The 69,780-nt window shown below is 40.7% G+C and overlaps 1 protein-coding gene and 1 long non-coding RNA gene across 2 annotated transcripts; one reads left to right on the top strand and one right to left on the bottom strand.

Annotated features, from left to right (window-relative positions):
* Positions 1–10,962: 10,962 nt before the first annotated feature.
* Positions 10,963–46,806, bottom strand: SMC3 (structural maintenance of chromosomes 3). Its single transcript, XM_077349686.1, has 29 exons — positions 46,481–46,806; positions 41,132–41,207; positions 39,813–39,851; positions 37,919–37,986; positions 37,281–37,352; positions 37,079–37,158; positions 36,099–36,177; positions 33,625–33,742; positions 32,750–32,925; positions 32,544–32,624; positions 31,281–31,445; positions 30,568–30,689; positions 30,041–30,254; positions 29,224–29,327; positions 28,328–28,427; positions 25,702–25,862; positions 24,782–24,923; positions 24,373–24,523; positions 22,553–22,705; positions 21,275–21,426; positions 20,419–20,577; positions 19,833–19,940; positions 18,658–18,766; positions 17,691–17,938; positions 17,395–17,607; positions 15,627–15,818; positions 15,334–15,511; positions 13,522–13,628; positions 10,963–11,898 (listed from the first exon to the last, which is right to left on the bottom strand). The coding sequence occupies exons 1-29, from the start codon at positions 46,493–46,495 to the stop codon at positions 11,827–11,829; spliced, it is 3,654 nt and encodes a 1,217-aa protein (XP_077205801.1). The 5' UTR covers positions 46,496–46,806; the 3' UTR covers positions 10,963–11,826.
* A 5,623-nt stretch (positions 46,807–52,429) lies between these two features.
* On the top strand, positions 52,430–60,970 carry LOC143842632 (uncharacterized). Its single transcript, XR_013233239.1, has 3 exons — positions 52,430–52,600; positions 57,418–57,556; positions 60,328–60,970. It is a non-coding gene; the product is annotated as an uncharacterized LOC143842632 (long non-coding RNA).
* The last annotated feature ends 8,810 nt before the right edge of the window (positions 60,971–69,780 follow it).

Raw genomic sequence — 69,780 nt, 5'->3', positions numbered from 1 at the left:
CCTGCTTCTGAAATGACTCTGCTTCAAGCAACTAGTGCTGATCACTGTCATGCAATTAAACTGGTGCTTCTCTGTCTTTCCCAAGCTGTCAAATGCTCTTGACATCTCCTGTGCTCACCTGCCACTGTGATCTCTGGCCTACTTCTTTCGTCTACTGCCAGAATGAGCAACCCTTGTTTCCTGGGTCTTCTTTTGCAGGTTCTGCTTCTAAATCTAGCAGTTCAGGCAGGCATTCCACTGGTGCAGGACTCAATTCTTCCATTTGCTCATCCTTGGAAAAGAAGGCCATTTCACAACACCGATGTTTTTAACTGAGTCTCCAAAAGTCAGCTGAACTCCTATTAAAAGAGGGGCGAGCAATGTCCTTCAAGACCTCCTCTTTCCCAACCAGCTTTACCTTTGGCTTTTCAGGATTGCTTCAGCTTGTTCACTTTTGGCCAGTGTGGCTAAGTAGCAGTTGACTTCCATCACCAAGAGATTTGTGGAAATACCACTATTTGATCTGGATACTCTTTTCCATGATCTCGATGTAGTAAAAATGCCTGATGAAACTTCTGTGGCTGCTCAGTGTATCCTCTAAAGCAATAGAGCAACAGGCTATCATGATCTCCTTTGCTTTCTACTAGAAAGTTATGGTCTACCAGCCAGAGCTATCTGCAAAATAGTGACTCATAGTATGTACTCAATTCTGCCCCATGAGCCATACAGGGTACCCAAACATGCAGGTACTAGTATACATTTGAATTACCAGGAATTCTAAACCCTTACACACATAAGATCTATATAAAGGTCAAAAGTTCTACTCAGATTTTTGCAAGAGAATATTCTGATGCTAAGGGTTGTGATTGGCTAAAAGCCATTTTCTGAATATATGGCAGAATTTTTTGTTTTAAAGAATAACATGTTTTGTTATCATTCTTTATTATTATAAAGTCTGTTTTATATCTGGGGCGCACTGAGATTTAGAGATACACAACTTGCCTGTAGCTCAAGTATTTAAGCGCATAGGATTGTATGAACACATTCCTAGCCCAGCCACTTTAGTGGAAAAAATTAGATCCTATGCATGCTTACTCAAAAGTAAGTCATGGATTCCAGTGGTTTACTTTGCATAGGTTAAACAAAAGAAGTTAAACAAAAATAAAATTAATATGACCCCAAGGTTTACCAAGTAAATATTATTCCCAATACCATAAATTACTAGGATCAGAGGGGTTCTTTGTTAATTTCAACAGAACAAATCAAACTCTTATGCTTCTGTCTTTGCCCAGAAGTAAAGAGAAACCAGACTAGGAAAAGTGAGCTGAAATACATTTGAGAGAGCGGAAGCCTAAGAGAAATGCTATGGAGCAAGATTTCAAACATTCTCTAGTGATCTTGATTGGTACAGTTTTCTATGATTATCCAGCACAGAAGTCAGATACTGGGATTTGAGTCAGCAACTCAGCAGCTACTGCATGCCAGGCTCAGTGAGGAAGAGCCATAACTGACATGACAGAGCAAATGCTTTACATGCAAAACATCCCAAACTCAAGCCCAAAGCTTGTAAGAGAACTCAGTTAAGATATATCAAAGGTTTTCAGTCTTCTTTGGAAGCTTATTGGGAGTTTCTCAGTGAAAAGACTGTCTGAAAGACAGCTTGCTTACCATTACTAATATGCATTTGCATCTAAGTGCACAATAGGAGTAGTGATGCCCAACTCTATGAATGGTTAGAATCTACGTAAGAATTCTATGTGGTTTGGAAGGGTTCTGTGGGAGTCATGCAGAGGAGAAGGTATTCTCTGAAAATACCATCCTTGAATACTACGGTGACAGCTATCAATACAGTCAAATATATCATTCCATATTAAGCTAAGGCAGCAACAGCTGAATGATCATATCAAATGTTCATAAAATAAGAACATCTAGAGCAGTGGTTCTCAACCTTCCTAATGTCGCAACCCTTTAATACAGTTCCTCATGTTGTGGTGACCACAACCATAAAATTATGCAAGTGTTCTTTCGCAGAAATTAAACCGAAACTGACCAATGGCTTGAAGATTCATTGTTCATGATTATCTATAAATTGTTTTTTTCCTGCGTGGAGGTGGCACTGGAGTGGGAAGCACTGCATGGTGAGGGGGTCTGCCTGGAGAGGCTGGGCACACAGCTGAAGGAGCTGCACCGCCGCCTGGAGCCCAAGGCCGCCAAGCTGTGCTGTCACCTGGAGCACCCGGTGGGAGACTGCACCGCAATGGAGGCGCTGCTAGAGTGGCTAGCGGTGGAGTGCAGGGACCTGCAGGAGGAGTGGCAACAGTGGCGGCAGCCCCCCGCCCAAGCTGCTTGCCGTGCCACGACCCCTGCAAAAGAGTCATTCGACCCCCAGATTGAGAACTGCTGATCTAGAGAATAGTCAGCATCCAAGCTCACAAGGAGAAAGACAGGCTGTAAATAAAATATATACAAAAAAGTTACTCTGAAAACAAGAGGGTGAGAGGAATCTCCACATATTCCAGTTTGTTCCCACTCTGGTTTTCTGCTCTTGAAACAACCATCTCCTATGGAGCAAGAGCCATAAAATGGTAAGACTGAGGGGAGTTGATAATAGTTTTGAAAATAGTTTGATGCACCCATTTTTAAACACATTCCTTAGGAGTATCTACAATTTTGGCAAGGAGAATAAACCCATGCATATATTATTGAAGCACTTTGAAATAGTAACATGTTGTTTAGTAACAAAACAAAACATAAAAGCCTTGGCTTGTGTCCCTGCTGGGCATTCAACAAGTTTACCCTACAGTGCTACCAGCTGCTAGCGTGCCTTGCCAGTAGTAGGAGATACACACATTGGATGAGCTGCTTAGGCTTGCATACTTTACAACACAAACGTGGAACTAATACTACATAGCTTGGCCACCAGTCCAGTATTAATATGAGAGTAAACAAAAAAAAATTAAACCAGACTAATTTTTTTTCTTGTTAATGCCAAACAGCTGATGGTTTGGAGTTACCCAAGACTGCCAAAGACAGAAGGGATTTCCACCCACAGAACTGCTGTTGTTGCTGCAGCCCCAAATACCCTTCCAAAGGCTGTTCATGGAAAAATGGCGATGCTCATGAACAGCATTCTGATGTGAGGGTGGAAGTCAGAGGTCTGCATACAGAGGAGGAAATCTGCAGGATTCCTAATGCATCTGTGGAAATTATTCATGGGATTCTAAGTTTATTTATCTGCATATGAAGATAGGTTTGTTTCTACAACATACCTTGCACAATGGAAGATTTTCAAGGGAGGTGTCAGAAAATAAATCCCCTCCTTGTGAGCAATCAACATTCTGCTGCTTCTAGTCAATTCTGCACAAAATCATGATGTAGGAAATGTTAACCTATGTCTCATCTCATTGGACATAATGCTAGGAAACCCGGCTTGCTCTTGTACATACCCATAATAATAGTGCTAATTTTATTGTAATAATCTTGGCTTTAGCATAATCTGTGTAATTAAATTTAGCAATTAAACTGTTTGTGCAATTAACTTTGGCAATTCTTTTATTTTATCCATTTTATTTATCTACCACCTCTCACTGCAACAGATGCAACAGCAATTAAATTAAAGTTGCCCCACAAGAAATGACCCAGAAATTCATTGAACTATGTTGTCAAGTTAGAAAATATTGTAGAGTTATATGGGGCAAGATCAACTCGTTTTATAAAAGTCAAATGAAGGTATTGTAGCTAGACCCTTTTAAGTCCACTGAATTCAATAGGGTGCAACTAGGATTGCCCTGGAGATTTGTATTTCCAAGAAGATGCTGTTTTGGAAGTCCCAAGTACAATGGACTCAGGATTGCAACTGTATAAAATGTACATATAAATGTATAATACAACTTGTTCATTAACATTTATTGGAAATGTAACATGTCTGAAAGCTACCACATACTTACTAAATCCTTCAGGCTTTTTTCTATGCTTGTTAGACACTGAAGTTGTTGCAGTGACACCTTATCTGCTGCTTGCAGTTAACTGCCTGCTGTGCCTGCTTCCTATTGCAGGGAGTGGCAATGTCATAAACCACTGGGAGTAGCAGTTTGGAAGAGGAAGCCTTAATACATCTCTAGGCTGCCCTGACCCAGATTGCCCAGGCTAACAACATCTCATCAGATCTCAGCAGCTAAACAGAGTCAACCCTGGTTAGTATTCAGATGGGTGGCCACTAAAGAATACCATATTTACTACACTAAGGCAGGCAAGAGCAAACCACTGCTGAATGTCAAATGCCTTGAAAACCCCACGTGGTTGCCATGAGTCAGCTGTGACTTGATGGAAAAAACAAACAAAAGACTGGAGGCAATACTATTCTAAACTGAGACTGACCAACCCTAACTGTATGAACCATAAGATCAGAAAGTATGGCCCAAAATAGATTAAAAAAAAAAACATAACTGAATTGCCCTCATTTGGACTCTTGCAGGTTTAGGAATAGGGATGTCAACATCTAGGTGGGTCCCCCAGAATTGCAACTCATCTCCAAACTACGGAAATCAGCTGGAGAAAGCTGATGTTTTGAACGATGCTCTTATGGCAGAGTACCTTACTGATGCTCCTCTCCTCCCCAGGCCCCACCCCCCAAATAGTCTGAAGTTTCCTAATCTGGGGCTAGCAATCCTATTTAGGAAGTCTGGGATGGGTACAGGGTTATGGAGGGGAATGACAGAGACCGTTTCTACATTAGGAGACATAGCTTGTTTTGGCCTCACTTTGGATTTCCCTTGGATGCTGTGAGTCAACTGTAAGGCCATTTCTGCAGTGACTAAAAACTTCATGGCAGCACCCAAAAAGCTCCATGGAATTTCCTTACTTTCACACTAAAATCTCCTGATTCAGGCGCAGCCCCAACTGTGCTCCCTATTTGCCACACATGTTGTGAAGCCTGAGAAAACACAAGTTCCACCCCTCCCCTGGGAAGGAATTCGCAGTAACCTAAAGTGGAACTCAAAGGTTGCATTGGCTTCCTTCACTGTTTCCCACCTCAAAATGATGACATTTGAGATTTGACCAATGCGGCATCTCTGCCCTCCCTCCTGTATTTTTTAAAAGATTTAAAAACAGAATTGCATGAAAAGGCAGTTGCAAAGTAGCACAAGCACAACACACACACCGCCTCCCCGTCTCCCCCTCCAGCAAGATTGAACGTTCTTTGTCAATTTCATGAAGAGAAATTGGGCTGTGGTCAGTTTCAGGCACGGAGGCTACCAGGGTTGTTCATTTCATCCAGCACTTGCCTGTGGCTTTCCCAAAGTACACACACAAAATCTTCTTTGTTTTACAACATAGGAGTGATCGAACATAATGACTGCTGTTTAAAAATAAATAACATGCACTATGGGGGGGGGGTGAGGAAACTGACAACATAGGATGCTTGACTGAAGTGGCACACTTTAAGCAAAAGTGCAAGGAGGCACCATTTTTCCAAAGCAGTCTTTTAATTTGCATTGCTCCCAAGAAGTCTTGGGAATGAGCCACCACGCATATAGAGAAGGGGAGCGCTTGGGCACTTTCCCCACACAAGGGGGAGGGAGGTTGGCAATGAGAGCAAACAAAAAAACGAGGAAGGGGGCAGGCCTGGCTGCTCATGCCCCCCAAAAAAGCAGGGGAGGCAGGACCGGCCACCAGCATCTCTGAAGTAAATGTGAACAGCATGACGTGAAACCAGTCCTCAGTATTGCCATATGGAGACATGTGCGGAGCCCGGCGCACATTTGATGTCAACTTCCAGACACCAATATGAAGGAAACCCGGAGAGTACAGACAACTGCAGAAAGCCACAATTGGGCTTATTTCCCAGACTGAAATTCATGACATGCTTTGCATGCCGAGTCCAACGGAGGCAGCCTTCCATAATGCTTTGCTCCCTTCGCCAAAAATATGTTTTTTGCAAAATGGTGCCTGCTTGCACCTTTGTTTTCATTGCACCCCTTAATCCCACCATTCTGCAGAATTGATCAGCTCCCTCCTTCCCCCAGTGTCCCAAATGTAATTTTTTAAACATTCGAGTTATAACATCACAAAACTACTAAGACTGCAAAAGTGCTTTTTTAAAACACAGAAACAGCGGTGTAATTTTAATTTTAAAAAAACAATTTTTTCAGAACAGAGGGAGGGAGAGGGGATGGCAACGAGGAAAGGGATATTCCCCAAACAACTCAAATGGCAATGGCAGGTGTGGGGAAAAACCCGATTGCACATATTTTTGCATTTGGCAGCCCCAAATTAGATCCTGTTACTCCCTGCTTAATAAAATCAAAACTGGTTTTCTGATGATTTCTTTGCTGTGGGACAAGTGAGAGGGCAATTCAGGTCAGCGCCCAAAGGCAAATTTCAGTGTGAAAATGGACAAAAAACTCGACCTTTAAAAAATTCAAAGCTGAACGATATCCCTAGCATGGATATGGATATAGCATGGAACAGCCACAGTGGGACATTGATCAGTATTGTATGGCTTGAGCAGTCTCAAACTCTTATGGAAAACAGCTGGAGACAGCTGATCAGAAGAGATGTGCTCTGTTGCTCTTTAGCAGTTGTCTAGGCACTGGCAAACCACCCCGTATTGAGTCTGCCATGAAAATGCTGGAGGGCGTCACCCCAAGGGTCAGACATGACTCGGTGCTTGCACAGGGGATACCTTTACCTTTACCTTTAGGCACCTGTTTAAAAGAATACTTCTCACATTTTTTTTCAATATAAAGAAATGCTCTGCTATTTAACCAATTATGTCTTACCTTCCAGGGTTAAAAAAATCTTTACACTGCTCTGCAGGAGTGGTATAAATAAAGCAGTAAGGGGTATGAGGGAGGGCTCGGTCCGGGATGGGGGGGGCAACGATTGGCCCCTTCCCCCTGGACTGATGAGTTGGGAGGCGCGAAACACCTCCCAACCTGCGCCGCCCGGCTGACAGCCGCCATTATGCAGCTGCCTGCCGACAAGGCAGGTAGGCACCCACCCTTCTCAACCCCACCCTCTTCCCCCCTGCCACTCAACCCCATGCTCCGCCACCACCACTTCCCCGCCCCCAAACACCCAGTCACCCACCCTTCTCAACCCCAACTCTTCCCCCTTGCAACTCTCCCCGCCGCCCAGCGGACCCTTCCCCCCTCCCTTCCACCCCTGCCCTGTCCTTTTGTGGCACTCACCTGCCTGCCTCCCAGAATTCAATTTCTCCTTCCTTCCTTACTTCCTCCCTCCCTCAATTTCTCTCTTTCTGCCTCTCTGTCCCCCTCTCGCTTGCTCTTTGTCTTCCTGCCTTCCTTCCACCCACCCACCCCGCTAGCACCCACTGTATTTTTTGTACAGCGGGCTTAATTTCTTGTTAGTCATATTTTCATAAAATGTCCCAATTCAAAACACATTTTTAAGTGAAACATTCATGGAGCTGTACTTATCTATTTAATTCCAATATTAACTCAAACCTTTTGTCTGCTCTTCTTCACAGCAGCAAATATGTGGTCTTCCTCCTTTTGTATTTGAGAACATAAGAGCCCTGCTGGATCAGACCAGCAGTTCATCTAGTCTGAAGAAGGAATAACAGGAGGGCTAACAGGGCTACACAAAGCAACGTGCCAGCAAGCGAAAAAGAAGAGATGCTAAGTGACAGCTTTATTATATGACACAAAGCCCCGAAGAGCAGCCAACCAGTTTCTCTGCAGATCCAACAGGGCATAAATGCTGAAGCCTTCTCTGATGTCGGCTCCTGACACTAGTAATGTGAACATGGAGGTTGTCTTTAATCACTATGGCTAGTGGCATTTGATTAACCTGTCCTCCATGAATCTATTTTAAAAAAGCAGTCTATGGCTGTAGTCCAAACCATGTCTGCTTCTCACTTGCCTTGAAAAACCCTTTACTTGGATTGCCATAAGTCAGGCTGCAATTTGACACCACATGCCTGTGGCCAACATCACATCCCCTGGCAGTGAGTCCCGGATGGTTAGGTGGATAGGGTACTGCCGAGAGAACCACATCCAGAGTGGTTGTCAATGGTATTCCATCAGAATAGAGGGAGGTGAGCAGTGGGTTGACACAGGGCTTGGTACTGGATCCAATATTTTTCAACATTTTTATTAATCATCTGGATGAGGGAATGGAAGGACTCCTCATTAAATTTGCAGATGACACCAAATTGGGAGTAGTAGTGAACACCCCAGAAGATACAGAGTTCAACAAGCTCTGAATACACTGGAAAAGTAGGCAAATGAGAACAAGATACAATTCAATAAGTATGTGCAGAGTTCTTCATCTGGGTCACAAAAATGAGAAGCCTGCATTCTGGATGGGAGATACACTGCTTGGTAGCAGTTGTGTGAATGAGATCTTGGGATACTTGTGGACTGTAAGCTAAATATGAACAGACATTGTGATATGGTGGTAAAGGTGAATTCAGTCCTGTTGTATACTGTATTGGTCAGACCATTCCTGGAGTACTGTTTGCAGTTCTGGAAGCCTCATTTCCAAAAAGACATGGACAAAATTGAGGGTTCAGAGGAGAGCAATGAGGACGATCCAGGTCCTGGGGACCAAGCCCTGTAGTGAAAGGCTGAGGAACTTGGGAATGTTCAACCTGGAAGAGGTTGAGAGGGAACATGATGGATGCCTTTAAGTATTTGAAAGGTTGTCATTTAGAGGAGGGCAGGAAAAGATTTCTGTTGGCAGCAGAGGTAGGACCCATTGCAGAATGGTAGGGCTAGATATCAGGGAGAAAAATGGATTCAGCTGCCTAAGGAGATTGTGAGTTACCCCTCACTGGCAATATTTAAGCAGCAGCTGGATACTTCTCTAGGATGCTTTAAGTTGATCCTGCATTGGGCAGGGGGTAGGACTAGATGACCTGTATGGCCTCTTCTAACTCTATATTTTTATAGCACAGGACATATTTCTGAACTATATAGCAACAATAAGCAGCTGGTCAAAAATGGAACATTGGTCTTAAAAACTGCATCAGCTTCCATAAGAAGATCCAAGATGTAAAAATAATATACACAGCTTTTTCTTATATATATTATGATAAATGGTTCATACTAATTAGATACATTTTCCCCATTTGTTTTTGATTGCTATAAGTACTTACTTTTTTGCTATTTTAGTATTCATCCAGTGTAAGAGAAGGGGTGTACTCCATTTTAAAGATGATTATACCTCAAGCAACACAATTAACTGTGGAGCCATGAGGTAGTATATAGCCAACAAGTGGTTTGTTGAATCCAACAGTCTGTGGGCACAAGTATCATAGATCTTCCCTGTATTCCCCTCCTCTAGCAGATCCATCCCACATTTGAACATTGATTCCAGGGTAATCTGTCAGTGTAGTGCAGGTAGGAATGGTGATCTCATCCCTTTCCACCTCCACACCACAGCTCACTGACCTGAACAGCTATTAGCCCAGGCAGATCCTGTAATCCCAAGAATCAACATTTCCTTAGCTTCCCTATCAGGCCCAGTTGGTATGTGGATAACACACTGGGTAAAATTTGCCTCAATTGGCCCTCAGTGGGGAAATGGACCCAATAGGGAGTGGGCACTCCCCCACTAAAGGCCAGCTGAGGAGTCTTCCCTGCACCCTTTCTTCTTCCTGCCAGAAGAGCTGGTCCCACTCTGCTTCCCAAATCTTAAGTTATATGGGGGGGGGGGGGAGCTGACCTACTTGCCAGACAGTGAGCAAGGCCTCCAGTCTCCTGTGGGCTGAGAGCAGGGAGAAGATGGGAGCCAATCTGCTTACAAGGCTTTTGTCCTCCCATGGCCCTCAGCCCTGGCAGCTCAGCCAGGGATTAGGGGGAGGAGGGCTGATTGCCCTACAAAGCAGTTCTTTTCTCCAGGGGAACTAATGCCTGGAGATCCATTGTAATTCCTGAAGACCTTCAGACCCACACCTGGAGGTTGGCAACCAAACTGGTTGCACAAAGAGGAGGAGTGTGTGTGTGTGTGTGTGTGTGTGGGGAGGGGTTAAATCTGGCTCTCAAGATTAGAGTCCACCACTCCCTTACCACTACCCCATGCTGTCTCTCAAGATCAAGTGGGAGAAAGAAAGCCAGCATACAGGAAGGCCACAGTGCAGGCATGTGCACTAGTGCCCGTTGCCTTCCTGGGTGCAATGGGCTTTGCCTCTAGTGTATTTATAAATATAGGCATTATGTGCACAAAGTAGATACTTCTCTCTCTCACCTACCAACAGAATTTGGGGCAATTACTGAAATCGAAGAGTCACAGATGTGAGCCACATAAATTCTTAATTATAAATCATAATTAACTTGTACAACTTAATGCCAGTGGCTTAAATGCCAGCAAATAGCTTAGATGACCTGAAAGAGATTAAATGCATATAAATTGGGGGTAACAATCACTATTACACACGATGGCATAAGAAGTCTTCTGTGTTTAGAGGTATTAGCTCACTAAATACTAGCTGTGAGAGACAACAGCATCTTTCAGGGATGGGGGCAGATTTAGGATTTCTATTTTAATTTCAACTTAAAATGCCTAGATTATTGTAAACTGTCTTGCATTAACAAAAAGAGGTAAGATATGCTTTAATAAATAATAATGAAAACATATACCTACTTCAACCACTGTCTGGCCATATGGTTGACCTCTAGGAGAGCCAGGATAAACTTGACCCAGCAAAGCTCTTAGTTTCTTACATTCCAAACTAAAAATGTCTTCTATTTGGAATATTGTAACCTCCTTTGGTAAATAGCAGTATGATCATGGCAAATACAGACTGTTATAAATAGTAACAGCAATTGACAGAATTAATTCATTAGGCATTTGTTCAACTTTTGCCATTTCCCCCCACAATGTATAAACCACCACAATTAGCACAAAGTAGAACTGATTTTTCTGCAATGAAGCACAGGATAAAGTTCACTGACAAGTCTCAAGCAAATTTTAGCATCTGATTAGTCTTGTGTTCAGTGCATAAACCAATCAGCCAACATTTGTCTAGAGGTTTTATAAAACATTCATAAAACTATAATGATGTATCATAGTGTCATGGTTATATTTGAAAACTGTTCAAATAAAAAAAACTCTTCTTTTATCTTCCTTCATCCTCAAGCTTTCCAGGAATCACAGTGGTGGGCAGACATGAAAGATTTATTTAGCAAGAATGGAAGCTGTGCTTTTTGGGGGAGGAGGAATGAGATCGTCTGTCACACTGAGCAAAGTACAGGAAGGAACATTCCATAGGATTATGACAAGAGGCAAGGAAGAAGAAACAGATTTGACTGAAAGCTCTCTTGGAACATGTATCAAAACTTCAGATTTACAAGACTTGTAGAAATCCAGTGCAATAAAACAAATGTCAATTTATCTACAAATCAGTAAATTCTGCTGCAAAGTCTGCATACTATTTCTCTCATCTCCGATCTCCTACACTGTAACTAAAATTAATACATAAAGTAAAGAGCACAGCAGTTTCTCTCAAAAGTATGTAAATTACAGCATTAAAAGCCAACATTTTATTGAAGCTATTTTTTTTAAAAATCATAGGAGGCAGTATAAATGAAAAAGTAAGAGATGGCACATTGCAAAAATCATTTGGAACTGGGAGGGCTCTACAAAAATCCCAAGAGAATCCATTTTCCAAACTACAGATAACATTAACAGGAATTTTATAAAAGGATACAGTAAAACACACACAAAATAGACAACAAAGACAATGGAAGATCCTAATTCAGGTAACCTATCTAAGCTTGAAAGCTACTTTAACAGCGACTGTGGACTTCAAATTTACACAACTGCCTGATATAGGCACAATATATTACACATCTGCCCAGCAGACTGGCAGTCCTTCACTTAGCCATGAGTAGTATCATCTTCCACAAAGTCTTTGGCCATCTCTGCTGTGATAACATCAATATGACTGACCTGTCATAAAAAGAAGCACATATGTAATCAATAAAAACTACAGCTAACATTAAAGCTAAAGTAACAACTATATAGTATACAGAAATGGACTATAGATCAGGGGTAGTCAACCTGTGGTCCTCCAGATGTTAATGGACTACAATTCCCATGAGCCCCTGCCAGCATTTTCTGGAGGACCACAGGTTGACTACCCCTGCTATAAATGAATCATGTAACAGAAGGAGTAACAGATGTGACTGATTCAGCCAGTGCAAGTCTCTTCTCTATCAAGTTGTGCATTCAAACTCAATAATGGAAGTTGGGTACAAAATCTAGCATCCTGGGAGTCTTAATTTTTTTCCAAAGCCCTTATGCATAAAAAGATGTACATGGACAAATCCTGGTGAAATCTTAAAACCGGAATGGTCTCTAAGTAAGTTTACCATTGGCCAATGCTTTAAGTTCTATATACACAAGCCACGCCTCACCTTGACTACTCTCAAGAAGGACAAAGGTGCCTGCCTGGTCTCTGTATGATCACCAGCTCAGCATCACAGAGCCCAGGCACAGAAGAACTGTCTCTGTGTTCCTTCCCTATTTCCCTATCAAGGGAGGCAATGTATAGGGTGTGATACTGGTCTGGCAAAGTTGCACTGTGCAAATGTCAGAAACTGCAAAAGAGCTGGAAGCAGGGCCAGCACACTCCTGCCCGCTCTCCCTACACATTCGATCAACAAAGAAAGGAGACTGTGTATGCTTTCCTTAATAATTCTTAATTCCATTTATCTGTAGCAAAAGCAGGGGAAAGTTTTTAGTGGGGTGAGTGAAGGAGAAAGGGCCAAAGCATGTTACTATCTTAACCACTGGCTATATAAATAAAAGTACTGAGCCCTTTTGGGCGGAGCACTTGTCCAGACTCCGGGCCAATCAGGAAGTACACAGCTACCTGATTTGCCTGGCCCTACTACTGCCCATTCTCAACATCCCCAGCCAGGAGTGCTCTGGTGAACTCGCTGCCATTATGCTCCTGGCCACCGCGTGGAGAGCCCACTGGAGGGCTGGTGAGTGCGGGTAGGAGGGCTGGCTGCACTCTCCCATGGGCCACAAAGCCCTCCCGCGGCCTCACAGAGGGCTTTCCGGCCCACTGGAGAGTCTTTCTGTCTGTCTCTGTATTTTTCTCTTTCTTCCCCTCTCTTCATTTACTTGTCTCCCTCTCTTAATTTCTATCTCTTTCATTCTCTCTTTCTCTGTACTCCTGTGTCTTTCCCCCCTCTCTTACTCTCTATATTTGTCTCTCTGTTCTTCTTTCTATCTCTCTTTCTTACCTTCTTTCCTTCTACCTATATTTCTTCTTACCATTCTTCGTCTCTCTCTTTTATCTCTTTATCTTTTTCTATCCTCTTTCTCTCTTTCTACATCTCTCTTTGCCGTTTTTTCTCTCCCCCACACTAGCGCCTGTTGCATCAGCTATAATAAATATTATAATATTCTAGTATATTTATAATAAAAAGGCAAACATCAACCAAGTCTGTTTAACTTCCATAAGTTACAAAAGCACAGTCTGATTATAAGGAAACAACATTGTTTAGAAGTTATCTTTCAGCCACAGCCTACTATAATGACAACATTTTGAAAAATGCATACCTTATTTCTGAATTTTACACCATAGAACTTATCGGCTGACTCAAGCAGTTCAGGCCTGAAAGTCGTAGTAATGAATTGAGCATGTTCTGCTAATTCCATTATCATATCTAAAAATATAATAAAATAGTCAATTTTTTCCTTACAATTTGTAGTTAAGTTTCTTTAGTATATAAAATTTAAACACAGATGTTTCTAGTATAAACATTTCCAAAAACTTTTAAAAAATTATTTCTGCTTCATACTGGTATTTTTAAGGAATTTTTAATGTATTCTATCATCACATACCATATATAATTGATTAATGGAGTTTAATAGTTACTCAAACAGATTCTTACTGTGACCATATACACTCCAAATTCAGTTTCAATAGGCACATTCTGTTCCAATGTAATGCAGTATGGAACAGGAAGCTAGGCAGAAGAGATTTGTGCTATGTTCCCTGATTACATCTAGATTAGATTACTGTAATTAACTCTGTGTGGGGCTGCCCTTAAATGAATCTGGAACCTTCCACTGGTGCTGGAGCTAGGGAGGTTGACTGGATGTAAGGCCCATATCACTCATCTTGGCACATCTAACAATGGCACCCAATTTGTTTTTGGGCACAATTCAAGGTGCTGGTGTTGATCTTTAAAGTCCTATATAGACTAGGAACAGTATACCTGAAAGACCATCTACTCCCTACAAACCTTTCCAACTGCTATCACCATCCAAGGACTTTCTTCAGATGCCCCCTACCTTCTGAAAACAGGTGGGTGGCAACCAGGAGAATAATGGCTGTAACACAAAAATTCTGGAACTCTCTCTGCAGGGAGATTAATTTGTCCTCCTCTGTTTTCTTCTGGCACCCCCTCAATGATCCATCTTGCCTGTCCTATGTTTTACGGGTTTTTATGTGTAGTTTAACCTGAATCGTATTAATGATGCATTTTGATTTAGTCTTAATGGTTTTTAAGATGAGTTTTTATTATTGTTAACCACCCTGACGGAAGGTGAGGTATGAATTCTGCCATTATATAACAATAATGCTAATAATGCAGCTATTTTAAAACATTATATGACAAATCTCTGAATTCTTGCTAATATTATTAAGGAAAGATTGAAGGAACTTATTTATCAGCTGCACCATCTCAGTGAGGATTTGTGCCATCCCTTCAGGTACCAAAAAAGCTTGAATGTAGCAAGAGGCACGAGTCCAGAACCAAAATGTAATTTGCTGTGGTGTTCTTTATGGTTTATGTGAATAGCTAGGATATGGAGGGGGATTTGGTTGGTTGGTTATAAGTTGCTTTGAGTCCCCCTTTGTAGAAAAATGACAAATACTGATAAATATACCTTTTAAAAAAAATGTGCATATGCCCTGTCCATGAAACAGGGAGGAAATCCAACCCATACTATGATACCTTTGTCCACTGACAGAGAACTATGTATCTTCAAACCGTCCTAGGAGATGCCTTTCTGTCTGAAATTAAACTTACCAATGAAATCTTTTTGTTGATATATAACATAACAAATAAGAGCCTCTTGTGGCGCAGAGTGGTATGCTGTCTGAAGCTGTCTGCCCATGAGGCTGGGAGTTCGATTCCAGCAGCCGGCTCAAGGTTGACTCAGCCTTCCATCCTTCCGAGGTCGGTAAAATTAGTACCCAGCTTGCTGGGGGGTAAACGGTAATGACTGGGGAAGGCACTGGCAAACCATCCCATATTGAGTCTGCCATGAAAACGCTAGAGGGCGTCACCCCAAGGGTCAGACATGACCCAGTGCTTGCACAGGGGATACCTTTACCTTTTTAACAATCATATAAGCCCTTACCTGAAACCGCCTTTCTGTGTTGGGCATCCAAGGCTTGATCAATTTCATCAAAGAGATAAAAGGGAGCAGGGTCACATTTCTGAATGGCAAAGATCAAAGCTAAAGCCACTAGTGACTTCTGTCCACCAGAAAGCTGCTGCATCTCTCTCATTTCACCTTGTTTACCAGTAAATGAAACCTGGAAAAAATCATCATAAAGGTTAATTACTTCTACTATGGAATAATTACATTATTTGCTACCTGAAAAATGTTTATTAGCAATATGAAAGCTATGTAATATAACATTCCTTTACCCTGATCCCAACTCCAGTGAACTGATCAACGGATGGTACACTGCTTTGAGATCCTGATCCCTTTTCACTCTCAGCACTGCCTTCACCTTCATCTTGAGACTGACTGCCTTCCACATCACCCTTCTTCATCACAAGAGTAGCTTTCCCACCAGGTACTAGCTTCTGAAATACTTCACTGAAGTTCTTTGACACCTGGAGAAAATCAATTCAAATTTTTTAAAAATAAAAATAACGTGCTGCCTAAAACAACATAGAATACATTAGATCATTTATAATAAATATGTACTTGAATTATTCAAAGTTTAATGTTACTGGTGCAAATAAAAAAATAAATAATAAGAGCCAACATGCCCTTGGATCCATTTCATTCTGGGTTCAGGCCTGAGTTTTGTACCGTGTCTTTAGTTGCATTGGTGGACAATTACTGTTTCAAGTCAGACAGAGAACAGCTTTCCTGTTGATGCTGTCACCTGTCAGTGGCCTCTGACTTAGTTAACCACTCCATTCTTACCCACTATCTTGAATATGGATAGGGTAATAAGGGCCTTCGGTGATTTCATTTCTTTCTCTCTGACCAATTAAAGTCTCCACAGGAGACTCCCATATTCTTTAATGTATATATTTATGAACTCAGATTCAGGTGGGTAGCCGTGTTGGTCTGAAGTAGCAGAACAAAATGTGATTCCAAAGGGACCTTTAAGATGAACAAAGTTTTATTCAAGGTGTGAGCTTTTGTGTACATGCACACTTCCTCGGACAATGGAACAAGGATCATAAGACTAAAGATGGAAGAAGACAGTAAATTAGTAAACAGGTCACAACAAATATGCACTATGATGATGATTAGATAGCTCCTTGCTAGAATAACAAAATCTGCTTTTTGTGTTCAGCTGTAGTTCACAAAAACAAAGGGGATATCAAAATGTCGAGGTTAGTGATTAATGGCTGATGCTTTCCCGGTTGTGGAAAGTAATTAAAAGAGGCTGTTGCTAGTCCTACTGGTCTCCACCCAAACATGGAAGCATAAGCCTCTTGTGCCGCAGGGTGGTAAGGCAGCAGACATGCTGTCTGAAGCTCTCACTATGAGGCTGAGAGTTCGATCCCAGCAGTCGGCTCAAGGTTGATTCAGCCTTCCATCCTTCCAAGGTCGGTAAAATGAGTACCCAGCTTGCTGGGGGGTAAAATGGTAATGACTGGGGAAGGAAATGGCAAACCACCCTGTACTGAGTCTGCCATGAAAACGCTAGAGGGCATCACCCCAAGGGTCAGACATGACTCGGTGCTTGCACAGGGGATACCTTTACCTTTATGCATATATGCAAAATTCCTTATAGCCCATCAGTATCATATTCTGAGACATGTATCACTGTTATATTTATGCAGCTAATGAGCTTTTTTGTAAGGTTTAAAACAGCTGAGCTTTCCTATAAAAACAAACAAGTTTTACAGAAAATACATAAATTCTATCAAAGTAAAAGTTTTTAATAGCAATGACAATTTTAAACATGCACTTAAAATCAAAACTAAAAGTCTATCCATGTCCAGTTAAAATTATAATTAATGCACAAATGGTTCAAAATATTAATTATTTTCATGTATTGCTATTGTGGCAATTCAATGCAAGAAAGTACATTTACAGCTATGGTTATGCAACTTAACATAATGACCAAAAATGCAAAAAGGTTGAAACCAAGAAGTTAATAAACCCCCAAGTACCATCCCAAGAAAAAACAGTCTTGTCATTATCATTTTAGGCACCATAAAATACCTGTTTGAAAGTCAGCTGGATAGCTTCATATTTTCTAAGTTCAAGGACATTCATTAACTCCATAATGGATTTATAGCCCCTATCCAGTTCTTCTTGACGCTTTATCAATTTCTCTTTCTGCTCCGAAAAATTCACAAATTGATCAAGAGCTTTTTTATTGACATGACTGTACTTCTTCAGTTCTGTGTTACATTGCTCCAGTTTGCGAAACAGCTGTATAAAAGGTTAACAGAGTCAGTCAGTACCACACTAATAACCACTAACCTGTGAAAGAGAATGCTGAATACTGCTTTTACCTGTTTTAGGCTCAACGTCTGATATTTTTCAAAGGCTTCCTGGGGAAGGGAGCCCAACTCCCTGATTTTTTTCATACACTCTTCTTTCTTCTTCAAAAGCATGCCTTGCCGATTAGTCATCTTCTCAAGCTCTTTTGTGTCATGGTTAATGGCATCCATGTGCTCTTTCTCCATATTCTTCCAACGTTCCATACTTTTCTGGAGCTCTTTAATCCCTGCTTCTGTTTTATCAATTGAATTGTCCAGATCTAGCATATACAATACAAATATAAGTGAGAAAAATGTTAAAAGTATGGCTGTATTTTAACTGTTAAAAGTGATGTATGATAAAAAGGTGCTGTTCATACATTACACAACAGCCTTGGCCACCATTTACAATGAGCACAAGTACAATCAATACACATTTGATTTTATTACATGAGTAATTCTCATGTTGCGTTCAACCTAAGTACAGCTGAATGTGTGATATAAATCCTACATTTAAACAGCTGCCTGTCTCTGGTTTCAAAAGCAAAGTGGCTCTTTCTTACGAACTGATATACCTATGTACATGTAGAATAAATGTGCATTCCCTGTACCAGATGAACAGGGCTAATGTTAAGAGGCTTTTGAAGACTATACGGAAATTTATGTTGATTTGGAACCAGGGAAAGAGTGTCAAGTACATTAGGGTGGAAACTCCTAGCAGCAAAATTTTGGACAGTGACACAGGAATCAACTGCAATAAGGCAGTACAACAGAAGTTTTATTGCATCTTTTAGACAGGCTTCCTGAAAAATGCAACAAAAATATCCAGGGAGATAGCAGTAGTTGTATGTATACTGTATGTTGAGGACAAAACTGACTTTTAAATTTACCCTCAGAAGTATACTATATTAATAGGTCTTAAGTTTGTTGAAATATTTGATGCAGGAAATAAAACAGTTGTACGTAATCCCTCTCTGATTAAAGAAGAAATGTTACCAACCATCTGATCTTGCTAAGGTATCCTTCACCCTTTTGTTGATTGCCTCAAGCTCAGATGTTGTAGCTGTAAGAACAGTGCCACCTTCAGTCTCTCTAAGCTCATTCAGCTCCTAAAATTGCAATGACATTTAGTTAATGACATTTAGATCCAATGAACCAAGTTATCTAACTCTCTGCTTGTTATCCATGGAATAATTGCATTAAAGGCCCACTGACAGGGAGAAAAGCAGGATATAAATATTTTGAAATAAATGATTAAAATTACAAATTTTATCAAACAACACAGAAACTAACTTTTGAGTTTATGATTGTGTACTACAATATGAACTGGATAATTTTTAATTGTGCAACTTTTCAAAGTGTTAGTAGTACATGTTCGGGTGTGGGTCTATGGAAATCAATATTGTATGATTTCCCCCCTGTAAGTATGTATTTAGTGTTTTAAATGGAAGTGATATCCTAAATATTTCTGCCTCTATCTTCATAATGAAATGCACACAAACAATGAGTAAATCAGGGGGTGGGGTGTTTTGATACACTATGACAAAGAAAGTCCAAAATTTGAAGAATGCTGACATTTTCAGAAAACTGAACACAACTCATAAAGCACCAGTCAATATATATAGTGTACTTAAATAGTCCGTGTTCAGCAAATAATGTCGGACAAGCAAAGACATTCAAAAAATTTGTCTGAAGTTGCCAACAAAAGAGGGAGGGCAGGTAGCAGAGAGGCCTCCAGTCATCATGCCTCGATCCAGTCCCAGTGGAAAGTCCCTCCCTGCCCTGCTTCCAGCTGTCATCCCCAGAGATAGTGGAGGGAAAGCACATAGCCAGCCACCCTTTTTTTTTGCGTCTGGATTCAGGTTCAGCTGACACCTCCTCACTTTCCAGCCTTAACTGTGAGAACATAATTTGACACTCCTCCACAATGCTTGAATCTAGTTCTACAGATAATGCCCTTCCACAAAAGAACATTTTAATTTTTCATTTCTGATTTGATTTCTGTCAGTCACTATGGAAGCTCATTTTTTGCTGAAAAGCAAAATAAAACTACATCAGACCCAAAGCCAAACATGTAAACATCTACTATATGTTGGACATCATAATGCAATACAACTTCAGCATCGTTGTTCAAAAGTTGCTTGTTGTAGCGAATTTATTAAAAATTCATCGTACTTGTTCCACTTGATCCAAGCGCTTCCTAAGATTCTCATTGAGGTATGTCTCAACTCGTGTGATGATGCCTTCAAGTTTAATTCTTTCATTCAAAAGCTGTCTGTTTTCCTAGAAGAAAAAAGAAAATTGTACTAAAAGGCTATGTAAAAAATAGCTGGTGGGCTAAGTATTCCAAATTTAAAAGAATCAAAATAAAAATCAGTCTTATTTAAAAGAATCAGAATCAGTCTTGTTATTGTTACGAAAAATGTATATCAACTGTGATTTTAAAAGTTTGTTTCTCTGAATTTAACTGGATCAAATTTAACTGAAAATAAAATGTATTGGCAATTAAGTCCTTAAATTCTAAACAATCTTTTAAACATGACTACTTATGTCAAAGTAATATTGTTGATCCACCCTGATGTTATACAAAATGGAAAACTTAACCATTCAGCATTAACTATTTTAATTCTTGTTTTATATTAGAGTAGGAGAGACACAAAGGGACCAATAATAAACGACACAACACAAGATAATTTGGAACTAATGTGTATAATTAAAACACTACTGAATACTACACTTATTTTTAACTAATTTTTCTTACTTGCTGTAGTTGTCGGATCTCATCATTAAGTGCATCTACTCGCTTCTGATCCTCTAAACTAAGTTGAGACAACAGGTCTGTTCCAAGTTCTGCTTTTAATGATTCTCGTGTTGATTCCATAGCATGTAAACTTGCTTCCAAACTCTGTAAGCTGCGTTGCTAAAAATAATAAATTACATTAAATATGAGCACTCCTTTAAAGAAAAAGAACGCTGCACCAGAACATGCTAGAAAAAGTAGTAAGCAGCAATCCTCCATCACAATTATACATGTCTTAAGAGCCTAACAGTATAGATATTGGAACCTCTGAGAATTCAGAAGGGGCTCAAATGATTTAAAAAACAATGATTAACAACAAAAGGGGGGAGGGGTCCCCAGTACAGAATAGAAAGAAGAGCTGGTTATTAATGCCCCACTTTTCACTACTGTGCCAAAAGTGGCTTAAAACACAATCTTTCTACAATTGATACTCTATGAGGTAAGTAGTTCTGAGAGAGTTCTAAGGCAACTGCTCTACAAGAACAGTTCCAAGAGAACTGTGACTAGCTCAAGGTCACCCAGTTGGCTGCACATGGAATAGGGAATCAAACCCAGTTCTCCAGATTAGAGTCTGCTGCTCTTAACCGCTACACCACACTGGCTCTCCTCCTTAATGTGCAGTTTCTTTCTTTGTTTGTTCTCAAGTGGACAACAGCCTTTCTTGCTGACATTTTTGACCACACTGAATGCATTGGCAATTTCTCTAACTGGTAGCACCAAATTCAGTAACTCACGCTATCCATTGTGCCAAACACCCTGAATACTCAGTACAATGCAACCAAACCAATTACTTAATACATTCTCAGAGATCTCATACCTTGGGCATAAATGTTTTCTCTGACTGCTGCCTCTTCTCTTTTAGCATTTTCATCTCTGACAAGATGCTGTCTCTGGAAGCTTTGAATTTTCTTTGTTGCGTTTCAATCTGCTGCATTTGATTCATGAGCTGATCAATTTCATTATTAATCCATGCAATGTGCTAAGGAAAATCTTGTTTTTTTTTTTAAATGAAGGGTTATATAACGATATAGTTGAGGTCTTATGTATTAGCAAGAAACTTTTTATATATTACTGTGCTGATATTGAGTTTATAAAAGGAATACAATAATTATAGCATTTTACACTTCTCAATAATATTAATGCTGTATAAACTAAAAATTTGAAATATTAAGTATGGGCAGCATGCCATCTAGAACTGTTTCTTGCTATCAATGGAAATGATAATAAATATTGCTATCATTATACTGAAAGAAGGACTAATTTTGGGGCACAACCTATTTACAGTAGAATCCTATGTGTAGAATACTCCTATTAACTTAATACAACTATTTTCACCTCTTTCTCTACAATTGTAAATTGTAATATGCACTTATCCATATCCTCATCCCAGCCTTCCTCACAGTAGATTACAAATTATTTGTACCCCAGAGCATACATTATTTGCAACAGGAAGAAAGAATTAGCTGGATGAAAATCTGGCAAGTGCATATATTTCCCATTCACTTTAACTACCATACATATCTATGGTAAAAACAGAATCTGGCTCAAACGGATCAAGGTTTTAGGATATTGAATTTTCCCTTCCCTTCCTACCCCTGTGAGGTAGGTGAGGCTGAGGGAGTTCTGACAGAGCTGCTCTGCAAGAACAGATCTAACAGCACTGTGACTAGCCCAAGGTCACCCCTGGCAGTGTGTAGAGAATGGGGAATCATACACAGTTCTCCAGATTAGAGGCCACAGCTCTTAACCACTACACCAAGCTTGTGCACAAAATTCCATCACAAACTCAACAAAACAAAGTTTTTGACCAGCCTACATGTTCAACTCAGCTTTTAAACACACACTGCTCTCAATAGATACTTCCAGTCTTTCCCTTTTCTTTCCAGCACAGTAGCAGATTTTGATGTACTCTGTTAAGAACCTACATTTATCTCTTTGCCTTCATGATAACCATTCCTCATGATCCTCCTAGCATTGACAACAACCAACAGAGAAGTGTGTGCACACATTCAAAACTACCAGCTACTTTCATACAGTAGTCATACTTCAGTCTATGTACTATCACACATAAGACTGCTGCATATGTGAAGGATATTTTCAATGTTTCTACGCAAGTTTTCATTGAGTTTTGCTTCAAGTTCTCCTAATTCTTCTTCTGCCTTCCTAACATCTTTCTGCAGTTCAAGCCGAGACTTCCTTGTGTCATAATAACCTCCTGTCAAAGCCCCACGATGGCTGACTTGATCACCTAAGAACAGAAATCATTTTTGTCATTAACAATAATGCTAGCTGTGACACAACCACACTATGTGCATATAAGAGTAATTCACCTTTATTAGCAGGGTATTTAAATGTGATTCCGTAGAGCTGTAGAGAATCCTTCCATATATATATTTTGCTTTTAAAAATCAAATGATGCCTCAAGAACATTAGGTTTCTAACACTACGAAGAATCTTTTCTAAACATTCAGACTATTATAGGACTCACTTTATAATATATAGACTGAAAATGTTTAGGTACAGAATGGTCACAGCATGTTATCAGCTTATCAAAGTACACTAGATTACAGATAATGTAGATGACACAATAATGGATAAAGAGATACTCTGTTAAATATACTTTCCACACATATACCCCTTAACTTTTTCCTAAACAATATGAATACTGGATCTTGTACACCAACGTAACTTAATTTCAAGTATTGAAGTCATTTAATTTAGGATGCTTAAGGGCTGTATTGCCCCCCTCCAAGAGTGCCTGCCATACAATATACAGGTTACAGAATAAATTGCCTTGACATTCTATACATTATTAACATGTAGGGATAGCCATGAACCAGCTGACAAACTAAAGGTCATCATGAATTTTGGTTAGTTCATGGTTAGCAAAGCAATGTTTGTGAACCACAGAACTAACATGAACTTCCACAAATTTTGATGCAGTTTATGGACAGAAGAAAGGACGGGTTTCTGCTCTTCACTAAAAATACCCCGCCATTCCATTGATTAAAATGGCTCGCAGCTATTTAAATTCTGTCTGCTCCATGGGGAGCAGAAAGCAACTCATGAACCAATATGAACAGGGTTCATAGAAGTTTAGCCATGAACCATACTGCCCCTTTTTACTAATGTGTACAAAATTGTTTAAAGAGCCTCTTGTGGCACAGAGTGGTAAGGCAGTAGGCGTGCAGTCTGAAGCTCTGCCCATGAGGCTGGGAGTTAAATCCCAGCAGCCGGCTCAAGGTTGACTTAGCCTTCCATCCTTCTGAGATTGGTAAAATGAGTACCAGCTTGCTGGGGGGTAAATGGTAATGACTGGGGAAGGCACTGGCAAACCACCCTGTATTGAGTTTGCCATGAAAATGCTAGAGGGTGTCACGCCAAGGGTCAGACATGACCCAGTGCTTGCACAGGGGATACCTTTACCTTTACAAAATTGTCTAGAACATGGCAACAATTTACAGTGCAATCCTACAGAGTTACAATCCAATGGATTTTCATGGAGTCCTCTTAAGACCGATCTGTTACTTATACGGTACTCAATTCAATAGTAGTCGGTAAATAAAAAGCACAATAAGGGCTGAAATACAAGAACCAATGTATGTTATAGTTAGGACAACCTTACTGCATGTAGCTCTAATATCTAGGGGAACTTAAGTATTTCTCCAAAGAAAGGGTGTTATTCCTTCAAATTTCACATGAATGGAATCTGACATTCATGTTTTTTGCTGTTACTACAGATCTCCAGAAAAAACTGATCTATAGGGTTCATATATTGGGAGGTCAAGTTGAACAGCTATCTTCTAAAGATGTAATATACAGATTACCCCCCCCCCAAGTATGTACAATTACTTTCTATTAAAGGACCAGCATGTGGAGAAGAATAGCAAATATAAAGTTGTTTAGAAAACATACCTTCCAAAGTAATACAATCCATAGTAAAAGCTCTGGCCAGCTGGGTAGACACTTCCATACTACGACAAATAAGAGTCTTCCCAAAAACATGTTTGAAGGCTTTATCAAATCTTGGATTGTATCTTAGTTTACTGATCATAGGAATAGCATCCTGAAAGCAAAAATGGCGTCAAACTCTTAAACACAGTTGCCAGTGTTGCAGTTACATTTGGGTACTGAATGTAAAGTATACAACACAAATGGAAATATATAATGAACCAAAATGCATAAAAATCATTGATCCTGAATAGATGTTTACATCAGATATCATAACAAATGAAAATAAATCGGCCATAAAAATGTAGCTAGAGCAGTGCTGAAAGTATTTCAGTTGGAAGTGTTAACTTAATTTTAAAACAAACAGGCTCACATTTGTTTCAGGGTAGGCAGTATCTCTAACATCCAGTTTGTTCAGTGGCAGAAAAGTTACTTCTCCAGGTAGATTCATTTTATTGAATTCCATTAAGATCTTTGTACTAACTTCATCAGAATCTACAATATGATAGAATAACCTATAAAATTAAAAAGAGAAGTCAACGTGTCGTAAAAAGCACTGTCCTCTCACCCCCCCATCAATATAGTGTTCACATCTTTAACAATGACAATGACCTTAGCTGCCAATCAGTTACCAGGTTCAATTCAAGGTACTAGCTATCACATACAAAGCACATCAAGCCCAGGACTGGCCCGCTCCCTATTTCTGCCACAACAGCTTTACTCGTCTGAGCAGGGCCTTCTACAGTTGCCATCTTGCAAATCGGCAAAATCAACAACTGCCCATATATGTGCACTCTCTATTGAATCCCTTACCCATCTTATTGGATGGCCTGTCTGACAAGATTAGGAAGGCTCCCTGCTCTTATGGCTTTCTGTAAGCTATGCAAAGCTGAGTTGTTCCGGAAGGCTTTTTTGCACAGGTAATGTAATGCAATAATTCAGAAAGTTGCATTGATAAAGGGATAAAGATATTTTCTGTGATCTATCTATAATCTAAATTTGCTCAGACTATATAATTTCTGCATCATTTGTGTCATATTTAAATGCATACGCTTTATTTAAAGGTTTGTTTCAGGTCTATTTCATATTCTGGCTGGCTCCAGATTTTTACAATCCAAAGCTTACAGCACTATTTAGTGAATGCCCTATCCTCTTGACTGCATTTGACTATGTAATCCACTGAGTCCCACTGAGAAAGGCATGCTATAAATAACAAAGTACAAAAATTTACAATCAAGTTTAACAGAATCATTTAACTTCAAAGATTTGCACAAGAATGTTGCTCAAATATACCTGTTTCCTGCAGTAACTTCAACACAAGTGTAAAAAGCAGGCTCACACTCAAAGTTGTTCATCACTATTCCATGATAGCCATTGAGAACATGCTGGTTAATGCCTTTACGTCGAAAATGCTCCAAGACTTTGTTTATGCTGTCAATTCCATTTAGAATTGCCTGTCATAATAAGTAAAATAAATGAAGCCATTGGAGGACATGAAAATAATTCTATCCATACTTTTATTCTCCAAATTATTCTGATAACCATTTTCAAGTACTTTAAGGACTGTCACATAGATGGAGCAGAGTTGTTTTCTGTTGCCCCAGAGGGTTGGACCAGAACTAATGGGATTAAATTAATTCAAAAGAATTTTCAGCTAAACAGCCAGAAGTTCCTAACAGTTAAGAGAAGTTCCTCAGTGAAACAGGCATCCTAGGGAGATGGTAGGTTCTCCTTCCTAGGATTCTGTGAATTTAGGCAGATTGGAAGTGGCTGGGCAGAAGGGACAATGTTTGGCTTTTGTGGACCTTTCTTGCATGCCCAGGGAAATGCCAATTGCCACTTTAGGATCAGGAGACAAATTTCCTCCAGGCTGCACTGGCCAAGGATTCTGTTTTTTGGGGGGGAAGGGGGGCAGCATCTGGCCACGGAATAGAGGTCACTGTAGGTGGGCAGGTAGTTGTAAATTTCCTGCATTCTGCAGAGGGTTGGGCTAGTTGACCCTGGAGATCCCCTTCCAATTCCATCATCCTATGAAGATTTCTTTTAGGCCATTATTGGTTTTGTACTGATCAGAACAGTGTCCTTGCTATATGACTGCAGACTGAGGGGCAAGGGGTGGAAAGAGGATAACAGGAACAAGAACACTCAGTCACTTAGCATATTTGAACTTATCAGTAAGAAATTAGCAGATCAACCAGCCTGTCTGGGTTGTGTCCAACAGGGTTGCATCAGGATTTTTTTGTGAAACGGTGCATGCACAAAGACATTACCAATTCAAAACAACAGGCAGCTATTAGTATCACTATGGACTAAATAAATGGTAGGATTCAAAGACAGCATTTACAGCTATTTATATTATTGGGCACTGATATATCTATTTAAACAACTGGCTAATGAGCACAGCACTTAGAGCAAGGATAGGGAGAGAAGTAGTAGAAATCGATAGACTGTGAGAACACACATATACAAAAATCCAATTGCTGTGTACAGTGAAAACCTGCTAAACAGCCATGAATAGGAAGATGAACACTTCATCAAAAAAAAATCACCTCCCTTATTCACAAGCAATGAACAGGACATGAGTTGAACAAGAGGATGTTTCAGCATTCCCAGTTATACTGTCTACAGCAGTGGTTCTCAACCTGGGGGTTGAGTCCGCTTTAGGGGTCGAATGACCCTTTCACAGGGGTTGCGGCACGGCGAACAGCTTGGCTGGGGGGGGGGGCATCACTGTTGCCACTCCTCCTGCAGGCGTCACACAACAGCCTTGTGGGGTAGATCAAGAGAGAGCATTCGTCTGTCTGGACCAGCGGAAAAGAGCAAGGTGGGACAAGAGGCAAAACTGAATTGCGAAACCCCGGAAAAAGACCAATTTATATACAATCATGAACAATGGATCTTCACACTATTGGTCAATTTCAGTTTAATTTCTATGAAAGAACACTTGCATAATTTTATGGTTGAGGGTCACAACATGAGGAACTGTATTATAGGGTTTCAGCATTAGGAAAGTTGAGAACCACTGGTCTGCAGGAATCATGTAACAGAGACACTGATATACTTTAAAGGATAACAGTGTCTGTCCAGTCAAAAAACTGATCTGATCAAATAGTGTCAAATAACACTCAAGTACTTCTAAAACATTAGCCTTATTCAAAGATACTTCAATCAACAACAGGTTTGACACTACGTTAATCACAAGAAAAATTAATTTCAGTATTTCAAAGGGATGACTAATGGGGGACGTGATATTTATAAACTTTATAAAATTAGAACTCAAGGGTACCCAATTAAATTGTTGGGCCAAAGGTTCAGGGCAGACAAAAGGAAATACTACTATATACAGACAGTAATCAAAATGTGGAATTTGCTGCTAGGTGTAGTGATGACCACTGCAATATACAGCAATAAAGGGGGATTAGACAGATTCATGGAGATAAGTCTATTAATGGCTACTAGTCATGGTGACTGAGGGGTACCTCCACATTCTAAGCCATTCTGAATCCTAGAGCCAAGAAGAAAAATCTCTGCCTCGGCCTCTATGCTCTTGTTTGCCTTCCAGAGGAACCAACTGACCACTGCGTGAGACAGGATGTTGGGCTACATCAGGGGTAGTCAAACTGCGGCCCTCCAGATGTCCATGGACTACAATTCCCAGGAGCCCCCTGCCAGCGAATGCTGGCAGGGGGCTCCTGGGAATTGTAGTCCATGGACATCTGGAGGGCCGCAGTTTGACTACCCCTGGGCTAGATGGACCAATGGTCTAATTCAATAGAGCTCTTATGTTCACTCTCAACCTCAACAAGCTACATCAGTTCCAAAAAGACTCTTGTCAGAAAATATATATACGTCTAAGAAGCTTCAGCAGAGAATCTGCAATACTAGCCTAACTACTGTTTCTAATGCCAGGATTCTTCACCTTTCCAGTTGCTGCTCTAAGCAGCTGCTGTTTCTTTTCCAAGTCTTCTCGCTTTGCAGCAAGAGCTTGCTGTTCTGCATTCTCTTCTCTCCATAAGTAACTGAAAAATTAAGTTAACATTTGTGTTAATAAAACAGTCTATCTCAGCCTTTTTACCATTGAGAAACCCCAGAAACATTCTTCAGGCTTTGAGAAACCTCGGAGGTGGCAGGATGCAGAATATGGCTGGGAAGCACAGCTGTGTACATGCCTATCCAGGGCTCCCCTCACCTTCCCACCCCCTCCAGACCCACCTGTATTCATTTTGTGAGGGGGAGGCAAGTCAACATGACCATATAAGGTCATATCACGCAATAAATGTTTAACAAATTTAAATACACACACACACTGTATTTGTAATACAATGGGTGCTAGCATGCCGGCCCTTGCAGACCTCCAGGCGGCTCCCCCCCCCCCCTGCCGCCCCCTTCCACCCCGAGGTCCCGGCCTCGACATGAAGCCTCTCCCCCACTCCCTCCCCCTCTGAGGTCGTGGCTTCAGTGCGGGGAAAGGAGCAGGCCCACCGCGTCTCCGAAGTCTCTCTCCCCCCACTCCCTCTCTCAACTGAGGCCCCGGCTTTGGTGCAGGGAAATATCAGCCTCCTTTATTAATATGAACTGCTTAACTTCAGTTCAAATAAATCCTCTTGCTCATAGAAAGAACAGCATTGTGCTCTATAACTGTAACAGTGAAACTGTTTTGTACATTTCTAGAATAATTACTGATTTTGAAACTCAATATGACATCTTCATTTAAGATTTGAAATGTGAACAAATACTGACATATATTTTAAATGTTAAGCTAAGCTTAAAAGAACTGATACAAGAAAAGAGGGAAGCCCATGGTAAATTACTAACTTTCTCTCACTCTGTAGTTCATCTTTTTTGTTTTTCACTTCATAGTATTTTCTGTCCAATTCTTCAACACGAGCTTTTACTTCATTAAGATCCTGATCCAATTTCTAATGCATACAAAAAGAGGTTTTTAAACTAAACATCTCCTAAATATCATTATGGTGTTAAAAATCCAATTACTTTAAGGTATTTCAGACTTTAAGATAAACCCCATGGAAAAACCACCCAACTAGAGTTTGGGCTTTCAGAAGAGTACAACAAATTAGCAGAAACATATAAAGACAGGATACAAGAGAGCTTTATCTGAAGCTCGCCTTGAATTTTTTCTTTAACATTTCAAGTGCTATACAGGGGGAGGCAATATTGAGACCACACTATATTGCAACCCCCACCTACATCTTATCCTGCCAATGGACATGTGTGAGAAGTCACAGGCCCAATTCAGACAATATAGATCTATCAAAACCAGGGGCCATGTTCAAACATGACAGGCAAGAGGACCTGGAGGGATACTGAATGCACCGGGGGTGGGGGGCAGGGCAGGCTGATGCAATTTTAATACTCAATTATTATAGAGAAATGTTGCCTAAGCTTCTAAGCCACTACAAGTTTGATAAGAGAATCTAGCTCCTGTAAGAATATTCAGAAAACTACAGGTCCTTACACAGCAACACACACCTACCTCTTAATCAAACTACAAGTAAACAAAAACATAGGATTTTCAAGTCAACAGTACATATTCTGATGTTGTCTATAAAGTGTAGCTAACTGAAATAATCCTAATGTATTACAGCCTGTAGCGACCATCTTGACTCCTTACACTGTATTGTTCCAGATTCTTCTCTTTGTTAGCTTCTGTATCTTCTAAGTCCTTATGTATAGCAGCAATTTGCCGCTTCTTGTCATTGATTGCTTGATCTAAGGACTTTAGCTCTTTTTTAATCCATTTATCTCTCTCTTCTTTAGAGGTGAACTGACTTCCTCGACCTTGCTTTGCATAAAGATCTGTTCTTTCCTGAGTAGCTTGTGCCAGTCTGTTTGAAGAGAAAAACATAATTTTAAAATGAAAATATTTATAATCATAAACATAATGGGCTAGCTTTATTATTGTTCAGCGTTAACTACTTTCTGCAGCTTGAAACTCAGCTCTCTCCTGTGAGATGCTGGAGCTGACACAAATACATTCTGAATTATTATCGTGCTCTTTTACAAGAGGAATGGCTGGGAGCCTTCCCAGCTACTTCAGGAAGGAAATGCTTGGGTATACACTGGGGGTCATTTGGCACTATCCATGCAGAATATTTCTCACCGAGATGGCACTATGGCGCCACTAACCGTCACACAGACCTGGCAATTCCTCGTTCTTCTTTTTCTTTGACACTGTTGAACTTGGGCTCTGTTTCAGCCAATTCCTTCTGTTTTTCTTCTATTTTCTCAAGAAGTTTCTGCCTCTCTTTCAGCAGTCTTTTCTAAAAATAAATTTGAATCCTAAAATAAGTGATCTTTTTGCCAAAAGACTTTTTGTCAAAGCATTAATATTCATCATAATACTACAGATATCTGTTCAGAAACAGCTTTGGTTACTAAATTTTTGGCTAATTCAATAGTAGAATTCCTGAAAAGAGCTTCTCTGTGATCATGAACCAGGCTTACAGGGACATCGTTAACAGAATATGAAGTCTCGGTATGGGGTAAAGCACTCTGAGATCCTCATGCTTTATTCTTTAAACTACCTTATTACGTACCTGCCGCAACAAGATAATACAAACCAGTAACGGAGTAGTAATGTCACCAAATCACAACAAGACCTTTCATACTCCATATGGAAGTTTTTATTATTAGTAAAAATTCGATTTATTGCCCACTCCTCCCTAAAATAGGCTCAGGTTAGCTAACAACAATAAAAATACAATACAAATGAATATAATATTAAAAATTCTTAATTTAAAACCTTGATTACCCTGAAACTCTCCCTTTGGGTTTTTACAATCTGAAAGGACAAAATAAAGAAATAATATCCAGAACCATTTCTTAGGAATTACCAACACCTTGACCCTTACCCGTTGTTCACTATTGCCAGCCAGTTCATCTTGCAAATCTTTTGCCTTAAGTTCTAGTTTAGTCCTCTGCTTAATCTGTTCCTGCCTTTCAGCACTGAGCTGCTCCTTCTCTTCTTTCATAGCTGAGATCTTGGTTTTTAGTTCTCGGACTTGCCGCTCTATTTCCTACAGGAGAATGACAACATTAACACAAGACTGGAGATATCTGTTATGTTATTTCAGAACTAATAAAGTAGGTGGGTCCTATATAACAGTGGTCCCCAACCTTTCTGAGGCTGGGGACCAGCAGGGCAGCGGGCTGTGCCCGCGCATCGCACATGCGCGAATGCGTCATGCGTGGCCGAAATTGCGCATGCGTGGCACGTTGTGCGGGCGCGTCCCTGATTCCCTCTCCCTGCCCTCCCGCAGTAAGAAGCTTCCCGGGCCGCGGCCCACAGGTTGGGGACCACTGCTATATAAGACAGTGCTTGATGCTTGATATGGCTGCCTTCATTCAAATGAAAGGATTTTCCTTCTATTCCTCCTTTTCTTTCACTCTTTCTTCCCCCATGCTTCCCTTCATTCCCTTTTATTATTTTTTTTCAAATCTTCTGCAAAATAAGGAGAGAGATATTGCATTTGGTTCTTTCCTGTGGCAGCCATTTTGGTGTTGCATTCACCACCCTTTTTCAAAACTCCAAAAGTACCTGCAGCCTCAAAAAAACTGCATATCCCTATTTCAGATTCTGCTTGTTCAACTAAGGCATATTCCTCTGACACTAGGCACTGCTGACCATCCAAGGGGGTTAAAAAAACCCTAATGCATTAGAAGAAACACACTCCACAGTGGAGAACTGCCTCTGCAACAGACAATGAGGAGCACAAGTAGAAAGAATGCATATGATGCAAGTAAAAATAACGCATTTATGGAATAATCCTTGAACAATTACATAGTATTCATTTATTAGTTCATAGAAATCACCAAATCAGCTTGGCCCGTAATTGGCAAATATGCTTGCAAACTAGAGTTTCAAATTCTTGTCTGATTATTGCAAGTTGTTCTATAGCTTATATCACAGCCATTCCTTTCACTCTAATCCGGAGGTGACATGCACATGGAAATGAGTCACCCCATCTCACTGCTGTTATACTGCACTACTTGGATGGACATGTGCACATCCCATCTACTACCTTGGACTACAAAGTCATGACACCTTATATGCCATCTATGGATGGAGTATGCAACAAAAACTGTCCTTATGATAAGATGCTTCTGGATCTTACTTCCATTTTATCACGAGCATCCTGTTGCGCATCTCTTAATTGCCTTGATTTTTCTCCACTTGTTTCTCGTTTGGCAGAAAGCTGAAAAGATTTAATAAATAATTGTTTGATATCAGTTTTCTTGATAGGCAAAAATAACTATATTTTAAAAATTTCATTTTTCAAAAAAATTATCCATAATACAAGTAATATACAAAATGACTTGCCTCATCAAGTTTAGCCCGTGTTTCATTAAGTTCCTGATTATAAATGGTGTATTCCAGGGCTCTTCTCATTTTATCCCATTTCTGATATTGAGCTAGCTCTTCTTTCTCTTCTTCCAGAGTATGTAATCGTTCCTCAATATACTTCAACAGCTCATTGATTTTCTCCCTTTTCCCCTCTTTAGAAAATTATTTTAAAAAGAGCTGAATAACCTCATGACAAAGATAACATTAAAACAAATATCATCATAATTAAATCCCTTTAAGCACTCATATTAGGAGACACAACTGAATGCTGCAGAATGTGTTCTTCAAGATTATTAAAAATCTGATTTAAAATTCCATGTGGTTTAATTAGTTTACATTAAATTTTAAGATTAACAATTCTTCTCTCATATTTTTCAATGTAAACAGAACTAGAACATCAGCAGTGTTCAGTGCTGCAAGTCTTTATGAAAGCCTGATCTGTGAACAAAGTAATAAATGGAAAAGGAACGGACAGTTTTCTCACAATATCAATTATATATGTGTAAACTGGTGTCAAGCATTAATTCCCTAATCCAAATCAGCAGATAGGCTCATCAGGTAGTCTGACATAGATCCAACCTGCTGTTTGGGAGAGGAACTGGATTTAGTATGTCCTGCATAAACCAAATGCTTACTATATCTATGTGTGTGTACAGCCCAACATATGCAACTGAACCAATGTACACATACCAGATCCCTACCCCAAAGCAGTAACTGGCACTGGTTCAACATATCTGCTTACAAGTACTATTAAAATGCCAATTAAGAAAACATACAAGACAGAAATATTTGGAAGCTATAAAAAAGTGACAGACACATGTTGGATATCTAAGGAAAAAGACAACACTTACCTGTTTCCTTCATTAATGAGATACTCTCTTCTTTACGTTCATCATATACTCTAGTGCCAGCAACCTCCCTTAGAAGTTTCAATCTCTGAGAATCAGGAGCTGTGGCCATCTGATTGATCTAAAAAATGAGAAAAGGAACATTAATTTAGGTATTTTTACTTATACAATGCAAGCAAGCAACTAAAGTAATAAATATCAATGTGTATCTTATACAACACCATACACATATAAAGGTAAAGGTAAAGGTATCCCCTGTGCAAGCACCGGGTCATGTCTGACCCTTGGGGTGACGCCCTCTAGCGTTTTCATGGCAGACTCAATACAGGGTGGTTTGCCAGTGCCTTCCCCAGTCATTACCGTTTACCCCCCAGCAAGCTGGGTACTCATTTTACCGACCTTGGAAGGATGGAAGGCTGAGTCGACCTTGAGCTGGCTGCTGGGATTGAACTCCCAGCCTCACGGGCAAAGCTTTCAGACGGCTGCCTTACCACTCTGCGCCACAAGAGGCTCTCATACACATATAGTACACTTTAAAAGAATTCTTCTCTTTCACCTTGCTACTTCAATTTATTCATTTATTTCAAAAACAAAACTCAGGAAAATCCAGCAATTAAGTACAATTCTTTTAAAGAAAAAAAGGGGGGGGGGAGATTGATACTTCTATTGCAAATAGAACCTGTGGCAGGGTGGAAAGGGGACATATCAGGCAGTGCACCTACCCACCTTAGCCCGGGTGCAACTTAGCATCTCACACTCGGCAAGAAATCTGGGGGTGATTCTGGATTCCTCCTTGTCTATGAAGGTCCAGGTCACAGGAATTCTACCATCTTCGCCAGGCGCAGCTACGAGTGCCCGACCTGTCTTCGGACCATTTGGCTACAGTCATCCAATTAACAGTCACCTCCAGATTGGATTTCTGTAATGCATTCTACGCAATTCTACCCTTGTCCTTTGACCTAGAAATTGCAGCTGGTACACAATGTTCCTGTGAGGACAGAAAGGGTCCTCACAGGAGCATCTTAGAGGGCTGATATCCAGCCTGTACTGAGGCAGCTGCATTGGTTTTATTTATTTATTTATTCATTATATTTATATCCCGCCACTCCCAAAAAGACCCGTGGTGGCTCACAATAAAAACCCTATACATTAAAAACCCCAATAAAACACATACAAAACACATATAATCGACCACTAAAAACTAAAACACATCCAATAATTTGGCGGCAAAAAATCCACACTAATACTATTAAGACCTCAGGGTGGACCGTTTAATCTGCTCATTAATAGTCCCAAAAGTAGGGAAGGGAAAGGGAGGGGGAGTCCAGATCTTCCTTCGCACGCCGGCCTCAGCCACAGACCTGGCGGAAGAGCTCCGTCTCGCAGGCCCTGTGGAACACTGAAAGCTCCCACAGGGCTCATAGCTCTTCTGGGAGCTCATTCCACCAGGTTGCCAGTTGCAGCTTGGATCAAGTTCAAGGTTTTGGTATTAACCTTTAGGCAATCTGTGATCAGGGCCCCACTTATCTTTATGCCCCCCGCAGGGCACTTTGCATTGTTGATGCAAATTCGCTGGAAGTCCCTGGCCTAAGGGAGGTTTGCCTGGCCTCGACCTGGGCCTGGGCATTTTTGGTCCTAGCCTTGACATGGTGGAATGAGCTTCCAGGAGAGTTGAGAGCCCTGATAGAGCTCATACAGTTCTGCAGGACCTGCAAGATGGAGCTCTTCTGCCACGCCTTTGGTTGAGGCCATGGCAGTTAATATCTGAGTCCTGCCACCCTGAGCTAACAAGGGAAAGGGTCATATCATGTTGCTATTAACCCCCTAAGGTGCTTATATGCCTTCTGTTGAGCAGAGTCCGGGGGGGGGGGTATTTTATTCTGCTGCCAGGTGTGTGGGGTTTATGGGGAGGGATTTTATAATTCTGTTACCCACCACAAGCTGGTCACCGGAGTGGCAGGTTATAAATTAAATTATAAATAAATAAAAATTGCTATAATTTCTCATGCCTGGCACGTGTTACACTAACTGGTAATATGTCAGTATAAGAACTCTTAAATCTGAGCTACTTATTAACTGGTGTAACCAGCCTTAAGAAATATAATTCTTGATGTTATGGGGCCTGTGCAGAGTGATAGCTTGCACAGATTGGGAAGGAAGAACAAGGAAAAGGACAGAAGTTGAAATCCGTCTTCCTCCTTCTTCCACTAATTCTGCTCTGAGGGGAACAAGTAATCTCATCCTTCTGTCTCTCCTCACTATGGCCCATTGTCCCTTTGCATGGATACTGTGACCCAATGAATGATCTTGTCCATGGGTTGAAAAAGCAGCAGCAATGGAGAGGAATGTGAGAAAATTCCTTTGCTTTCCACACATGGATGGCAGCATTATGCATTTATACCCCAAATCCAAATATGATGGTGGTTTACAACAGAAATTAAAAACACTTACTGAAAAATAAATAAACTTAACCATACCTTTCCTTGCTTAACAATATAGTAGGGATTGCTGCGAGAAAATCCAGCACTTTCAAGAAGGTTCATCACATCGTTTTTTCTGGAAGTAAATTTTTCAAAGAGTAACAAATTTAATCAATTGTGTCAAATAAAAATAACTGGAATAATTTAAACATAGGATTTTTAGACAAATAATCTGCTTCCATTCTATTATAGATGTAAATATATCACTGTTTCATTTGTGAAATTAGAACAGCATGAGTCTCACTGACTACACTATTAAATGGGTTCTACACCACCAGTAGAATATTTGCTCCACAGACATCTCTATCCAGTTGTCAATTTCTTCCATGGTTACTTGGGCCCCAAATTTTGAGTATCAGTGCAGCCGAACTTGCCCTTTCATGCCAGTCTTTGCTTATCCAGTTGCTGTCAATAAATGTGTCACTAATTCAGAGTACTATATTTTGGATTGCCATTGAAAAGAGGATAAAACAGCATGTGCAGTATATGATGATAGAGACTTCCTATAACTCAATAGGCATTTATCCTCAAATATGACTGTTGCAAAGGAAAGTTATGCCTTTTTGTGAACATTCATTTCAGCATTTAACATGAAACAGTTACCTGAAGTCTATGCTTCAGAATCATTTTCAAGCAACTGCTACAGACAGGCTGGGAAAGCTGAGTCTTATTTACAGCAATTTTGAGGCAGCTACAGAAATCCCAAGAATGGCACTATTCAGTTCACATTTTCTAAGAACTGGGTTTAAAATCATGGAGACTGGGAATACAATATAACTGGTATCTCTGAATTTTAAAGAAGCAACAGTCATTTTTAAGTGTTCTCAAAAGCCTGAGGTCTGGAGAAGTTTACTGTTTTACATAAAAACTAAATACTGAGCTTTTCTAAATCTCATCAAGAACTTGTATATTGAATCTTCAATAATTGCTAGTATGCCTCAAAACCAGATGGCAATTAAAGAAGAAATAGCACATACGTAACCATTTTCTTGTCTAGGAAATACTGGTCCTTTTTTGCTCCAATAACTCTGCGAAGAGATACTTCTTCTTTATCAATCTTAAGACAAAAAAAATGGCACAGTTAACATTCTGAACCCTTTACAAAATTTGACTTTAAACTTAAACCAAAAGCCAGCAACAAAATGTGCATCAATAAAAAAAATAATATATTTAACTTACTGGTAACCGGTTATCTGAATTGTCAAAAATGATTTCCACAAAAGCAGAAATAACACGAGGACCTGTACCTTCCTTTAGAAACACAGAGAGAGAAACCAAATGTATTAAAACCTTTCAAGTTTTGCCTATCCCATGCTCCATAAGTAAATTATTTTATTCTACCAAAGATTTAAAAGCTTTTATTTATTTACTTCATTTGTACCCTGTCATTCTACCCAGCATGGACTCAAAGTAGTTTATATCATTCTTTTCTCCTCCATTTTATCTGAACAACAACCCTGTGCGGTAGATTACGTGTAAGAGTATAAAACTGGTCCAAGATCATCCAGCAAGCTTCCATGACATGAGTGGAAATTAGAACCTGGGACTCTCATATACTACTCTGACATATTTGACCACTATACCACATTGACTTTATGTCCGTATGACAATATACCACTACACTCAAGTCTTCTATTTCTTCTGGCAACATGAGAAAAGCTTAAAGGGGGGGAGATGTTAAAAGAGTCTACTCTGAAATAGAATAGCATAAAGACATCATTTACCCAAAGGTTGCATAATTTTGGTACAATAAATGTACCAAAAGCATGGCACTGTACAGAGTTTACAACCATAGTATGTCTATTGTTTTTACTCACATGTAACAAAGCAAGCCTTTGCTCAGGACGAAGGTGGCTAAATTCATCACTGAGAACAAACTGAATTGCTGTAATACAGAAAGGACAATAAACTTTGTTAATTTACTGGGATGGGTTCAATAATGAATTAAATAGTAAACTTTTAAAACATGTTTAAATTTTTTTATAAATACTAGCATTAAACCTATCACACTAGAATTGTGTTTGGTAAATTTTTGCATAAGAGTTTCATTACGACATTTCACATTATTTTAGCTTCTCCTATTTTTGGATCCTATTCTCAGGAGATTTATCTTGGACCCTCCAATGTAGAACAGTGTTCAACAAAGTAAAACCATGGGCAAACACTATAAATAGGTTTTTCTATAATAAAGATACTGATTGCAGTAGTTTGATCTTAAGAGCCTGCTGAGTCTGCTAACCCTTGTATTTTGGAACCTACCCCCCCCCCCAAACATGCACTCTCTAGAATATTCCCTCAAAAGTTCAAAGATGAGTTTTCTAAATTTGCCTTATTCCAATAGAATTTGCCCTTGCGACCATAATAAGACTGCCACATCTTTTCATGTTTTTCTTGAATGCAATTTTTGAGCATAAAAGGGATCATTATATTAAGCCTATATTTTACAGGTTCCCAAAGTGGGCTATAAGCCCCCCTGGGGGTGGTCCGTAGAAGGATTCAGGGGAGTGGTAAGGAATTTAGAGGCAGTAGTGGGGACAGCAGCCTGTCTCTTCCTGCTGCAGCTGCATTTTCCTAGCAAGAGATGTTCCAAGGTGGTTTGCCTCTGGGTAGTAGCGACTCTGGACCTCCTTGGTGGTCTCCCATCCCAATGCTGACCAAGACCAACCCTGCTTAGCTTCCTGAAGAAAGCAAGGGCTTAGGGCGGCGGGAGAAGCATTCTCCTGTTTGTTCCTGTCCATGGAATTTTGCATTGCTTGCTTCTCTCTCTTTCTCTCTCTCGTCTTTCCCCCCAATAAGGAATCAAAGTGGCTTTTACAAATGCCTTTAACAAAGAACTTAAATATTTTTTCCAAACTAAAATATGACTGCTGCACAACAACCAAAAAAAGTGTAGGCAATATAGTGTATTTTGAATCTGAAGAGGGCCTGACACCAGGAAATAAGCGTATGAAAGAAAACAAGGGATGTGGCCTGGGAGCCAAGAGGGCAGCAATCCAAAAACGTTTGGGAACTTCTGCTCTGATAAATTTCCCCCTTACATCATGGACATCCTTCACTTAGTGATGATGATTCTAATATCACTGTGGCTGTAGCAAAATTTGTTTCAGTCCTTTTAGCCTTTGAGTCAAAAAAAGAGGAATGAGAATCTGCTGCTGCTCAATATTTGTTAACCCATGAGCTTCTAAGAGAATAAAAGGAAAGGAATGTACACAGTCCACAATGTACACAGAACACAGTAATCAGTGTTCTACTGATTTTGATGTCTGATTTATGTTCATTTATTCTCTGCCATCTAAATATAACATGTCATGCATCAAGTGACATCAAAGCTTAAATACAATCTTAGGATTGCAGCACAACAAAATAAAAGTCCAATGGCACCTTTAATTCCAACAAAGATTTATTCAAAGTATGAGCTTTTGAGTGTATGCACTCTTCCTCAGACAACACACTTGAAAGCTCGCGCTTTAAATAAATCTTTGTTGGTCTTAAAGGTGCCATTGGACTTGTATTTTGTTGTGCTGCTTCAGATCAACACGGCTACCCACTTGAATCTATTATTATGGCATAAACTGCCTCAAGATTCTTCTGTTTTTAAAAAAGTATCTTTGAGTATTTATACTAACCTAAGGTAAATCTGAATCAATAGCATTAATATAGATTTAAGACAGTAAGCTTATCTTCGACTATCATTTGTATGCTTCAACTCACCATAGAAGAAGTTGCTTTTTCCAGAACCATTCCTACCCACTAAAAAAAAAATTGAGAGTTAATAGACATTTCAAACAACATAGTTTCATGAATTACTTTTTAATTGGGGGGATTTGTAAGTTACATTAAAAGCAGAACAGCAATGAACAAAAATCATAGCATTAAACATCAGTTATATTATTTTATCATTTCCATAATATTTTATCATTTCCACATTTCCATAAACATATATGTCAGTTGGTTACCTAATTCTCACAGATACTTAACAATTTTACTACTTGTACAAACTGCTATTTGTAAACCAATCACTCAATTCTGATGCATGTACTAACTAAATCCTGGCAGCATACATTAACAAGAAATTCAAGGCACATGACTCAACTAATCCTCTCAAATCTACCAACAGGACAATCCATGATTTTAGAGAAGCTGTGCCTCTGTAGGAGATAACATGCAGATGGCCCCAAGTTTAATACTCGGCATCTCCTATCAAAAGATTTCAGGTAGCAGTTTTGGGAAAGACCTTTACAAGGTATCACATTCAGCACAGACCTGTGCTTGAATGGAAACTCAAGGATGAGAGTTGTCATTGCAGTCACTGTGCAGGAAGCTTTAGCTGTGGACTCAGAGAAGAACAGTACATGGAAATCTGTAACCTAGGTCTAATTTTCAGATAGGATACAGCTAGAGTAGCCTGTGAAAGCAACAAATATCATACAACTGGAAAGGCAGTGCCCCATTCTCATGTGAGAAGACTGCTCATTCTCATAGTCATGAAAATGAAACTTCTCAGGTTTGAGAAATATTCTTATTTTGTTATATTTCTATCTCCCCGCCCCTTTTTCTATGGTGTTCAGGGCACTATCCCATGTTTTCACAACTACTCTGTGGTTAGAATGACACACAGTGATCTCCATCAGCAAGCCCATACATAAACTTCAACCTTTCTGGTCTAATATGCCTCACTCTGCCTCTGTAATACAGAGAAGCCCTGGATACAATTAATGGAAAAGTCCAGAATTATGTTTCAGTTTGCAGATAAAAGTTTGGATGTCACCACTACATAAAGATGGTTTGGGACAGATGAAAGAGCAGAACGCATTTTACCCTTAATTGGATTATGATGTAAGAGGCTTCCACCTGTCTCACAATAGCTGCACAGATGAACCTGTGTTCTTGTAAGAATTCTCCTGAAACATGCAGCCTTTTGGGAAAGCCCTATATATAACAATTAATTTTGGGGCTGGTTATTAATATGGTCAGCAAATTCATACTTAAATGACACATAATCTCATAGCCATTATACTAAAAGACCTTACCAATGACATTATGTTTTGAACTGAAGGGATCTACTATAGTCTGATCTCGGTAGCTTCGAAACCCCTGGATGATCACCTATAATAAACAAAAACCCACCTCAACACACAAGATCATTTTTATCTTTTTCAGGTTTTGAAACAACAATATATCATTTTTAAAGGCACAGGATTTATCATTACATTTTAAAGTACAAAATATGTTATTATTCACGTCATCCTGACACGCCAACAAAGGAAGCCAAGGTAATTCAGTATCTCTTAGCACGTCAGTGCACCTGATCGGGCTACTCCAATCTTACTCATTACATTGCTCTAGATATGATTTGCTGGTCCTCAGCTGAAAAATTGAATACAACTTTTTATATATATTTAGGTTAAAGCATATTAGCGGATTGTAATATAAGCCAAAGGTTGATAGCACAGCATGTGAAGATGAAACAATGCCACTAAGTACAACATAAAGAATTCATATTATGTAATATATGCAATTCTACAAATGGAATAATTTTGAAAATGGATTTCATATCCCACTTGGCAGTTTTCACTTGTAAGTACAGCCAGCAAGAGATTTAATTTAATCACTGACAGGCACATAAAATTTTAGATAATGTACCGTGCTTGTATTTATCAGCAGAAAATAATTAACAGTTCAAGCATTTTAGCTGATTTTTACCAGCAACGTGAATTAAACACTTTTAACAGTTTGAAAGCCATTTTACAATATTATATAGCCTACTACTTAAATGGGGGGGGGGACTTTCAGTAAAAGCTCTGTCTTAATGGTTAGAAGAAAATAAAACTTTTTATCCACTCATGCAGAAGGAAGGGGGGGGGGGTGTTTGGGAAACTCTGGCTCCTTACTTCTGCCCTGACAAGTGGCCAGCCGCTCAGGAAAGCTAGCAGCTTACTCATCCTTCAGCCCCCCTCCCAGCAGTGACTATTTCAAGCTGCAACCCAAGTCCTACCATGTAACAGTCTGGTCTAGTTTCCTGGAAGATGGTGCAGGTACCACATTAGAGAACAGTCTTCTGAAGAGCCACATGTGACTCCCAAGACAATGAATATCACTTTTGCAGACAATCATTTGACTAGGGTTGGCTCACTCCACCTGTCATCTGCTTGAACCGTCAAATTTACACAGATGCCTATGCACATAAATGCCCAATAAGTAAAACTAAACCATACAAACCAAGCATTAAGACTGCTTGGTTCATGTCCTAATTTCTAGTTCCACACAACTAAATTCCTATATAAATCGAGTATCCAGCACATGGAGCTCAAAGCCCACAATAGAACAGAAATATCAGAGAGGTGCGCACATTGAGTTTAAGAAGGTTTAACATAACCTGGGGTCAATTGGAATTGAACGGACAGTGTGCACAAGACTCAGCTTCTATGAGCAATATTCACTTTTAAAATATCTTTACAAGTCACTCATCTATCACAAGCAAGAATCATCTCCAAGTACCCAGGTAAAAACATAACAATAGTCATGCTGGATCAGACCAAAAGCCCATCTAGTCCAGCATCCTGTTTCAGTGGCCAACCAGTTTCTTTAGAGGACCAACAACAGGGCATCGAGGCTAAAGCCTTCTCCTGATGTCACCTTTTTGTTCTGGGATTCAGAGGGTTAGTTCTTCTGATTTAGTTCTTCTGATTGTGGAGATTTCCCTCAGCCACCATGGCTAGTAGCCATTGATTGACTTATCCTCCATGAAAGCTCCTTTAAAGCTGTCTATTCCTGCATCCATCACTACATCCCCTGGCAGTGAATTCCACATTTTAATTATTCTCTCTGTAAAGCAGTATTGCCTTTTGTCTGTTATGAACCATCAGTTTCATTGGATGCTCTTGAGTTTTATATTTTTGAAAGGGAGAAGAAATCTTTGTCAACTCTCCAGCCCATGCATAATTTTATAAACCTCTATCACGTTCACCCTTAGTCATCCCTTTTTTAAACTGAAAGGCCCAGACTCATCAGCCTTTCCTCATAGGGAAAGTGCTCCAACCCCCTCATCATCTTGATTGCCCTCCTTTATACTTTTTTCTAGCTTTGCTTTTGAAGATAGTGTGACCAGAACTGTACATATTATTCCAAATGAGGCCGTACCATAGCTCTTTCCAGGAGCATTACAATATCAGCTATGTTCTCAAACCCTTTCCTAATAAACCCTAACAAAATTTCTCTTTTCTACTGCTGCAGCACACTGAGTTGACACTTTCACTTCCACTATGACCCCAACCTCTTTTCCCCTCTCAGTCTCAGCCAATTCAGACTATACTTGACCCAAAATGAACATCTTTCCTTCTAATTTAATGAAAGGCAGATTTAATAAGATCCCTGTTTCCCAAAGGCTGTGTCTGCATGGGTGCCCCCATTCCAGATGCACTGGATCATTTAATTTTAAACTGTCCTCACTTTTACCGTTTATGCACTGGGAACTTCACTGCCCCCCCCCTGTCAGGAGCACAGATAGGGGGTGGATGAGGTGCACCAGGCCAAATGCTCCCCCATGTGGGTGCAGGAAGAGGTGGGGCAACCTGCCAGGACTAAAACTCCAGCCTGCAGCCCGGCATGAAACCTCCAGTGCGTAAACGGTCCTTGAGAGTTGTCGCCCAGCTTGGAGAGTATCCTTATGCAAGGCTAATATTATCCATCTAGACGGGAAACACTGCATTGGGATAGCACTGTGTACAATTGCACTGATCTTAGTCCAGATTTTAGTTGCCAACTTGGAACGGATGAATGCTACAACTGCTGTAACCAAACTTGATTGTCTGTAATTGTTTTGTTTTGCAAACCTGGTTCACACCATGTTTGTACTGTACTTTATTTTTGTTTATTTTTCTGTTATGCCAACAAAGGGTTTGTTGTTGTTATGTTGAAGTTGGGATATTTTTGTCCCAATATGCATTACTTAATACTTACCAACATTGAACTTCATTTGCCACACTGTTGTCCACTCACCCAGGTTATGGAGTTCCTTACTGGAGGCTCTTCACAGTCTGCCTTGGTTTTTACCATCCTGAATAATTTTGTGTAATCCGCCAATCTGGCCACTATACTATATACCCCTAGTTCCAGATCATTTAAACTTTTTAATTTAAAACAATTGTTTAGGCTATGAATGTGCCACAAATTTTAGGTACATGTGATCCAGCAAGATATTAAAAGTGTTGTCATCTGACTGTACAATCCCTTTATTTAGCAACAACAAAAAACTTACAGTGATGCTTGTGTTTATTGCCTTCACAATATGTCAACAGCATGCACTTGAGTTGGGGAACAAGTAGGGATATTGAACTTACCAAGCACAGCAGAAATCTTTCACCAAGTAAAAACTATTTGTGCTGCAATTAAGGATTTCCCAATGAAGAGCAACACTGATATCAGATATTATAGTTGCAGAGTAAAACAGACTTATGGATATGATTCTTCAACACTAATTAGTTATATCTATTCAGCTAAGAGTGGTAAAAAGGGCTGTCCTCCAGGTTCCCCCTTCACCTGAAGTTTACACAGCTGGCAACCCATCTGAGCTTTCTCTGTCATGGCACCAAAATTATAGAATATCCCTCTCAAGGAGATTTGTCTATTCTCCATTGATCATAAGACTTTTTTATCTGGCCTATCCTTCCTGCCCCTCTTTCTGGTTTTTAATTTCTGGCTTTAAATTTTTGGACATATTTTAAAAGTCAGTGTTTCTTTTTCATTATTTGCAGCCTAACTGGGTGGAAAGGTGACATACAAAACATCAGCCCCCCCATAGTTTCAGTACATGGCAAGAGTAGGAAAATCAATTTCAATTGGTTCAGCTTGTTATAACTCTAGGTATGATAGAATGCCAATAAATCAATTATGACAATAAGACCAGGCCATTTAATCAATATGCTGCCTTCCCTGTAACATGCTCAAAACTCAAAAACACAAGGGACACCATAAAACAATGGGTCAGATCCAGGCTAAATTGCTTCCCCTTTACCATCACAAAGCACCCTCATGTTGTTCTTCAGAGTCCCCAAACCCCCAGGAATAACAGACTAAAGATCTGTGGGCTTCAATGGGAGGAGGAGGGCAGAAAAATTCCATTCTGCTAAAGGAAAACTTAGTCTGGACCTAACCCCATAAAAACAGCAATATTAATAATCAATATTAGAAAATGTTTTTTTGAGGAGCTAACAAACAGATGAAAAACACAGTGACATCAAGACTACTTCTCACAGACAGCTTTTGAGGTAGCAAACCTTGTGTCTTCACTATATTACTTGTTCATTTGACAAAAGAATGATGGCCCACATGATGGAATACTCCAACCCCCCCAAAAACATTTCTACACATAACAGAAACTAGAATGTTAGAGAGGAGACATACTGTTTTCCCTGACATTCTAGCTTTCTAGATGCATGGGATCTGAAGTGAACATCATCGGGACTCCTTCTCCACCCACTAGTAGTGGGGTGGGGTGGGGTGGGGTGGGGAGTCAGGTTTTATTGATTTTCCACCATGTTGGTAATGTTTTATGTCTTTTAATGGGGGTTTTAAGACACTGTAACCCGCCACGAGCCACAAGGGAGTGGCGGAAAATAAACCAAAAATAAAATAAAATAATAATAATAGAAGCTTTGTTTATGTACTAGGGTTCAATCTTAAGTGCTAACCTTCACTCTGAAGAGGTACAACCCAGACACAGGCTTGCCTCTGCATCTTTGAGAAGCCAGACTTGTAAGGCAGGCATTGTGAACATATAAAGCTCAAGACTTCTAATTTAAAAGAGTCACTCCTATCAAGTTGTCCTTCTAGTAATTCTATGAATTTGGAAGAGCAAAATTCACACCTGCAGGCACCCAATGACACTATTACTTTCAAGGATAATTCCAGGTGGATCCAAACTTCCAAGGACTACTTGTTTAATCGTTCATTTTAGCATTACGGCCGACGAAGACTCTCTAGGACAGGGCACTGCCTCCTATCAACATACAGGCTCAGGAAAGGGGATTCTGGCCTCTTTTCGTCCGTCTCACCACACCAGGTCGGGGCCATTAAAAAGGCCAAGATTAGTCTGGTGAAGCCATGCAGCGCTTGGATGCCCCCTGCCCCTCCCCCTCGCCCAGCATGTGAAGCACCCCCTCTTTCTCCGAGAAGAAACCACTGCAAAACCAAGCATCGGCGACATCCCCAGAAGGAGCCCGCCCCAATTGCGGCCGACATCATCATCGCCACCGTCCCGGCACATTCCACATCCCCGGGCCCGAGTGAGCGAAGGCTACTGAGCAGCCCCTTCCGTCAGCCAGCAGCGAACCTCCCCCCAATCCACTCTCGACGGGAGACATGCAGCCAGCTCTCTTTACCTGCTTGATATACATGTTGGCGGCGTTGGCGGCAGCGGCCTCCCTCCTCACCGTCCACGGCCCGCCCCACTCACAATCACACACAAAATGGCGGTAAAACGTCCCGCACCCGCTCGTCGTGGAACGTACCACTTGGCACAGAGAGAGAGGGGAGGCAGAAAAGAAGAATCACGAGAGACTGTAACAGCGACCGGCCCCGCCACCCCTGAAAATACCGCTCCGGCTGAGATCATTTCCACTGACCACTCGTGGAAGGGCCCGCGGCAAATGCCCGTTTTTTGTCTGGCTGGAAGGAAGTTGGTACGGACCGACATGAGCCGAGCTGGGCGCCAAAGGCAAGCGCAGCCTATGGGAGGGAGGAAGGGAGGGAGAGCGACCTCCAGCCCCGCGGTTAATGGAGTCCGGAGAATCGCTAGGAGCCTGCGGAAAAGCCCATAGAGGGCGCGCGTCATTCGGCTGACAATGAGGGAGAGTCTCTCTACAGGGCGCAACACACACGTTCGGACGTTGCCTATTTCTCGGCCTTTTGGCGGAAATATGTTAAGGAACTGGTTAACTCGACTTTGCGCCCACGTTTCGTCTGTTTGTGGAGGGTGTATTTTTTTTAATCCATTATTTTGTGAGAGAGCGGCTCTAAGGGACTGTGCTTCCTTATGTGATCTACACTGAGATGGCGGGAATACAAACGTGACCAGTGCTGGATTTAGATGAAGACAGCCCCTAGGTTATTCCACCTGTGAGATCCCCCCAGTGGGACAGGGTAAAAGCCGGGCCCATTCCGCACAAGGATCAATGTGGCAAATTGCTTGCAGAAAGAAATAATGGAATTTAAAATAGTGGAATTCGGCGTAATGCATACCTCCCTTTGTAGTGGAATCCAGTAGCGTTTCAATAGTTTCCCACAGGTTTCCGGTCTCAGCAAAAATTGCTTAGAAAGGAAGCGTTTTTTGCTGTGTTTTGTCCCGCCCCTGGCCGTCAATCAAATGAGCAGCCAATGGGTGGTTGTTACCATGCTCCGGAAAAGCCCCTTTGCCTTTAAGAACATGTTTTTTTTAAAAAGAAAAACACACGTTGCAATGAATATGCCTTGATTCCTTGATTCCTTGCTTCCTCCTAAGGTAGAGACCCATCTAGCTGGCAGCTGGCCTGTGAGCTGTCGATTCATCGTTGCCACGCTCCCCCGAGTGAATCCCCCCCCTGCATGGGCGTGATTTTCGGCCGAAAATAAAGGGAACTAGCAAATGGGGCTGTGTTGTGCTTGGTGACTTGAGGCGAGCTTTAAAGCAGCTCTGTGGAGGGACTGCAGCCGGAGAAGCCTCGCTGGGTGAATGAAGGCTCACTGGTTTGTTGCTCTCCGCTTGCTCCGAGAGAAAAAAATGGCGATCGCTTCGCCGGAAGTTCAGAGGAGAGAGCCAGGGGGAGGGACTTTGCTGAAATCGCAACAATGGGAACGCACAGAACTTTTTCGCTAGTGTTGCAGATTGGTTGCAAGAGTGTAGCGCTTTCCAGAGGGTGAATCCACTTTTTGGGATTTCCCTGGCGTTACAATGAAGTGCTTCTAGAGGGACTGTTTCAGGAGTGTGGCAGATTGTGTATGACGTTGTGCATAACTGCATATTAGTAGCGATTACAATTTGCCACACTCCTGCTACATTAAACCTGTGCAGAATGGACCAGACACTTGAGAAGAATATTTCGGAAACGAAAAGGCAGAAATCTCGCAGCTTCATTAACCCTTGCCAGGCCAAAAGCCTCTGGAACACATGGAACAGGCCGGAACAGGCATTAAACAAACACGAGTACCACAAAAACCAGTGGGATGCAACACAGGCGCTTGAGAACAATATTTCGGAAATGAAAAAGCCGAAATCTGCACCTTTATTAACCCTTGCCAGGAAAAAAGCCTCTGGAACACATGGAACAGGCATTAAACAAACAAGTACCACAAAAAACAGCGGGATGTATTAGAGACACCAGAGAACAATATTTTAGAAATGAAAAACTGGAGCGCTAGTATGTGTATTAACCCTTACCGGGCCAAAATACCCATGTAACGGGCAATAGATTACTTCAGTGGGGTGCAGATGAGGACAAACTCAGAAGTAACATAGTAATTTTGTTTACATTTGATAGCGCACTATCAGAGCTTTCTAACTCCTGAAAGAGCCTTTTCATTTCTAATATATGCTCTTCAAAGGATTCTCCTTGATAATGTATGCTGTACAGTCTCCTAATTAGCCTGGAGAAGTAAATCCATCCCTTTTTAACAAGAGCTGACTCCAAAAGCTTTAGCATGGCATGGGCCAACTGTCTTAGTAAAGGGTATTCAGCTGTACTCATGCATGAGATGATAACTGTAGAGACTTTTGCATCTTTATCCAGTTTTCATATTCCTGCTTAAGCTCCTGCAAGGCACTTGGATCTAGAGCTACAAGACGTTCTTCTTCCACAATCTTGATTAATTTCTCAGCTCTCAGCACCAGTTTCAGGCATCCAACCCAGTCTGAAAAGTTGTCCTTTTTCAAGCGGATGAGACCTGGTCTCAAATCTGAGTTTTATTCCTAGTTGTATAACAATAGAGATCAATCTGCGCTCTTCAGAAAGAGAGAAAGCAAGTTGATTTCTCTGTCTAGTGAATTCTACCAAGTGAGCCTCTAGTTACTGGACAATGTATCAAAAATTCAGCTGTAATAAGCATGTGTGCCTTTTTGCAGAAAATAATAAATTCCTAAAAAATATGATATAGGTTGTTTCCATAACCTGAAGGATAATGATTGATAGGCTTGTGGTAAAGTCTTAATATCCTGAAAGTTAGCAGAGTACCCAGTTTGGCTGATAGGCACAGTGTGCAGCAGAGTGCATGTAGTCAGAAAACAAAAGAAAAACACATTCTCCAAGATTGTGCTTAACTAATATATAAAATATTTATTAGTAGACTTAATTCTACATATGATAAGATAAAGAGAAGATTCCTATTCTAATCTAAATAGTTTGATGGGGAGAGATGCTGGAGTCATCTCTGCACTCACCATGTTGCAGGCTTGAAGGAAGGGGAAGAAGGAATAAGGAAACCGGAACTTAACCCTCTAGGGCAGTGGTTCTCAACCTTCCTAATGTCGCGACCCTTTAATACATTTCCTCATGTTGTGGTGACCCCAACCATAAAATTATGCAAGTGATCTTTCACAGAAATTAAACCGAAACAGACCAATGGTGTGAAGATCCATTGTTCGTGATTGTATATAAATTATTGTTTTTCCGGAGTTTCTCAGTTTAGTTCTGCCTCTTGTCCTACCACGCCAATCTTGCTCTTTTCTGCTGCTCCAGACAGACAGACTCTATCTCAATCTACCCTGCAAGGCTGTAGTGTGGATAAAATGGAAGAGGAGAGATGTTGGCCACTTTGGGACCCCCTTAAAGAGAAGGGCTGCTTGCCCTGCTGCAACCCCTGTGAAAGGATTGTTCAACTCCCAAAGGGGTCCTGGCCCCCAGGTTGACAACCACAGCTCTAGGGACAGGTCAGCGTTCCTATCTGGAAAGACCTCCCCAGATCAACAAATTGTTCTTCAAATGACTGCAGATTGCCCCCTTTAAAATCTGTTCCCATTATCTTCCCTGCAATTGAGATCAGACTCACAGGCTTGTAGTTTCACAGGTCATCTCCCTTTTTTGAAGATTCCACAAATAGTTCACCAGTGATAGCTGCACTGTTTTGATGAGTTGGGTGTTTAAAATTTTAATACCAAAGTACTTGAACTGGAAGCTTCACTGAACAGAAGAACAGGGTCCTTGAGAAACTCTGGAGGACTATGTAATTAAGAAACAAATTTTAGTCCTTAGGTTCATCAATATCCAAGAAACTAGGGAAGAATTCCCACCATTTCAGACTTTATTAGGGATACTTGTGCAGATCTAAATTACCAAACCGCAGTGATACAAAGTTTGAGTCCTGTGAGTGACCTTTTAAGGTCAACAAAGTTTTATTCAGGATAAGCTTTCCTGTGTGTGCAGTGAAACAAAATTTCCTCAACCATTACACACAGGTAGAGAGAAGGTGGTGGTGGTGTGAATTTAATTGCCAGGAAGGACCTTTTGCATACATAAGAAATTATAGAGATTATAGCTGAGATATAGAGCCTCTTGTGGCGCAGAGTGGTAAGGCAGCGTCTGAAAGCTTTGCCCATAAGGCTGGGAGTTCAATCCCAGCAGCCGGCTCAAGGTTGACTCAGCCTTCCATCCTTCCGAGGTCGGTAAAATGAGTACCCAGCTTGCTGGGGGGTAAACGGTAATGACTGGGGAAGGCACTGGCAAACCACCCCGTATTGAGTCTGCCATGAAAACGCTAGAGGGCGTCACCCCAAGGGTCAGACATGACTCAGTGCTTGCACAGGGGATACCTTTACCTTTACCTTTACCTTTAGCTGAGATAGGATAAATGTCAGCAAATTAGCATACAGATCTTTTGATAATGTGAGAATGAAATTTGAGTCCGGTGGTCCTTTGAATACCAACAAAATGTAGTTCCTGGGTGTAAGTGAGGACTGAGTGACTTAGCATGTGTAGTGGGAAGAAGCAATATCTCTGTTAAGCCCAATTATCTCCTTTGTTCAACATGGCTACCCACCTGAATCAAACTACAATGAACACTGGAGCTCAGTTGCAAGGCCCTGAAAATATTTAAAAAACAGGTCACTGGATCTCAGACTTTCTCAGTAATTATATTATTCAAATTTTATGAAACTCTACCCTCTTTTAATGTACCAGATTGTCTCATAAACCTTGCAATCTAGAAATCTCCCTTGGTATGCACACAGCTCCAAGACCCTCTGCTGCCCTTCTCCTATATACCCTTGTCTTATGAGGTCTTTGTGTGACTCCTTATTTCTTGTTCCTCATATCGCCTCTCTCCATATCACTTCACATCACTGATCTTTGGAGGTAACATGGTAGATAGAAATTCACTCCTTTCTCTCAGTAACCCCAGAGGCTTTATGGCCAGTGCTTTGGGAACTCTTAACTATGAGCCTGTTAGCAAGTATTGATTATCCCATAAGAAGGCAGCTGCATTGGTTATGAGTTGAATACTGGATCAAATTCAAGGTTCTTAAATTAACCTTTAAGGTCATTTACAGTCTGGTCCCACTGTATATGAGGGACTGTTTAACCCCTTTGCCCCCTGTAGGTTTTGTGCTCTGTGAGCACAAATGGGTTGGAGTTCCTTGGCCCTCATGAAGTTCACCTGGCCTCAACCAGGGCCTAGTTTTCTGCCCTGGTTTCTGTATGGTGGAATTTATTTATTTATTTGGATTTTTATACTGTCCATTCTTTGCAGCTCTGGGTGGTTTACATTGAAACATTATCTAACTTTACATGGAACGTGCTCCCAGAAGAGCTGAGGATCCTGATGGAACTTTTCCAGTTCTGTATGGCTTGCAAGATGGCGTTCTTCCTCCAGGTGTTTGATTGAGGCCAGGACCTGGAAGACCGCCTCCAGTGCTTTCAGGCACCTTGCTTGTATCACATCTCCCCTGGACACATATGGAACCAATTTGTAGCAGGATGGGAAGGGATTTTTAAATGCTATGTTTTATTGTTTTATTTGTATTGTTTTGTAGTTAAATTGATGTAAGCCGCTCTGGGCTTGCCTGGCCTAGGAGCAGTGGCATAAAAGTTAAATAAATAAATAAATTAACTAAAAATATCAGGCAGATGTCCAAGAAGATGATAAAACACTTACAGAGAAATATGAGTCAGATTTAAAATTAAAACACACAGAGTCAGTGCGGTACAGTATCTGAAGCACTGGCCTAGATGTGGTTATGGCGAACCTATGGCATGCGTTCCAGAGGCAGCACTCAGAGTCCCCTCTGTGGGCACACGTGCCATCGCCTCAGTCCAGAGTTCACTGTATCAGCTTGCACGAGGTCCAGTTTCTCGGGAACAGGGAGGACACTTCCCATGTGTTCCCTAGCCTGGGAAGTGATTGGCTGGCTCCGGAGTGGAAAGGCTGTGCTGAACGGAGCCCAGGAGGAGCACAGCCAGGCCAAACCAGAGACATCACACAACATTGCCCGCCTGCCTGCACACCTGGCCTCGCTGCCTCCCCTCAACAGAACAAAGGTGAAGTAGGAAGGGAGGGAAGGGAAAGGTATGAGGAAAAAAAGGGGGACAAAACCTAAAAATAAATGACCCAACAACAAAGGGGTAAAATGAGGGGGAAGAGAGGGGAGTAGCAGTTGTTATAACAGTCTTATTCTCTGTTAAGCGATTGTTTCTCTAAATTGAAGTTTCCTGTTGGAAACATTGAAATTGAGGTCCCTAGAAAAACACAGTGCACAGTGAAATGCGTTGGGATCTGTTAATATTCTGGACATTAAACAACCAACTGAAGTTTGAAGACTCCTTAGAAGTCTGCTTATTATACAGTAACATTTGATATAGCATACTGGTATCCCAGTGCCCTATTACTTGCTTTGTCTCTATTTTATACTGGCAACAACACTGCAAACTAAGTGAGACTCAGACTATTTGTGCATGGAGGCAGACAATGCACGGCGCCTCCTGCTTGTAAAAGTGCGACTGTAAACTGTGCGCTTGGCTGCTTCTTGAACGGAGACCTCTTCTGCATTATCCCGCTGTCTTGTTGCGGCTTTTCCCTTCCCAATGAGGCGGCAAAGAAGCTGGAAGCATGGACAACCCCCCCCCCCCCGGTTTCCTCCCCACTCCTCGGGTTGTCAATCAATGTAATGTGTTTTAGATAGGGTTGCTGGCTGTTCCCAACATATAACTGTGCACTTTGAAGAGAACATGACAGTACATTTTATTTCCACAGATACACAGGCACATTGTTTTGCATTCCCATTGCAATGTGGACCATGCCATTAAAAAAAATGTGATCCAAAATGGAGAGGGGAGCGTGGGTGCGAGGGCAGGCAAAATGCTACCTAGATTGTTGCACATTTCTTCTTTTAGACAGGCTTGCCCTGGTTTTCAATCTCATTTTATGCCACAACAAGAAAGGGGAATTCTACCACTTTCCCTCATTGCAGGGCAAAAGGGACAAAAACTCGCACCAATCCATGCACAGCTGTGAGTTGTTGCTAACATCATCAGGAAGCAGCTTTAAAACCTGCAAAAAATGAGAGGCCAGGCAGGGGCAAATTTCTCATGTGGAAATGGTCTAAGACATGCAACAAGCTTCCATAATAGTGGAGATTCAAGCTTGGGTCTTCTAGATCCTAGTCCAACACTCTAATTACTACACCACGCTGCATAAGAAATACATACATTTGCAGAGTGCTGTAGCTCAATATTCCCATAGTAGGAATCAAAACATTGATTAACTGCTACCTCTTCCCCTTATGTTCCCAACAAAGTTTTGAAACTTGCCCCTACCTTGTTTCTTTGCAATATCTCTTAAGAGAAGACTAAGTACATTAATTAATTAAACAAAGGACTCGTTGTGTGATTAGAAGGAAATCACTTTTCTCTATGCATGCCTGCTTGTGGTAACTATTCTACATGTAAATTAGAGATGGGAGGCAGTAATCAGGCAGCTCATTTATATTTTATATTTAACAATAATAGTTAATTTTCATGTAATTTTAAAAAATTGTAGTCAAATAAACAGCCCATCTCTTACAAATCATATAATTGCATCTACACACATTCATAGATCAGTGATTTGTGGAAAGGCAACTAGACATACTGCTGTTTAATAGGATCACAAGTTCCATCTTGTGACATCACTGGACACACATGACATCATCAAGGGTGGGGTTTGAGATAAAGGGGACTCTCCCTCACAGTGCCTGTACATCCTAACTATTAAACTTCTGTCTCTGGGAATAGTCACTAGCACAGCTGTGATCAGTTCTATGAGGATATATTCAAATGAGTGTGAATGTGTGAATGAGAAATAAGCACATAGTATTATAAATACCACATTTTCAGTGGTCCCTACATCTTTGCTGCTTGGCAGATGTAAAACTAAGGCCAAATTCTTAGTTACTATGCCAGAAAATATATAGTGATTATAAATACTATAAAAGTCACAATATAATCAGAAAAAATAAAGGAGAAATGCTTATTTCTAACACTGCAAATTATAGTGATTTTAAACACAACAGGTAACAACAGTGGGAACAGAATTTACAAGAGGAAATGGAATTTTCACCTTGTGGTACCTCATCTTAGATATGTAATTACTATCAAAATCAATTTATATTCTTAATAGAGTTTTTGCAACTAACTCTTTTTCTATTAATAGTTTTGTTGAGAACATAATTGCTTGTTCCTGGCTGTCTGCTGTGAAGAGTAGATATTGGCAAATTACTTCTCTTTACCATTGGCATCGATACACCACAAAGCACCTTTAATAGTCTTTCAATAGTAGTATATTTTTGTTAATATACTTTGAAAAGATAGGATATAACCTTTCATTTGCATTATCTGAAGAATTCATTTAAATAGAAAAGCTGCAAAAGAGAAAGAAGTTTAGTCTTCAAGTAGGGGAAGGTGTTGAGTAGCAATTTGGGGACCCAAGGGCAGTTTGGGGCACAAGGTTCCCATCATCCCTCTTGCTATGGCTGCTAAGGAAGGGCATGAAACAGCTAACAAACTAAGGTTCATGATGAATTTTGGCCTGTTCATGGTTTGCGAACTGAAGTTTGCGGCAAGTCAACTGGTTAACCTTTCCATGAACTTTCAAGCATTGTGTGGAGATTTGTGAATGCATACTTTTCCAGACAGTCTCCACTCCATCAAATTGTTTACCAAACTTCAAAGCAATGGAGGGGAAGGGGGGTTCTCCAGCCTTGGAAACAGCATTGAAATACATTATGGTCCAAAATAGTTGCAATGAAAATGCAGAGAGGACTTTCAAGTTAATGACTGTGGGCCCACATAAACTGCTCTGGGACTGGAATCATAGAATCATAGAATCATAGAATCATAGAATCATAGAATCATAGAATCATAGAATCATAGAATCATAGAATCATAGAATCATAGAATCATAGAATCATAGAATCATAGAGTTGGAAGGGGCCATACAGGCCATCTAATCCAACCCCCTGTTCAACGCAGGATCAGCCCTAAGCATCCTAAAGCATCCAAGAAAAGTGTGTATCCAACCTTTGTTTGAAGACCGCCAGTGAGGGGGAGCTCACCACCTCCTTAGGCAGCCTATTCCACTGCTGAACTACTCTGACTGTGAAAAATCTTTTCCTGATATAACAGGCTCCAATGGAACTTTTCCCCAGTCCGTGCTCATTCCTAGTGGCAGCAACCTCTCCTGCTTCATCAGGTCCTGCCCATGAGCCTAATGTTCCTTTCCTCTTCATTTCCACAGATGTCTTCAATATAGCACATTTAACCTTTGCACTGTGTTCACAGATGAGTGGGTGAGCCAGGAAAAAAGGAGGGCTTGTTGCTTCAGGCATCAGCAGAGTGCAGAAGCAGTGAGATACAGAGCTTGCTCATCCACAGGATGCACCTAGATGATTGCCTCAAGATGATTACCTCAAGAGAGGTCCTCTTCGTTCTTCCCTCTCCCCATGGGAAACATATTGGGAGTCTTTCAGCACATGAGGGGGCACCTTGAGTGCCCTCATCCTTGAGTCCCAATCAGAAAAGGTCCAAGTGGCTAATTGATCTTAAAATCAGCACAAAATAAATTTCTAAATGCATAAAGGTAAAGGTATCCCCTGTGCAAAGCACCGAGTCATGTCTGACCCTTGGGGTGACGCCCTCTAGCGTTTTCATGGCAGACTCAATACGGGGTGGTTTGCCAGTGCCTTCCCCAGTCATTACCGTTTACCCCCCAGCAAGCTGGGTACTCATTTTACTGACCTCGGAAGGATGGAAGGCTGAGTCAACCTTAAGCCGGCTGTTGGGATTGAACTCCCAGCCTCATGGGCAGAGCTTTCAGACTGCATTTTTGCTGCCTTACCACCCTGTGCCACCTCATCTAAATGCATAAAACCTGTCAATTGTATCAAACAAAACCCTGTTAAATTGCATATGCATGGCTTCTTGCTGGGAGATTTATTTTTGCAATGCTTCTTGATTGCTGCAGCCTCTGTGGCTTTCACAGCTATATAACGGCAAAAATTCAAAAGCTGAAATTCCCAATTGATTTTCTACGTCTGGAAGATCACCTCTTGAGTTTCCCATCACCACAGGGACAATCTATGAATAACTCATTAAACTGCTTTTCTGCAGTTGTTTTTCTTTTTCATGTGCCTATACAGAATAATTGCTTTCACTCTTGTTTCTGGCAATCTTTCACATGTAAATTTATATCCCCCATTTTACTAGTAAAATGTGCAATAATGAATTTGTAGATGAGTGTAGAAAATGGCTTGACTGTTCAGTAGGTGTCACTCTACACTCTTTTTTGAAAGATTCAAGTGGGTAGCTGTGTTGGTCTGAAGCAGCACAACAAAACAAAATCAGAGTCCAGTGATACCTTTAAGACCAGCAAAGATTTATTCAAGGTGTGAGCTTTCGAGTGCAATCATAGTCTGAGGAAGAGCGCTTGCACTCGAAAGCTCACACCTTGAATAAATCTTTGTTGGTCTTAAAGGTGCCACTGGACTCTGATTTTGTTTTTTGAAAGTCATTAGTTGCAGTACTTGCAGCAATATTGTGCCAAGTTCCAAACATTAGTTACAATTGAGAAATAGTTCTCATTTATATAACACATGGGTAAGTGCTGCTGGACATGAACTTTTTTTCAGGTAGGTAAGAGGGTTACTCAAGTCTTTTATAGCAATTAGATTAGCAATTAGAGCACAATAACTCTTGCCTTCAAAGCAATTTTGTCTCAGAGCTCTCTCGTGATATGCAATTATTTTAATCTGTATTGGGTACACTGTTGTTTTTTTCCACTATGAAATTAAACCTTTTTTTTTTACTGTTCTGTTTTTATCTAGCAAATAGATACTGGAGGGGAGGAGTTACAGAATTATATATGTTTTTTATTCCTATTCAAACTATGCAAGATCAATATTTTCTATATAAGCAATAACTTGACTCTGGTCATCTATACAGCTGAGTTTTAAATTTTCAAAGGTAAGTTATACAGTGTTAAATGTATTAATTTATCTAACAATTCTTCTCTATTCAGGAAAGATTTCTTTTCCTAGTGATGGGCAAAAACAGTAGATGCTGCAGCAAATACATACAGTAGAAAATTCTATCATTTTAACCAAATGTCTGGAGTATGTCAAATTCGAATTCCAATGTCATATGATACATAGTGTGATATCATCTTCCAAAACAAGTTGCCCTGGGGCAGTTCCACCACATGTGAAAAAATCAAGTATCAGCTTTACCACGAACCAACAAGTTCCAGAACAGCTATATATTCCAGCCAGCTTTTTAAATGAAGAATGCCATTAGCTCAACATCTTAACAATATACTCAGTTGTGCCCAAATTCACTGAAAAGGTTGGCCCTACTGAAATATAGAAATAATAAATAGATAATATAAATTTCCAAATATTGGTGTTTACAGTGTGTTCTCAATTTTTTCTCCATTTTCTAAAGATTTCCCCCCTTGATTACTAACAGTTTAAGCAAAGGCTAATATATATTGGGAAAGATTCTATAGTTACCAGAAATTAGCTTTTTCTCAAATTCTGTTAAATCTCTCCAAATGCATATCGTTTCTTATTTGATTGCTTCCCCACTTTTCTCTGGTGTTTCCTAAATATGCTTTACTGTAAATTTTTGGGATTGTTCCAATTTGGAGAACAGCAATATGGGTGGAAAAGTTTGGGTTTTCTGAGTCCTGCCTACATGGCAGACCTTTTCCCTGCCCTACCACCCACAATAACCACGTCTGCCTTCCCACCAATAGAAGCCTTTAAAATATATATCATTATGACAATCTATATATCAACTTCTAAGGAATTCCCAACTTTCTTAAAAAAAATTAAAGTAAAAATGTATCTCTTTCATTTTGGAGATAGAAAAAAGGTAATATCAGCAATCAATGGGACTAGAGATTCGTTATTTAAAGGAAATGTGGAAATGCTATATGGATTGCTATAATGTTATAATTATATATAACTGACAATTAGAAAAAAATAAAAAGCCCCAGTGGAGGAGGGATACGATGACCAAGGGACTGGGTTAGCAGAACTGTGGGGAAATCCTCTATATGTGGAAGCCCTGTTGCTGCTGTTGTATATCAGCACCTGGAGAAGCAGGAGGGAAACCACACAAGACAACTCTTGTGTGGAAACTACCAAAGTCTGACAATTCATATGCGTACTTTACCTTTGTTTCTCTCCCCCCCTTCTCCTTCCTCAAAAACTCCCCAAATAGATGGGGTTATAGTTTACCCAGGAGAGAAGATGACAGAGTATAAGTAACTGTGTGGAGAAGGTAACATCGAAAATTCAGGAAATGTGGTAGGCGTTTAAAACCACTCCGGCTGCTTGTGCCTGCTCAACAAGACACCACAAATGATATGACTGTTGTTTATGATAAAACCATGTCTGGGAAAAGAATCATCACCAGACATTATGTAGGTCTGGGGGTGGTGACAGGAATGGCTTGAAGCCAAGGAATGCTCCCTTGGAAGCTGAAGTCCATTTCCAGGTGCTGTAGGTGTCTTTTCTTCTTGGCTGGTGGCAAACTTCAAATCCACCCACCACTGGACAGCTGAAAGCAAAAGGAATGTATTAATACTTCCCAGTCCTCAGTCCTCACCCCCTTCCTGCCTGCTCTGAGACTCAGAGTAACAAATGGACTGCAATGACTCCTCCTACATCTTAAGAATGAATCATTAAGAATGTGGTGCCACTGAGAAGCATTTGACAAGCCTTTGTGGTGAGGAAATCTGGAGGAGGGAGAAGAGGAGTGTTTACATATGCATGAGTACAAGTTCCATACCCCACATTTTAAATGTAGGCTGCTGAGATGGATTTCTTTTCTGTTATTTTCTCCCACATGCCAGCTCATTGTCCTTGATTCATACCAAAGAGTGTCTAGCTTTCAGGAGAAGCTCTGAAGATAGGAGGATTCTGTCTATTTACCGATTTGTAACTGCACATGGACTCCTGAAATGGCAAAACTTGTGTAGATGGATTCAAAGACTGAAAGACATTTATTTGTGGTCGTTTAGATCAGTGTAACCACTGATACCACAGTTAAAAAATACAGGACATTTCAGTTCAACGATGTAAAAACATATAGCACAATCTAAAACCTGTATAAAATCGGAATGCTTATTTTTGTATAGTTTGAGATCAATATTGAGATCAAGCATACTGCTTGTACAGATCTGCATAATTACACATGGTTATTAACACAAATGGGGTTAGATAGGTGGAATTCTGCTAAGTTACTTTGGCCCATCAGACACCCAGATTTTACTGCAGATTTTCAGAGCAGGAGGCCTTTAATCTGGACTTTGGATTCTGTGCCCACTTTATGTAGTATTCTTTTTTTCTCTGGTGTATTTATTCTGCAGTCACAATAAACGCCCCTGCATTGTCTAAATCAGGATGGAACATCAGTTGTGATATGTGGGGTGGGTATCCAAAGTTTTTAGAAAAATTATGCATTTGCCCTGTCACAGCTGCAGAGTAGTATCCAGCAACTGTCTTTCATTTAAATCCTCACAGTTCAGGTTTTGCGCATGCATTTTAGTGTTAGTTCACTGAATATAAGGGAACAAAAAGGAATGCTGGCAAATGGGGGAAATCTGCTGTTGAAGTTGACAAGACTTTTTTTGAAACAGAAGAAGAGTTGTTTTTTTTACCCTGCTTTTCACTGCCCAAAGGAGACTCAAAGCAGCCATCAATCGCCTTCTCTTCCTCTTCCCACAACAGGCACCCTGTGACATAGATGAGGCTGAGAGAGCTCTGACAGAACTGCTTGGTCAGAACAGCACTATCAGGGCTATGGCGAGTCCAAGGTCACCCAGCTGGCTGCATGTGGAGGAGCAAGGAATCAAATCCAGCTTGCCAGATTTGAAGCTGCCGCTCTTAACCACGACTTGCTCTGTGAAGCCCTGTTTTCCAAATTGTTGAGCACCAGGGGATTCTCTGCTGTGTCATCAGCCACTGTAAAGAATGGGAAAGTCACACAATCTCATAATATGGTGTAATATGTTGTGTGTCCAGAATGCATGCTAGAACCCACTGAAATGGCAAGCTGTGATCACTGGTATCAGGTGTGTGTGCATGCGCCTGTGCAAGGTTGGTAGCACCTCCACTACACTTTGTGCAGGGCTATAATTTCTACAAGACAGGAATCCTGCAGAAGCTCTGGAAAGGTTTTCTTGTCTTGTGCCACTTACTGAGACAGAAAGGTGGCAGGGAGAAATATATAAATCAGAGTGTGTTTTAAATTGTTCTAATGGTGATTGTATATTGTATTGTTGTAAACTGTGCCAAGCTCATTTCTGGGAAGGGACAGTGTATAAATTGATTTATAGATTAATTAAATTAATTAATTAAACTTTCAATTGATCATTCTGTTTTTTCTTCTTTCTGTTATTAATGGCTATAGTCACAAAGTTAATTTGTGTGTGTGTGTGTTTTAAATAAAGTTGATGTTCATAATATTCACTTGGCCAAAGTTCCTGAGGAAAGGATTTTAGATGGCAGATTAACTAAAACAATTATAAAATTATAAACTTCTCCTTCTACTGATGGTGAATGCTGAAAAGAATTTTTTTTTCTATGTGGAGGGTAGAATAAGGCTCCAGAACACAATTGTTGCCTGGGACCTAGACATACTGGATCATTTTCGCAGACTGGTAGAACAGATTTACCTATAGAGCCCATTTTACCATAGAATGGAGGAGGAATTGGCATCTTTACAAAATCCTGGATGTGAAGCTTTTGGGATGAGGGATTTCAAAGCTATTCCTTACAGACTTTCTATTACTGTATTTAATAATTTAATAGGAAAGTGGGTGGTTGTGCCAGTTGGAACCAGGAAATTGTGGCAAAGCAGGGATTTCTACATACCATGGGTCTCCTCAGGCTGTAAGAATTGCAATTAGAAAAAGACAAATCCCATCTTAGCAGCCTGGGAAAGACTGGAAATACTCCAAGAGGCACACAGTGTTGAGAGCAGTTGAGCATCTGCTAAAAGGGGTGGGGGGGGGGGGGAGGGAGGTGATGAAAACAAGTTCTTCTTGAGGTTCTATAATCTTGAAACCTGCATGTATGTGGGATTTTTTGTTGTTTATTCCTCCCCTGCAATTCTTCAGTCCTTTATTTCCTTTGACTATCAAAGTAAAAGATGCCCATTCCTGTACATGGTCAGAATTTTGTCATCTTAAGTCTGCCAAAAAATAGTTTGTTCAGAATTGTTTAGAATGCTTAAGATAATGCTTTCAGGACTGAGTATGCTCCCTGTCCTTGAAATGTTTAGACAAATCAAGAAAAGAGAGGAAGAAGGTGGGAAATTGTCCTGCTATAACCCGTAGGGGCTTATAGCATGTCAGAAGAGAAAATTGCAATTGGAGAGAAGAAATTTTTCATAATGTATTCCTTGAGGCTTGTTGCAGTAGGGCAACAGAACAGGGCCAGCCATAGACGCAGCAGGGATTTCTGCATACTTGGAGGGGTCCTTGAGTATTCAGAAAAATATTAGTTCACAAATCCTTAAAAGGAGAAATAACCTTCCATGCAATGTCTTTATGAGAATTGAGCATGTTCGTTTTTTTCAAGAACCATGGAATGTTAATGGCAGTGGAACATCTGTTGGGGCGGGTCGGGGGGGGGGGGAGAAAAAGAGGAGACAAGTGGGATCCTGCAAGGACTTGCAGGACATATCTCACTTCTTCCTCCCATACTATTTGGTCTTGCCCTTTATCAAATTCCCCATACATGCTCTCCATTTTCCTGCTTGCTTCTTTTCTAAGAATGCCAACCTCCTGGAATCACAACACATCTCCCAACTACAGAGAACAGTTCCCATCTAGAATTGCCAACTCCAGGTTGGGAAACTCCTGGAGATGTGGGGGTGGAGCCTTGAGAGGGCAAAATTTGGAAAGTTTTCACATTTTCCTACAAACCTGGGTCTCTTTTCAGGTTTGTAGAAAGATCTGTCTTGCCTGTTCACAACTCCACTCACTAGATTTAAATATTATTATTATTGTTGTTGTTATTGTTGCGGTTGTTATCCAAATATTTGGCCAATTTCACATTAGAGCATAAGATAAGGAAATTGGACTGCTCTTCAGTAGTTTATTGACTCCAAGAAGGACAGATTTGGATAAAAGGGACATTTCCTAATCATCCCCCTCAATTCCTCATGGTCCTCCAAGATATTCCCTGTAATATAAAAATGGCATCATATACTTTCGCATGGTTAATCCATGAAGAATTGCAGGGGAGGAAGAAAACACTTGTGTTCAACAATAAATTATATGGCCTGGAGGGAGGAGAAAGAACCAGAAAAAGGAGAAAATCTTTTTGTTCCTGGCATTCTCACTATTCTGAAGCCATAAATCCATCATCGCAAAAATCTTGGACTTCCATTTCAGAGCTGCCTGGGGCTGAGTGTGGAAGAGAACTTTCTGGTTAAGACATCTGTAACTTTCTGAGATTTAGCCATCAATCCATAATCCATATACCAAAAATGGTATATGTTCTAGAAACTAGAGACCACTTTCAAAATAAAAACAATTAAGCACGAGTAATTTGCCCCTGGACAACCTCTCGTTGCTGGTGGGTTTTAGTGCTCCTTTCATGACTTTGGCAGCAACCCAAGGCTGTGCAGGGGCTGGCACAATTTTGTCCAGATTTGCCTCATGATGAGGGAGATTGCCAAAACTGGATTTGCTACTTTGTTGTGCTTTACATCGGGCGGGGGGGGGGGAACTAGAGGCAAGCCTGAGTGGAGGGAGAAAAGTGCAACATTCTTTGCAGCGTTTTGCCTGCCCTTGCACCTGTCTTCCCCTCTCCATTTTCTGCTTTCGATTTTTTTTTAATGGCGCGGTCCTTGTTGTTGTGGGACCAAAAAGCAACATTTCCTAAGTTAAAATAAGTGGGTAGGATGCTAGCTTAAGCTTGGCTGACCACATGCCCATTAGACCCTTGTCCATCATGGCTACTCAAAACAACTGATATAAGGATAGGAGCCCACCCCCCACCCAGAAGATAATCAACCTCTCTCTCAATGGGAGAATTCCTAGAAGAGCTGAAAGAGGCAGTGGTCCACCCATTGCTGAAAAAACATCATCATCATTATTAAACTTTTATACCGCCGTTCCCTTAGGCTCACTGCGGTTTACAAGATAAAAATTTCAATAAAACCCATAGTTAAAACCATTAAAACCAATCCGTACTATCAATGTTGGGCAACGGGCGAGCACTAACTAACCCCACTAACCCCCCCCCCCAAACCGCCCCACGTTAGCCAAGGGACATCAGGTTGCTAATATGGGATCCATTACTGGATCCACAAGAGCTCACTGACTACCAAGCAATAGGTAATCTAGCTGGCTGCATGTGGAGGAGCAGGGAATCAAACTTGGCTCTCCAGGTTAGAAGCTGCTGCTCTTAATCACTACACCAAGCTGGTATATCATAGTAACCCCACATGCTGTTTCTCTCAGTATGTATGTAAAGACAGAAGGTATGGCACGCTGATGTCCATGTATACATACTAATAGCAGGTTTTCCCAAATCACAATAAACAAAATGGGAGTTCTAGAGGCTTTTGACCCAAAGGGTAGGGTTTCCCAATCCACCTGTTAATCCAACTCACTGCTTTAGAATGATAGCCAAGAGCTTTTAAAAATGTTTTAAGAACATATTATTTTTGGAATAATATTCTCAGTTGTGAATTGCTGGAAAATTTGTGAATTCTTACATCATGTAAGAACTTGAGTAAAGAGAAAAGAATGCAGTTTGTGATAAGTTCTGTTATGTACAATGAGGTTATATAAGTAGCACTAACTATACTAAAGGAGACTCTTAAAGTAAATTCCATATCTTTGTCACTGTAAAATAATATAACCTGTTAGCATGTGTGGCAAAGGCCTGTACATCAGAAATCAAATAAAAGGATCTATTTTCTTCACTACATTATCAAGATATTTTAAGCAAGTCTTGTGCTTTGGGAAGGATCTGACTCATAGCCTTTGTGTCCCTGAAGCCAATAAAATAAAAACTATGTCTCTGTGTGTGTCTGGTGTCTGTTCTGTCTGTCTGCCCAATTTTATTTCCCACTTGAGTTCTCTCTGAAATGAAGTCCCATTTAGATAAAACATTGTCTCTTGACCATGTGCCTGTGCTAGTCTTACTTCCTTTTTGTAGGTAAATAAATATCTTTAAATGGTTGGATCACTGAAATATTAGATCCTAAGTGGGCTGGAGATGATAGCATGATTTTCAGTAACCCCCCTGTAGCATCACTTTCATCATCCTTTCCCACAACCTCCCCCGCCCTTGTTTTTAAAACAATGGTGGCTAACCATTATGCCTGGCCCAGCCCCAGCATACACACCACTATATCCTGCAGCAAAAAAGGGAATGCAGATTTTTCTATGTTCTCTTGTTGCAGGACAATTGAGGGGGCAAATCAGGCCAGATTCCATCCCTAACTGGGGGGGGGGGGATCTGAGCCTAATCCATTGTGCAGATGAAGTCCCAATCATTGTCTTCTGCAAGCGGGTAAACACTTGTTTATTTTGTTTAATAGTCCCTTACTGATTCTGATTAGCTCTCCTCTCTCTGTGTTTTATATTTGTGCTGTTTTATTTATTTTAAATAATGTGTGTGTGTGTGTGTTTAAATGCTTCTTTAATATCTGGAATGCTTTAAGGTTCATTTTAAGGTGTTAATATTCACCAACTTGGGAATCCTGAATTGACTGGAAAGGTGGCATAGAAACATTTTAAATAGTAGATAAACTGAACACTGCCAGGCTGCTCCATGTAAAACATACCTCAGCGTTCAGCTCCACTACTTCTTTATAAATTTGCCTGTGATTTCTTTTATGACATTTTTAAAGTAACATGTTTTTATTTAGTGGGCTGATATCCCCCTCCCCAATTCATTCAGTTTAAGGTTGCACTTTGCAGTAAATTAGAAGTGTTATATGGTTCCATCTACATGAAACTACGGAGGGGGGGGGGTCAAGTCAGATCATCAGGAAATAAAAATCACTGAGGTTCAGTAAATATTGGCATCTTCTTATGTAACCCACTGAAATATTAAGCAGTAGGTAGAAAAGAAAAAAGGACTGTAAAGCTGAAATGAACATTTGCTTTTCTGAACTGTGTTAAAATACCTAGGGTCAGTTAAGGTTTTTATGTATTTTGTAGACAATGTAACTGAGTCAGGAGATAAGCAGAGATATTATCACACTTGCATTGACAGCGAGAAGCAATTTCCTGCAAGGGATTAAGGGAGTGATCAAAAAGATTTTGAAATGTCTAATGGTCAGACTGAACTAAAATCTTATAATTTGCAGCAAATTATGTTTACATGATAAGAGTGGAAGTCTCTTTTCCGTTGACCTTTCAGAAGCAGGAACATCAGCTAAAGGATGCTGATTAATGTTGGCAATAGAGCCAGGCAAAGAACAGGCTAAATCCATCCTGGCCTGCCACAGATAGAATCACTGGAAACACTTCCTGCAATGGTACAACTTCCTTTTCATACTCTTATCACTGTTATTATGTTTCCTGGGAATGCTTCTGTACCTAAATTATAAGAAAAGTAGTCATATGTTTCTTTAGTTTTCAGATACATAAAAACCACTAAGACATGTGATATACAATAGACTGCAAGTCTAAGACTGATTCCGCATGGAGGCGTTAAACTTGCGCTGCCTCCTGCTTGCAAATGAACAGTTGGAAGCCACATGCTTGCAAGCTTCCTAACAGGAAACTCCTCTTCTGTTTTCCCTCTGCCTCATCATGGTTTTTTGCCTCCCAATGAGGCAGCAAGGAAAAACAAAGGGGCTTTCCGCACCGGGATCCTTGTAGCAAATTGTTTGCTGAACGAAAAATCGCCATTTAAAATAGTGGAATTCGTCATTATGCATACCTGACTTTGTAGTGGAATCCAGTTGCGTTTCCATCGTTTCCCACAAGCTTCCGGTCTCAGCAAAAATCGCTAGAAAGGAAGCGCTATTGCCGAGCTCGTCCCGCCCCTGGCCGTTAAGCAGCCAATGGGCAGCCGTTAGCATGCTCCCAAACAGCCCCTTTCCCTTTAAGAAAGGTTTAAAAAAAAACACACACACCCATTGCAATGAATATGTGTTGATTCGTTGCAACGGAGAGATCCATCCAGCTGGCAGGTGTGTTTGAGCTGTCGTTTCATCATTGCCACGCTCCCCCCGAGTGGAAAAAAAAATCCCCCCCCCTCACGGGCCCGATTTTCGGCCGAAAACAGTGTAAAAAATAAAGGGAAAATACATCAGCAAACGGGCTTCTCTGTTGTTTGTGCTTAGTGACTGTAAAGAGACTGTAAAGAGCTTTGGGGAGGGACTGCAGCCGGGGAAGCCTCACTGGGTAAACGAAGGCTTGCCGGTGATTTGATCTCCGCTTGCTCGGAGAAAAAAAAATGGCGATCGCTTCGCCGGAAGATCAGAGGAGAGAGCCAGGGTGAGGGACTTTGTAGAAACCACAACAATGGTAACGCACAGAACTTTCCCGCTAGCGTTGCAGATTGGTTGCAGGAGTGTAGCGCTTTCCGGAGGGTGAATCCACTTTTGGGGATTTCCCTGAAAGCGCTACAAGGAAGTGCTTTTTGCGGATTGGTTTCAGGTGTGTGGCAGATTGTCAACGACGTTGTGCATAACGGCAAATCAGTAGCGTTTTCAATTGGCAACTTGATGAACCATTTCTCCAAGTCATCTTAGGTAAAATCCCAAGGAACAAAACAAAATAAACATTCTTCCCAGCTGGTTGGAGCAATCAGAACTGTCAGAGGCCCACTTTATGCCTCCTGTATAGCTGGTGGCACACCTTTTGTCTTTCTGCTTTTCTGAGAGTGGCCCCCTGATCAGTTTGCCAAAGCATAACCCTCTCCATGCACCTTACTGAAGGGTGGAAAACCAGCTGTTGTTTAGTGTTTGGTAGGACAGACATCTTTTACTGCCCACCTAGAGTCTGGCATTGCTTACTTAAATCTAGAGTTGCTGACAACAATCTCTATATGTTCTATTAAGCTCTTTTAAGAAGTTATATTGTGGGGTTTCATCTGTGAATTTCAGAACATTTCATGTGTGATAGAAAAGTTAACCCATAATCTGCAAGTTTATTGTTTCAATTTAAATGCATATTTATACCAAAAGTTTTGATTAAAGCAAGTTAACTGTGTATGCTAAAAAAAATGGTACATTCACCAGATGTTGTGAAAAATGAGCCATTATTGGGACTATGAAAATGAAATGATTTACATTATTCAGCCAGTATTAAAAGCCCTCCAAATTGTTTTTATTTATTTGATTTATACACCACCCTCCCGGAATAGAATTATCTATATTAAAGTCTGTATAATACACGTGGACCAGTGTATAATCTGCAAGTGGAGAATGTGCACACTGACTAAGCAATATATGGAATGTCCGAGATGGTTGGATATTCTTCACTTTCAATGACATCATTTAGAAATTATCGACTGAGTAATATACGGAAGGCAATTTCGCACATTGAAAAAAATAGCGTTACACCAGCGAAATGGTGTAGCGCTAAAAATAATCGTGCCTCCAACCATTCCTCACCTTCTGGCTCTCTCGCTTTTGTCTACCTCCTTCTCATGCTCCTTATACTCTGCATTAGGGTTGGGTATGGCAACGTCCAAATCGGCCGTTCCAGGCTGACGCAGCCATCGCAGCACCACATGTATGCGCCGAGTTACGCACCGGTGCCCACGCCTCCCCCCCGCAGCACAGCGCTGCCTGCATCAGCCTGGAACAGCTGATTTGGATGCTGCCATGTACAACCCTACTCAGCATGCCTGCTTGAAATGGCAGAAGAGAGCAACTTGCTTTACACACAACTCTCTTCCGCCTGTCAATCAAGCCAGGCAGCCAATCCCCTTTCTCCATGCTTTAGTGGTCCCCAACCACCAGGCTGGGGCCCAGTGCCGGGCCGTAAAAGGCCCTGGCACTGGGCTGCGGCTCCCTCTCCCCGCCCCCCCGTAGTAAAAAACTTGCTTTACACACAACTCTCTTCCGCCTGTCAATCAAGCCAGGCAGCCAATCCCCTTTCTCCATGCTTTAGTGGTCCCCAACCACCAGGCTGTGGCCCAGTGCCGGGCCGCAAAGGCCCTGGCACCGGGCCATGGCTCCCTCTCCCCGCCCCCCCTGCAGTAAAAAACTTCCCAGGCTGCAAGCTTGCGGCCCGGGAAGCTTCTTACTGTGGGAGGGGGGAGAGGAAAGCAGGGCCACGCACGTGCATTGTGCGTGCGCGGCCGAATTGCGCATGCGTGGCTGCTGCCGGTCCCCAGCCTCAAAAAAGGTTGGGGACCACTGCTTTAAAGGGTCCGTCATGGTGTCAGCTAATTTTTTAAAAGTAAGACTTCTACATTGAAACACCTATGCATCTAATCATAGACTTGTGATTCCATAAGGGGTGGCATTATAAAAAGCACTATGCATCTAATCATAGATTCATAGTGCTTTTTATAATGCCACCCCTTATGGAATCACAAGTCTGTAATCTTAAAAAAAATAATATTGTTCCTGATTTTTTTTGCGGGGGGGACTTTAGAGAGGAATACTTTGTGTTTAAACTGTGGGGAACTTTTTTTTGGCTTTGCCTGCACAATTGAACACCTATTAATTTCTAACATTTCTAGGGTTCCTCCCCCCTCCCCCTCCCCCAGTTGCAGCATTTAATATTTTGGCTGCAGCTGGTGGGCAAGGACATGAAATCTTGGATAGATCAAAAATATCAAGTTCTTTTTAGTGACAAAATATCAAAATGGAAAAGAGAAATCACAGTTACAAATTATAGGAAAACTAAAATGGTAAAGGTGTCCTAATTTTTTAAAGCTGTTTTTATGGTCTGCTTCTAACCTGGGGACTGTTTTATTAATAACATTTTGTTAATAATAATAACAATAAACCTTCATTGGCATAAAACAATACGAGGCAAATATAGCCAAGCAGGGTAAAATATAATAGGTTAAAATAGGCTAATATTATAAACTAAATCAGAGTAAAATAGGCTGATTTAAAACATCTTCATCCTGGCTCGATAAACAACCTTTAAAAATTCAGCTACGCACAATGTGGCCTCCCCAGAGAGATTATTTAGTAGGAACTGGAGTGTAGCTTCATCATTTACTAAACCACTGGGACAA

This window comes from Paroedura picta, chromosome 8 (genome assembly GCF_049243985.1).
Source record: "Paroedura picta isolate Pp20150507F chromosome 8, Ppicta_v3.0, whole genome shotgun sequence".
Taxonomy (NCBI): domain Eukaryota; kingdom Metazoa; phylum Chordata; class Lepidosauria; order Squamata; family Gekkonidae; genus Paroedura; species Paroedura picta.
The sequence above is the reverse complement of the archived record's forward strand: the minus strand, read 5'-3'. Positions and strand labels throughout refer to the sequence as shown.

What these genes read in the sequence shown, in the direction of transcription:
- SMC3 (XM_077349686.1), bottom strand. An exon ending in ATTCAGATAACCGGTTACCA is followed by an intron (nt 37,159 to 37,280) that starts GTAAGTTAAATA and finishes TTTTGTCTTAAG; the next exon opens with ATTGATAAAGAAGAAGTATC. An exon ending in AGATCCGACAACTACAGCAA is followed by an intron (nt 19,941 to 20,418) that starts GTAAGAAAAATT and finishes TTTTTCTTCTAG; the next exon opens with GAAAACAGACAGCTTTTGAA.